At 41.0% G+C, this 72,089-nt stretch overlaps 1 protein-coding gene across 2 annotated transcripts; it reads left to right on the top strand.

Moving 5' to 3' along the window:
- The first annotated feature begins 28,150 nt into the window (after positions 1-28,150).
- On the top strand, positions 28,151-71,719 carry LOC139313735 (mitotic-spindle organizing protein 2A-like). 2 transcript variants are annotated; one of them, XM_070939176.1, is made up of 4 exons: positions 28,151-28,324; positions 61,579-61,697; positions 67,597-67,785; positions 71,457-71,719. In XM_070939176.1, exons 1-4 carry the CDS (start codon positions 28,188-28,190, stop codon positions 71,597-71,599), a joined length of 588 nt encoding a protein of 195 aa, XP_070795277.1. In that variant the 5' UTR covers positions 28,151-28,187; the 3' UTR covers positions 71,600-71,719. The 2 variants fall into 2 exon arrangements, with proteins under 2 accessions (XP_070795277.1, XP_070795278.1); XM_070939177.1 differs by lacking the exon at positions 67,597-67,785.
- The last annotated feature ends 370 nt before the right edge of the window (positions 71,720-72,089 follow it).

The following is a 72,089-nucleotide window of genomic DNA, read 5'->3' as shown; positions in this document are numbered from 1 at the left end:
TCCATTTGCCATTTGTCTGAAATACTAGCCCTAAATAGGTAAATGACTGAACTTGTTCTATTCTTCTGTCATTTAAAACCCATCTCCTTATATTTTGTTGCCTGCTAATATCATAACCTTTGATTTCTCTATATTAATTGTCAGGTGATTTTTTATACAATATGCTGCCAACCTCCCAAATGACCTTCGTAGCCCCACCTGTGAGGCCGACAACAAAATTATATCATCGGCATATAACAAGCAATTTTTTTTTATTTTTTTCAATTTATATACCAATTTATAATTTCAATTTATAATTGACCTGTCTTGTTCCTATACTAGGCCCATGGAGTGATGTATCTTCCAGACATTTTGGGATGTCATTTAAATATAAGTTAAAACGTGTTGGGGCTAAAGTGCAACCTTGTCTGATGCCCTTTTTTAATGGGATTGCATTTGTTACCGATCCTGATCTATTCACTCGAACTCTTACTTGGGTTTCCGTGTATAACAGTCAAATTAAATATAACAATTTCTTTTCTATTCCCATGGCCTCTAATTTATCCCATAAAATTTTTCTATCAAAGGCTGCCTTCAAATCTATGAATGCCACATACAGAGGTTTTTTCCAAGACTTAAACTTTGTTATTAGATGGTCCAGCACAAAACAATTATCCATAGTAGATCTTCCGCTCCTGAAACCTGACTGCTCTTCAGCTAAAATGTTATTTCTCATTATCCAATCCTCTAATTTATGAAGCAAGTGCTTAGCATAAATTTTTGCTGAAATATCGATTAGACTAATTAATCGAAAATTATCTGGGTTATCTCTAGAGCCTTTTTTATGTAAGGGGATAATTATTGATGAATGCCAACTAGCAGGAATTTGCCCTGTTCTATTGATAAAAGTAAAGAGACCCGCCAGGACGGGCGCCCACCAGGCTATGTTGTCTTTAAATAACGAAGCCGGGAGCGCATCCTGTCCTGGAGCTTTGTTTGTCTTCAGGGAGGAGATTAAACTCCTCACCTCCGTGATTGACACTTCTTCCCACTGTGGTAGGGCTTCATATTCCTGTATCAAGCTCGGAGAGGATATAAGCTCATCGGAGCTATCTGCTGCTGCTGGCGTGGCCAAATGCTTTTCCCATCTTTCTGCACTAATGTTTGGGTCACTTATTAGTTTTCTATCTCTAATAATTTTTGAGACCTCCAACCAGAATAGTGTGGGTGAGGCCAGCTTTGCTGCCTGTTCTAGACCAGCCCATAAATTGTTGATATAGGAAGCCTTTTTTCTCTTCAATAGCTGCTTATATTTCTTCCTTATGGTAATATACTCCTTCTGTAGTTCCATGTTTGGGCTGCTTAAGTATCTCCTAAGTGATTTCCTAAGCTGTTTTTTCTTTTCCTTACAGTCATTGTCAAACCATGTTGAGTTACTAGAATCAGACTGGCCCATTGGCTTGGTAGTCATGGAAAAATGCTTCAATTTATAGCATATTTCCGCAAAACAAACTATAGGCTCTTGTTCACCCGTACTGCTTGCGCATATATGCGCTAAGGCTTCCATACATGGTGAAATCATGAATTCAGTCACTGCTTTGCTATCAACCCTCTTCCATGTTAATCTTCTCTCTTGGGCTATTTCTAAGTTGAGACCTATTTGTTGGATTGTTTGATTCCTTTTCCTTAAATTGGAAGGGACTGCCAGGGACGTCGCAATCGGAAGGTGATCACTTTCTGGCCTTGGTAACGTCAAGACCGAAGTTGCCCCTGCTACTAGGCTGTGAGAGACACAAAAATAATCAATAGAACTACATGCCTTGGGGCCAAAAAAAGTTATGGGGTACCTTCTGAGCTCCGAGTACTGGCCTACAATTTGGAGGTTACAGTTGTATACCATTGTTAGAAATTTCCCCCCATCTTTGTTCTTTTTCCTGTCTTGGGAGACCCATGATTGTTGGTTATGTAAAAATCCATCTGGAATTGTACCGTTTTCAATAAAAGGTTCCAACGAAGGACCCACACACGCATTAAAGTCTCCTGCCAAAATTAGAGGTGTTTTTGTGAATTTTTTCCATATATCTAATATTTTTACCTCTAGAGCCTCCCACAAATCCCCCATTGCTGGGTTGACGTACACATTTGCAAATATCATTGACTTCCCTTCATATGCCAAATGAATTGCTTGAAAAAATAGAGGGCCATCCTCCAAGCATATCTCATTTCCCTTCCATCCTAGTTCGGCTTTTACCAAGATGCCCAATCCTCCAGAGGCTCTTCCTTTTTTAGCTACTCTCTTTGCTGGCAGTTGCCAAATATTAAACCTGGGGAGCTCAATTGGGGTCTCATCGCTGCTAACCCATGTCTCCTGCAAGGCAATTACATGGTACCTGTTTAAAAATTTAATACAGTCATCTGTGCACCAACATCCTCTCCATCCTGCCACATTCCAAGAGAGGAAGTGCACTCTTGAAGGATGTGGTTGCTCGCTATTTCCTAGTCAGGCTTCTTGGATAATCTCTCCTACTCCTCCTCCCTCATTTACACACACACACCCATTTAATCGCCTGAGTTCAATAGAAGTCTGTTTGGGTGTCATTGCACTGCCTGTTACTTTCGGACTTGCAGGTCCATGGGCTCTATTAATCTCTGCCTCCACGGTAAATGATTTTGCATGAGGCACCGCGTTTGTGTCGTTTCTTGGTATCATCTTTGCCACTAAGGGGGATTGGGGGATTCCTTCCTGGGTGCCTTCCATCTCCGATGTTTGTCCCACAACACTTTGTGTTATCAAATCTACTGTCTCTGGTACCTTGAGCTGTATAGACGTGGGCATCAGGCTTCCTGGGTTTATAGGCTGCTGACTCTCCGGAGCTGCATCATGCCTTGAAGGGGGTAGAGCTATCGACGCTAAAGGAGCGGCAGAGGAAATAGTCTGCTTCAGCAGCTTCCTCGTCTCTTTAAGTTTTTTAAGTACTTCTTGCTGCTCCATTTGTGAAAGTGAGGAAAAAGTTTCCAAACAAGCAGAATCGAATGTCTCATCTTGTACCAAGCCAATTGAAGGAAGTTTCACTTCAGCTGGGTCCAAAACCCTAACTGACATTTCCTCTGTAATGCTAAATCTTCTCCCTACCTCGGCCAGCCTGCTTTCCCTATTCAGTCCACTTTTCCAAATAGCTGTCCCATGCACTGCCACATTCTCCCTAGGGGCTCTCTGAATTAGCGGGATGACCTCACCACTAGAAAAAACTCGGGTTGGTAAAATTTGATAATAAGCCAAGAATAAGCATAAGCAGGCTTGGGAAGAGCTGTTGTTTGAACTTAAAAAGAATTCTGAAATAATTATCACATTGTGGAAGATGTTCATATGCTGCCAAATCTACTGCCCCCTTGTCACACCGAGTAAGCTGTGACAAAGAGGTCACTATCTGTCTTTTTGAAGACCATCTACCCGCATTTATCTCAGAATTATATATATTCAATACAATCTGCTCCTTCAATAATCGCCTGTTTCCCCCCACCCTCCTGTACCGTGGGATTTCAGGTCCAACCAGCTCACCATCTCTTGCTTTTTTTCCCATGCTTACAGTCAATATATTGTCCGCTTGTTCTTTCCCTCGGTTGCACCATCTGGCCAGGTCATTCTGTCTGACAGCCAGTTGAACATACCTGCGGCTTTTTCGTCTGTGCCGCAGCAATAAAATTGATCACAGAGTCCAACTTTAAATGCACCTCTGCAAATTGGTCAAAAATGGCCAAGACTGTCTGAGAAGTGAGCATACTGTAACGGCTAATGAAATCCCTTGTACTAACATTTAGCTGGTTTTCAAGTCCTAAAGCTAAGTCACTATGGTTGTAAAACTCCGACTCTAAGCCCTTGTCCCGGCCTGGAGCCGATTGACCCAAAGTTGCTGAGTCATTTGTCATCAAATTTCGCAGAGGGGTTCGCAAGCTTCCCAACTGACTTCCTGATTGATTCTCCTCTGCCTGCAATTCCCACTCCAGGGGGAAATCCCCAAACAATGCCAAAACATCACGGCTAACTGGCAGGGAAAGGGGGGAGGATGCATGACCCACTGTTGAGTGCAAAGGCTGGCAAAATCCGTCAACCTTCTGTTGCTTTTGAGGATTGGTTCCACCTTCCTTACTGTTTGGAGAGCAATATGCCGTCTTTCTTTTCTTCCCCTTGGGAGAGGCCATCCGGACTCCAGTCAAACACAGCTGCAAAGGTTCTTCCCTGGGGCAAATCAGTTGCTATATGAATAAGCCACAGTCAGGATCTTAGGTTGTCTGAGCATTGGATGGCTGCCATGGATAGCTGGTTTGCTTAGTAGGGAAGACTTACTTCCTCTCATTCACTAAATGCTTCACCAGCTGGAGTAAAAGCTGAGGTAAAAAGCTGGGATAAAAAGTGAACCTTTCGAATAGTAAAATTGATAGCTAAAAGTTAAAAAGTTAAAAATTAAAATTAAAATTGAGAGTTAAAAATTAAAAATTAAAATAGAGAATAAAAAGTAAAAAGGGGAAATAAAGGTTAAAATTGATTTAAAAGTTAAAAGAGTATTTTAAAAGGATTTAAAAGGGATAAAAATAGAGAGTAAAAAGGAGAGCAGGCACAAAGCTGCTACTCACTCCCCAACTCCGATGTATTCTATTATTTAGTATTTTTTTCATCCTATTTGCAATTATGCCCATAAAAATTTTATAATCAGTATTTAGTAAGGAAATCGGTCTATAATTTTTTATTAATGTTGTATCTGCTCCCTCTTTCGATATCAGGGAAATATATGCTTCCCTCCACATATTTGGTAACTTTGCCTCCGTCAATGCCTCATTATATATTTCTAATAATATCTCATTTAGTGAGTCCCCTAAACTTTTATAAAACTCCATTGGTAGGCCATCGGTCCCCGGCGTTTTGTTATTTTTTTGTCTCTTCAATGCTTCTTTTAACTCCCCCATAGTAATTTCCTTGTCTAATAATTCTTTTTCTTCCTCTGTTAATATTGACATCTCTTCCCCACTTAAGTATTGTTCTATTTCCTCTGTTGTTACTTCATCTTTCTCATAAAGCTCTTGATAGTATTGAATTATTATCTCCTTTTTCTTCTCTAAACTCTGTTGGATTATACCCTTTTTGTCCTGTAATTTCTGAATTGTTCTTTTTTCCCTCTCTTTCCTCAACCTATACGCCAGCCACCTCCCCGGCTTGTTTGCTTGCTCAAAGTAATTCTGTCTTATGTATTTCAATGCCATTGCATATTTCCCCTGTTCTAATATGTTCAAATTGTGTTTCGCTGCCATCCAATTAACCCTAATTTGTTCATCTCCCGGATTCTCTTGTAATTTTCTTTCCCATTTTTGAATTTTTTCTAGCGCTTTATTGTAATCTTTTTCCCTCTCTTTTTTCCATTTTGCATTATAGGCTATCGTCAAGCCTCTTACAGACGCCTTAGTTGTGTCCCATAAATTTTGTAGGGAGGTGCGCTGTTTTGTGTTTTCCTTATAGAACAATTCTAATTCCTTCTCCATACTCCTTATATTCCTTTTCTTTCAAAAGCTGTGTATTCATTGTCCATCTACTTTTTTTTCTCCACCATCCCTTCCATGTTAACATTATTGGGTTATGATCCGCCCATTTATTAGACAATATTTCTACGGATTCTATTTCTGGCATCAACGTATTAGTAACCCATGCCATGTCTAACCTGGACCAGGACCTATGTGGGTTCGAATAGTATGTAAAATTTTTAATTTCTGGGTTATAAAATCTCCAACTGTCTACCATATTTAACTCTTCTACCAAGTCTTTAAATGTTCTGGGCACTACATTTTTCTTACTTTTATTTTTCTGTCCAATTTTATAATCTTTTCTTACGTCCATAATCGCATTAAAATCACCAATCAAACATGTTTTCCATTTTCTGTTCTATTATTTTCTCATGCACATTTTTATAAAATTCTAATTGTCGGCTGTTTGGAGCATATATAACCACCAATTAAATGTTTTTACCGTTGACCTTCAACTCTATCATCACTGTTCTCCCTATCATGTCAATTTATTTTAAATTGCTATCTATTCCTTCTTTCACATATACTACAACCCCTCTTTTTTTCTCCTCCGCCAATGCTGCATATGCTTTGCCTAGTTTCTTATATTGTACATACTTTTCATCTTGTTTTCTTATGTGTACCTCTTGGAGGCCCACAATATCTATTTTTTGCTTCACAATTTTTCTTAAAATTTTGTGTCTTTTAGATGGTGAATTGAGACCGTTTACATTCAAAGATAGAATTTTTAGATCTTGTTCCATTTCTTAGTGGTTTTACTGTTTTCTTTTTTGTTTCTTCCTGTTCCTTTTTTTCCCCTTGTTTGTACTCCTTCTTCCTCTTGAATCTTTCCTTCCTCCTCTTTTTCTCCTTCCTTTGACACTCTTTCACACTCTCGTCTCTGTTTTCCTCTGGTGTTCCATCCCAACTCCTCTTTACTATTACTTGTTGTTTCATTACCCATCACTTGATCATGTAATTCCCTTGTTTTGCTTTGTGTGTCCATCCTTATTTTCTTTCCCTGCCACATTACCAGCATCCCTTCTGGTGTTATCCATCTAAAAGGTATGTATCTCTTGTTTAGTAACGTGGCTAAGAACCAATAATCTTTCCACATCTCTCTTATTCTTTTAGGGATTTGTTTCAGGGTAATTATTTCTTTATTCCTGTAAAACATGGGATTCATCCTTTGTTATTTTATATACAATGTCTCTGACTTTCCTTCTCACAAATCGTATATGTACCTCCCCGGATAATTTGTTTTGTCGAGCGTAATTTGTATGGACTCTGTATACTTCATCCAATTCGTTTATTATTTCGTCCTTCTCTCTTTGGAGGGCATCTCCGCCATTATTAACGTTAGATCCTCCTCTCTGTCTTCAGCCACATTTTGGAAACGTAAATAGAATGCAGCTTTTTCCATCTCTAATTGCGCCACAGTATTTTCTAATTCTTTATTTAGTCCCATCATTTTTAAGTCTAAAGATTCCAATTTGTCTTCAGTCAGTTCTGTTTTCTTTTCTATGGCTATTATCCTTTGGTCGTTTTTTGTTATAATTTCCTGTATCAAATCCATCTTTTCATCTATCTTCTGGATATCACTCTTTACCTCTCTCTTAACCTCGTCCATGTCCTTCCTGGTTTCTTCCTGGTTCCTAGTCATGCACTCCTGCATTTTAACCATAGTCTCTTGTATTGTCATGAGTATGGCCTGCATTGTTGGCATACTTAATAAAGTCGGCTGCTTCTCTGATGAAAACATTCCCTCTAAGGTCCTCTGTGTCACTGGGGAGGCCGATGGTCCAGCTAGTATTGATGTGGTTTTCTTCCCCGATTTCAGCGTCGTTGTGGTGGTACTAGTCATCTCCTTAAGTATTCTGTATTGTTCCACCAATATCTTATCTACCTTCTCCCAAATCACCATCCAAATTCTATAAAGCTTCTTTCTTTCCCTACTTCCTTCCTTTTTTTTTTTTTTTTTTTTTTGACCTCCAACTATATTGGGCTGCTTCACTCCTAATTTATTTTCATATATTCAATTCATTAATACTTTTACAATTTCTCCAAAATCAACACTCCTACCTATTAATCGATCAATTAATCAGTCAATCTATCTATTGTTCAGTCAATCAATTGAATAGTAAATACTTAATTACTACTATATAAATACTAAACTTGAAATGACAAAATAAGCACTTAAATAAAATCTAATACTTCAATAATTAATCAATACTTAATTATAAAACTGTTAGTAATAATTGCTATAATTATATATATGAAATTTTGCAGTTATAAATAATTCTAAAAGATATTCTAAAGGATATTTATAGGTTATTTATAAGTTCTATATAGAATATGTACTGTTGATATTTCTATAACGTTTCAATTAATTTACTACAAAGTCAATAAGAATAAATATGAAAGGACTAACAGGTTACTGTAGATGTATGATTATATCCAGAGGAAGAGGGAAAAAAGGAATAATAATATATTATCAAGAGTTCTATATGTCCAAATTGTTGTATATTTTTAGAAAAGTTCCTGATATATCTTCACTGTAGCCTTTTTTTTCCGTTTCTAATTTCCTTTCTGGCTTAGAATGTTTCAATATGGCGATCTGCAATCTGCACAGTCACACGTGTTTCTTACTTTGCCAAACAACCTCTTTCTTTCCTAAAAAGCGGATTAATATAGTGTCCAATTCCTTTCTCAATCCAGCTTTCAAACAAGCCTCTATCCATGTTCTATTTTTTCATATATTAGCGTTTCAGTCTTTTAATTTTTGCGTCTGGTTAAAGTTCGCCCTCTTCCTTTTAACTCTCCTCATCGTTTGCCGCCCATTTAAATTCTGAGTTTTCTCTTGTCCGCTGCCCCTCTGAAAATCACCTCCTCCTCTTCGGTCTCCCACAGAATAAAAGTATTTAAATTATTCTCAGTCTGCTTACACTGCCGGTCTTTGCACCATACTCACTGTTCTGCTTCCCGTTGCTCTCTCTCGGGGCGTCGGGCCTCTGAATCAGCTGCGCCGGCCAGCTTCTTCTAAGTTCAGAATGAGAGTCCTTCTTGGTGTGGCAGGAGACGCACCTCTCCTCGCCTCCTCCAAAGATTCCCCTCCTTACTGCCGATCCCTCCAGGACTGATCTTTGCCCAAAAGGGCTCAAAAAACTTAGAAATTCAGCACTGGGAACAGAGGGCTTCTTTTTCCGTGCCACCATGACCCTACATCACTGCCAGAAGTCCTCCATAACAGGAGATTTCAATGCGATTGTTAACAATGAGTTAGATTATAAATCGACAAAAGTGAATAAAAAATTAAGACGCTCCCTAAAGCATTTCATATAATGATACAGGAATTAAGTTTACAAGATGCATGGAGAAAAAGAAATCTAAAGGAGAAGCAGGATGTCAGCGTTCCAAATTAGGCTTTCTTCCAGCGCTGACATAACAAGTTGAAGCAGAAAGAGCGGAAGCTTGATTTATTGCTGAGATGAACTTTTACCTAGTTTTGTATGTACAGATAGTGTTTCCTGGGAGACGAGGATGGGGGCTGCATTCCTGTGAAAAGAACGTGCCGGGGTGTAGAGATGGATCTGTATGATGGCCAATGGGATATTGGGGTTGGAGAGCGGAAGAGGAGGGGGTTGGAAGGAGGGGCCAGTTTGGCTGCAATTTGAATCAGAAATGTCGGATTCTGCTATTCTTAAAAATAAAATGATTCATTAGACAGCTTGCGCTTGAGAATGAAGTTTATTCAAGATAGCACCGAAACCTGACAGACAGCCAAACTCTCCTCCAAATCCAGGCTGGCTGAGTTTAAATCATCCCGTTCCCTCCCAGACATCTGGTCGGACGGACTATGGCTGAAACCAAGCTATCGGAGGAAAGCCTGCTTCAAGAAACGGAAGGGGCAGAAGCGGTCGTGATTCCAGCCAACTTGGAAAATACAAAGGTTCAACTTTCTTCACCTTCCCTCCCCGCAGAACTTCAAGCAAAGAAACGTGAAGCAGATAAGTACCCGGGGACTGTGCCAAAAGCCTTAGAGGCGAAATCCCCTTTTGCAAAGGCAAAAGATAAAGAAAAACCCGTAAGTGAATTGGGAAGGGCGAGCTGGGGATGGGAATGGCAGCGAAGCCCAGACAAGGCAGCACCTCCCCACCCCAGGATGAGAGACGAGGCAGAGGACTATCAACACCAGGGCTGGCCCTCCAGAGCTCAGCACAGAGAGGAGAGGGCAGAGAGGGAGGAGCCACCCCAGTTCAGAGGGAAGTTCGATGGTGACCCAGACAACCTCGCCCAATTCCTCGATTCAGCTGAGATATACATAGAGCGGTTCGGACACCTCTACCCTTTCCCCAGAGCCCTAGTGAATGCTATCTCGGAAGGGCTGGAGGGAGAAGCAAAGAGGTGGTCAGCATCACTCTACAAATACAGGGCTCCCCAGCTACAAAATGCGGATGGGTTCTTGCAACTATTGAGAGCCCGTTATGAGGAGGAGGAGGAGGACCCCTATGTGGAAGACGAGCTCAGAAACCTAATGCAGAGGGGGAAGCCTATCAGAGAGCATATCCATGAATTCAGGAGAGTCATTGGGACACTGCCTCCCCTACCAGAGCGATTGCTGGTGTATTTTTTTAGAACAAGCCTAGATAAAAGAATTTCCCAAGTGACTGCCTATCGTGACATCCCAAACCGACTCGCTGAATGGTTCCGGGTAGCGATAAAAGTCGACAGAGGGCTGCGGGCGAGTGACACGTCAAAACCACCAGAGGGAAAGAAGAGAGGCCGACCAGACCAGGGGCCACTCAACAGACGAGAAACCCCAACATCACAGCCCTCCTACAGACCAACTGCCCCACGGAGCCCACTGAAATGCTACAGATGTGGGGGAAGCGGCCACATAGCAGCAAGATGTGGAACGCCTAGACCGGGACCAGCTCCACCGCCCAAAGCACGACCGGAACGAGGGCCCAAGCGCGTCACCCACGTACCGCAGGAAGCTCCTCAAATCCAGAGGAATCCCAGATGAGGGAGATCAGTTCCCTGAACCCTATGACACGGAAGACGAAGGCGAGGATGACCCGATGGTGAGTGGACCCGTCCATCCTTTTCTTTTCCCCATACGCCTAACAGCCCCCAAAACAGGGGCCCAAGAGACTTTCCAAGCCCTAATAGACTCGGGTAGCACACGGTGCCTAATCAACCTACCCACAGTTCTAAAATTGGGAATCCGAGCTAAACAGCTCAAACAACCAATTCGCTTCGAGCAAGTTGATGGGTCCCTAGTGGGAGGAACGTACGCCACGCACTTGACTGAACCCGTGAGACTAGAACTCGCAGATCACTGGGAGACAATCCGCTTCATAATAGCCCCCAAGATGACAGAACCAGTCATATTGGGACTCTCATGGCTCGACAAATGGGGCCCAATCATTTGGTGGCAAGAGGGAACCCGCAGGCTGAGAATAGCAAAGGGGCCCCAACCCCTGCCGCCCCGACCAGAAGAATTCCCTCCCATGCTGAAACCCCAAAGCAGCCCTCCACTACAGAAGAAAACACCACCAACACAAGGGTCCCTCCCAGAAGGTGCAGCAAAGCAATTGGCAGCCGCACCCACCACCGCTTGTAACACAAACCAGATCCCAAGGGAGTACCAAGACCTTGCAGGGGTATTCAGCGAGGCCGAGTGTGACATTCTGCCCCCCCACCGCGAGACCGATTGTGCCATCGAGATTATCCCAGGAGCGAAACTACCCAAACCAAAAATGTATGCCATGACGCCCCGAGAAATGCAGGAAATGCGGGACTACATAGACAAAAACTTACAAAGGGGATTTATTGAGCCAGTGAAACCAAGGGTAGCGGTGCCGGTCATGTTTAAAGAGAAAAAGGACGACTCCATGAGACTGGTGGTCGACTTTCGAAGTATCAACGCTGTTTGCGTACACAACTTGTACCCCCTTCCCCTCATGAAAGACATGTTAGCCCACCTAGCAAAAGGGAAGGTTTTCACCAAACTAGACCTTCGAGAAGCTTATTACCGAGTACGCATAAGGGCAGGAGATGAATGGAAAACAGCATTCAACTGCCCCCTGGGTAGTTTCCAGTTTAAAGTAATGCCTTTTGGATTGCAAGGAGCCCCGGCAGTGTTCATGCAGTTAATAAACGAAGTCTTACATGAACACCTTTACAAAGGGGTCCTCGTCTACCTGGACGATATTCTTATCTACACGGAGACCATAGACGAACATATACCCCTCGTCCGCCAAGTACTGAAAAAACTGCTACAGGCAAACCTATATGTCAAACTGCCAAAATGCGATTTCCACCAATCACAGCTAGACTACCTGGGCTACCAAGTATCAAATGAGGGGATAGAGATGGACCCAGCCAAGGTCCAATCAGTTCTACAATGGCAGCCCCCTCGCACCCGCAGACAACTGCAAAGTTTTCTAGGCTTTGCGAATTTCTACAGACAATTCATCCCCTCGTTCGCGAAGATCGCCAAACCTTTGACAGATCTCCTAAAACAGGAAGCCCAGCGATGAAACCTAGCCCGGGACAACCCCTACAGTGGGACCTGACCTGCCAACAGGCATTTGAGACGCTAAAAGGACTGTTCGCGAAAGAACCTGTCTTAAAACACCCGGATCCAAAACAGCCTTTTGTCATCCAAGCAGATGCAAGTGATGTGGCAGTAGGAGCCGTGTTACTCCAAAAGAACAACCAAGGTGATCTACAACCCTGCGCCTACACCTCCCGCAAACTCACCTATACGGAGAGGCGATGGGCGGCGTGGGAGAAGGAAGCGTTTGCAGTAAGGTGGGCCTTGTTGACCTGGCGGCATCTTCTAGAGGGAGGCCAGAAACCATTTGAAGTCTGGACTGATCATAAAAACCTAGAGGCCCTAAAAACCCCACGAAAACTGTCGCCCAGGCAAGTGCGGTGGGCACAATACTTCAATCGTTTCAATTTCGAGCTTAAGCACATCCCAGGTGGGAGAAATTTCCTGGCTGATGCCCTCTCCCGGATGCCCCAATACAACAGTGAGCAGGAGCAGGTAGTGAATGCCATCATCCCCTCCACCCAAGCTGCGGCCCAAGTGGTAACCAGACGGCAACGACGTGACCAGCAAGGCCAACTTGCAAGTGACTTAACTGCGAAATTAAAAAATGAAATGCTGACAGACCCCTGGTATCGGGACAATCAACATCTCTTGACAAAAAGAGATGAACTAGCATGGAGGGGGACAAAGCTCTATGTCCCACAGAGTTTACGCATCCTGATTCTCAAGAGGAGCCACGATGTTAAACCAGCAGGACACTTCGGGTTCCTAAAGACTCTGCACCTAGTACGAAGGCAGTTCTGGTGGCCACATATGAGAAAGGACGTAGACAGTTATGTAAAAAGCTGCACCATTTGTGCCATGATGAAGACAAGGCCAGGGTGCCCGCCTGGATTGTTGCAACCAGTAGCTGAGCCAACAAGACCATGGGAGGAGATTGCAATGGACTTTATAGTAGACCTACCGAGGAGCAGTGGAAATACAGTGATCTGGACTGTAATAGACTTATTCTCCAAACAGGCACACTTCATTCCTTGTAGTGGACTGCCTTCAGCCCGTCAGTTATCCAAACTGTTCCTGAAACACATTTACCGCCTACATGGAGTCCCCAGGAGAATCATTTCCGACAGAGGGGTCCAGTTCACAGCAAAGTTCTGGAGGGAGTTTCTACGGTCCATAGGTTCATCCCAAGGGCTCAGCTCAGCATTTCACCCGAGCACCAATGGGGGGGCAGAAAGACTGAACGCTATGATAGAACAGTATTTAAAATGCTACGTCGACTACCAGCAGTCCAATTGGGCAGACCTCCTATCTTTTGCGGAGGTTGCATATAATAATGCTGTCCACAGCAGCACGGGGCTAACCCCGTTCAAAATAGTGAGTGGCATGGATTTTGTTCCCATGCCAGAATACCCGAGGGAGCCCCCTTCCTCAGTCAGTTTGACCGACTGGATGGCAATGTTGAGACAAACTTGGGAAAATGTTAAGAGGGCGCTGGCAAAGGCGGCTCAATCTTATAAGGACCAAGCAGACAAGCACCGAACTCCCCAAAGACCATTTCAGCTGGGAGAGAAAGTTTACCTCTCCACCAAGTACTTGAGACTTAGACTCCCGAGCAGGAAATTGGGCCCAAAATTTATAGGACCATTTCCTATAATAAAAATAATCAACCCCGTTACAGTGCAATTGCAGTTGCCACGGCTTTTGGGGAAAATTCACCCCGTTTTTCACAGTAGCCTTCTAAAACCTGTAGTGGGGTCTACCTTAAGGCCAACGCCACGTGAACCCCCTGGGCCCCTGGTTGTTGGGGGCCAAACGCACTACGAAGTGCAGCGGATTCTTGATTCAAGATGGCACAGGGGGCGCCTTCAGTACTTAATTAAATGGAAGGGTTACCCATTGTCAGAGGCTTCCTGGGTGAAGAGCGCAAACATCCAAGCTGATCGCCTTATAGCAAAATTCCATGCAGACCACCCGGGAAAGCCGGGAGGGGGGGTGCACAGCCAGGGAGGGGCTGATGAGACTAATCTTGTTGTGTTTTCCCTATGGGATAGGTGATGTCGCAGAAGTGAAGGGAGAGGGGCCGGATGTCAGCGTTCCAAATTAGGCTTTCTTCCAGCGCTGACATAACAAGTTGAAGCAGAAAGAGCGGAAGCTTGATTTATTGCTGAGATGAACTTTTACCTAGTTTTGTATGTACAGATAGCGTTTCCTGGGAGACGAGGATGGGGGCTGCATTCCTGTGAAAAGAACGTGCCGGGGTGTAGAGATGGATCTGTATGATGGCCAATGGGATATTGGGGTTGGAGAGCGGAAGAGGAGGGGGTTGGAAGGAGGGGCCAGTTTGGCTGCAATTTGAATCAGAAATGTCGGATTCTGCTATTCTTAAAAATAAAATGATTCATTAGACAGCTTGCGCTTGAGAATGAAGTTTATTCAAGATAGCACCGAAACCTGACACAGTATACATTCTACTCAAATAGGTACATGTCGTGGTCAAGAATAGATATGATGTGGATGTCAACAGATTTAATATCTAAGATAGACAAGATTGATATAGAAACAAATACATGAGCAGACTACAGCCCAATAACATTGACATGGAAGGGGCAGAGAAAAAGAATGAGATGGAGATTAAATCAAAATTTATTAAATGAAAAGGATTTTTTACAATATATGGAAAAAGAACTTACCTTTTTCTTTAAAGAAAACAGAAAAGAAGATACATCACTGCAAAAAGTATGGGATACCAGTAAGGCATACATAAGAGGACTGGCAATGACACACATAGAAAAAAGGAACAAACAGAATAGACAAACTCAAAAGAAGTTGGAGGAGGAGTATAAGAAATTAGAGAAAGATCTACAAAAAAACCCACAAGACAAAAAGATTAAAAATGTGATGGACTTGCAAAAACATAAATTGAATTTAATGAAGAACTGCCAATTAAAATAAAATCAACAAAGCAAAACTTCTTTGAAAATGCGAATAAGCCAGGAAGATGGCTGTCATACAAAATGAAGAATGAAAAAGAAAAAAAAAACTGATAAGCCAATTATTAGATCAAGATGGAAAGATACGTTATCAAAATGAGGAAAAGAAAAAAATAATTGAGAAATATTATAAGAGTTTATATCAACAAGAAAAGGAAAATAGAACAATACTTAGAAAAAGCAATGATCCCTAAAATTCCAGAAAAATTTAAAAAGGCATTAGAAGAAATAATATTGATGATGGAATTGATGGACGGAATTAAAAAACAGAAGAATGGCAAAACACCAGGACCAGATGAATTACCAGCAGAACTATATAAAAGGTTGCAAGATGTATTAAGTAATACAATGTTACAAGTATTTAATGACTTATTAATTGTGGGAATGCGGTGGCCATAAAACATGTTTATACCAGTTTAACTGGTTGGACACTTGTATGGAGCTTAGCACCGAAATAACCAGACAATGAAAAGCGGGTTCACATGGATACTATATGAAGGGCCCTATTCATTCTCTCATTGTTTTTAACATAGGATGTGCCTGCAAAAGTAAAGATATCTCCTTGTATAAACATCCTGGGATACAAAGTAAAAATATCTCTTATCTCCTTCCTGAGAATCACATTCCTGAGAAGCAGATAACGGAGATGGGCCTCTCGCCTAATAATATCTGAGAATTGTAAAAAGCCAGAGTTAAAGTTCCGCTTTGCATCATTACTATTGTTTTCCCATCTCTTGTACGTAATGTGAGATGTGTAGTCATAATAACGCCTTCTGATGACGCTGTATTTTGGTACCTAATAAAAGAGATTGTAGCCTTTTGTTTGCTGCTCTCTCATCCCGAGAAAACACTTGTCCTGTGTTTTTTCTAATCTGGACCATACATGAGGAGCCCGCCAGGATGAATTCAACATCTGGTGTCCCCGACGTGATCTCTGAAACAGATACGTCTCGACGTGATAACCCGCTGAGGCTATACGTTTCTTGGAACCCCTGTTCTCACCGCCTGGAAGAGGCTGTGCACCACGATTTAGCCTGAAACACGGCAACAATCTTTCGTGAGTATGGGGGGGAGTCTTACCAAGCAGCAAACGAAGCATTTGCAAGAGCTTGGTGAGATATCCAAGACTAATATTATTGGTTTTTAAAAGATAACGGGAAAGTCCTGCCCGTGATAAAAAAGAATTTGATTTACCTTCTAAAATACTTTTGGCAATAAAAGGGCTCTTTAAAAGTGAATATGTGGAAGCAGATGGGAACATGCCTCCACAAACCTCCCCAGCCCTGAAAAAATTTTTTGCACTCTGGAGATTAGTTATAGAGTGTTTTATGATACATTAAAAATAAATAAATAAAAAAGCCTTCAGGACACTGTTAATAGTTCCTTTTCAGACTTTGTTGAGAGATTGCTCTCATGTTAAATCACCCACACAGACGCACGGCATGAAATTAAACATCAGCTCATTCTGAAGGAGTCAGTTACACCCCCACTAAGCAGAATTTAAAGAAACAGTTAGACAAAAAAAGGGGGATGGAATACAAAAAGAAATTGCTGAAATGCTTTCTGTGTGTCTGCCGGCTGCAATTTTGCAAGCTTCTTCTGAATGTGCTTAACAAGCCTTCAGAAAAATGCTTGTCTCTGGCAAGCGTCAACAAAAGCTCCGGCTTTTAAAGTTACCCAAAGTTAAATTTGCAACAATTACTGGGTACTATTAATTAGGTCCGCTCATATTTTTCTTTACCTATGCATTTACTTAGTCCATTATTTGAGTTATTGACTAAAAGAAAAAAGCCAGGAGATTTAATTCTGTTTTAGAACAGCAAAAAGTACATTGCTTTATTTGTCTCATTACCATCTAAAAATGTTTTACCCTTTATTTAAGCTATTGCTGAAATTATAACCTTGGGACGTAATCCAGACTGTCGAAGAAATGGAACTGATCTAATAAATATTATTCTTTCTATCTCAAAATCTGACTTTTACCTTTGTCTTCGGAATGATTCATCTCTTCAGTGTGCTCTAACTGACTATGTAAACTGTATTTCATATCATTTGCCTAAAGATCCTAGGTTTACTTGCTTAATGATTTTCTCCAGAGGAGCCATTGCTTACAAGGATACTCATGACGACATCTGGAAAGAATCTTACACTAATTGTCTGCGACTATCTTAGCTTTCACACTTTTTCTCAACAAGCTTTTAATTTGATCTCTGACTCTCAGTATGTTTCTCAGGCTGAAAAAATAAATAAATAAATAAATAAATTGTTTATTGTTCTTCCCACCCGGGGTTTAGCAGGAAATAAAATTAGAGCCTGTCTAAATGGGAAGACTCAGATAATTTGAACTAATCAACTTGAAGTGATTTCTGTTTAAAAATATTTTGTTGATGTGCATCTATAATGATAGTGTGTGGAATTGATATGCTTGGCTGGCCAGCAAAAAATTGACTGGGTTTGAACTTGAAACTGTGGAAAACCGGGCAATGGTTATGGGCCCATATCACTTTTTGTGATTATGACTGTTGCCTGAATTTTTTCACTGTTTTGGGAATAAACTAGTTCATTGAAATAATTTGAATGACTGATTCGCATGAAGGATGTATTATACAAAAGGTCTGATTGCAGTACAGATGTGAATGGGTGTGTATTGGATTGCATGAAATGTAATTTTGTGTATAAGCACCTTTTTTCTTTTCTCTCCCTGCCCTCCGAGGAGAAGGGAGGCTTGGTCTGTTTTAAAAAATTTTTTCCTTTCCCTCACCCCCTCCTTTTTTCCCTGGGAGATGAGAGGCACGAAAGAGGGGGGGGGCTACTTTGTACTTTTAACCATTTTTTTTTCTCTCAGAGAACCAGCCAGAGAAAGGCGGGAGTGAAAGGGTGATATCTGATACCTGCCTTTGCAGAGCACTGAATGGCTCAGAATGCAATTTTGATTTTTTTCCTTCTGAACATTTTTGACGTTTTAAATACTTTCATACCCAATTCTATTTCAGAGCATTGACTCAAAATACTCCTTAATGTTTTTATGTCTACGTGCATTTTGCATGTTAACAGATGGCATGTTTGTTCTTTGTTTGTCTGTTGTTTGTTTATTTGTTTGTTTGTTTGGAATTATCACAGAGATGAGTTAGAAGTTACAATATGTAGACAGAGAGATAAAATACTTAGGACATTTAATTAATGAAAGAAGTAACACCTGAAGAGTTGAGGAAATTTTTAGGATTGACTGGATATTGTAGGCTGTGAATAGATAATTGTGCTATTTTGAATAAAGACTGGTATGCAAAGAATCCAGTGTTACAGGGAATGTAAGAAGGAGTTGAATTGTTTAAGAGAAAGTTGGTTTGCACAGACGGGCTGGCTTGGAAGTCAGAATGGCAGTGAGAGAAGGACTTGAATGTTTAGTGTGATAAGGAGATTTGTTTATTGGAAGGTTATAGATATTGTGGGTAGCGGAGACAGAGATTGGAAGAGGGAAATGACAAAGCTGATGCTGCTGCAACTGCGCTCATGGTAATATCTCCTATTACACCATGGGACAGTCATGCCTATTTTCATCAAAATAAAAAAGCATTAGTGAAACAATTTGGTCTCACGGCAGCCGAAGCGACTGCCATCATACAACAATGTCCTACCTGTAGTCAACAAGCTCATTCTATCCCTATGGGTGTTAACCCTAGAGGACTTAAAGCTTGTGAAATCTGGCAAATGGATGTAACTCAGTACCCATCCTTTGCCCCATGGAAATATTTGCATGTTTCCGTGGACACTTATTCAGGATTTATTATTGGCATTCCCAAAAAAGGGGGGAAGCAACCAAACATGTAATAAATCATTGTATTCGGACTTCTGCATCGATGGGACGCCCAATTGAACTTAAAACTGACAATGGACCTGGGTACACCAGTACTGCCTTTGCAGACTTTTGTAACAAGTGATCCATCACACACAAATTTGGCTTATAAAATTGAAAGAGGAAAAATGCCTCGGCCTCCCAGCCATGCAAAACAAACTCAATCTTTGTTTATATACTTTGAACTTTCTTAACCTGACTGGACAGCCTCCCACGTCGGCTGCAACCCGTCATTTTTCTGCTTCTCCATCAGCCACTCCAAAACCGAAGGTATATTTCCGCCAACTACCTGATCCTGCATGGAGAGGGCCCGCTGACCTTATTACCTGGGGCCATGGATATGCTGCTGTCCAGGACAATGATCGCATCATTTGGATCCCCAAAAGACACGTAAGACCATTTCATTTACAACAAAAAGAAGGAGAAACCCTTGGTGCTGACATTTAAGAGAAAAAACATCTTGCTGAGTCCTCCCGGCAACAGACTCTTAACGCAAGGTGGTGACCATCAGCTTTGCAGAACTACACCGGAAGTTGGTCCCCTGCGCACAGCGGAAGATTTCATCAGGAGACAAAAATACCTTCACATTGTACATATACATTTTAACACTTTCTTACACATACTAATGTTAGTAGAATTGTTTTTCTAATTTTGCTAGTAATTTTGTTTCACACGTATAAGTGACTATGATTTGTTTATGGCCTTGGACATTGTTAGCTTTGGGACTCTCAAGTGACCATGTAAGAATGCTCCTGCCACAAACGTATTGTCTATGTACAAGGTCCTTATTTTCTACCTAAGTCTACTCCAACACCTAAGGTTCCCATATTGACATTTCCAGCTGAGGGGGGAGTGAATAAGAACAATGGGCCTCTGTAACAATTGCATAAAGGAGACTATATATCATGGATTCTGGAATTAAGTTACGATCTTGCATCTATTGCCCCTACATCTCATGATCCTTCATGTCAGCAGCCTCTACATTCAATCATGATGGGACAGTAAAAGACATTCAAATAGCTGCTAATCGGACAAACTCCACTACTCCTATTTCCTAAACCACACCCATCACTGACACTGGGTGGCTCATTAAAAACTCAGATATCCAGAGGCATCTTGCCCAATCTCGGGTGGCAATGAACTATTGGGATCTTCATTTATTAAATAACTGGACAGTATATATGTTCAACGAGACTATCAAGGTGCTGAAGCTGATGAATAAAGAACTGGCTGAAATCAGAGAGGTAGTCTTATAAAACCGATAAGCCTTAGCTAAAGGAGGCGATTGTGCCCTTATACATTCACATTGTTGTACCTATGTATCTGATTATCAGTATAACATCACTCACACCATAGAACATATGGAAAACTTGATCAAAAAACAATCCCTTATCATCCAATGGATCTGGCGCCATTGACACCTGGACTGCTCTTTGGTCATGGCTCCTGGATGGTTCTTGATTGAAATCAATTATGCCAACTATTGTATCTATAATTGTACTGCTTGTTTTGCTTTGTTGCTGTATCCAATGTCTCCCCTCCCTTCTGCAAATATGCAAAGGTTTTATTCCCTCCAATAGGAAGGACGTCCTGATAAGTGAAACCAAAGCCCTTCTGGAACTGGAGGAACAAATCAGGTGTGGTCAGAGGAGGTGCTCGGGACTTGCAAGATAGGGCTTCCAAGATAACTCAGAGGTTACAAACTCCTGACATGTGGTTTTCTTGGGTGCCTGGATCCGGATGGATTAAGCAAATGATATTTTTGTTCATATGCGCAATAGCTGGTTTAACGTTCATCCCATGTGTGATACCAATCATTAGACAATTATCTATCAGAGCGGTAAAAGAGATTCAAGTTGAGAAGGAACTAGCTTTGACAGAACATCTTCTTGATCAACTTGGTCCCTGCCCTATGGAAGAACTTACAGATTCTGAGTTAGATTCATATGTGGTAATGGGATCAGGGGAATAAAGGAGACAATCTCCCTATGACTTAAGAAACTAACTATAATAACATGTATAACCATTTGTATGCCTTTCTTATTGCTTTGCTTATTTTTGTATGTATTCAATATATTCCTGCTTTGTTTGCTATGATGATAGACATGTTTCCCAGGCATAAAGAGAACATCATAATAACAATACAGCTGAACCTAGTTGCAAAAAACAAAAACAGAGGAAATGTGGGAATGCGGTGGCCATAAAACATGTTTATACCAGTTTAACTGGTTGGACACTTGTATGGAGCTTAGCACCGAAATAACCAGACAATGAAAAGCGGGTTCACATGGATACTATATGAAGGGCCCTATTCATTCTCTCATTGTTTTTAACATAGGATGTGCCTGCAAAAGTAAAGATATCTCCTTGTATAAACATCCTGGGATACAAAGTAAAAATATCTCTTATCTCCTTCCTGAGAATCACATTCCTGAGAAGCAGATAACGGAGATGGGCCTCTCGCCTAATAATATCTGAGAATTGTAAAAAGCCAGAGTTAAAGTTCCGCTTTGCATCATTACTATTGTTTTCCCATCTCTTGTACGTAATGTGAGATGTGTAGTCATAATAACGCCTTCTGATGACGCTGTATTTTGGTACCTAATAAAAGAGATTGTAGCCTTTTGTTTGCTGCTCTCTCATCCCGAGAAAACACTTGTCCTGTGTTTTTTCTAATCTGGACCATACATGAGGAGCCCGCCAGGATGAATTCAACAATTAATAGAAGCTAAGGTCCCGAACTCATGGATGGAAGCATATATAACCCTTATACCAAAAGAAGAATCAGATTTGCAACATATAAAGAATTATAGACCAATTTCATTATTAAATGCAGACTATAAAATATTTGCATCTATGGCGGAAAGATTGAAAAGATTGTTAAATAAGTTTATACATTCAGATCAGAATGGTTTACTGAAAAGACAGATTAGAGATAATATACGAATCATATTGGATACATTGGAATATTATGAAGCACATTCAGAGAAACAAATGACATTGTTAGATGCACAGAAAGTGTTTGATAATGTGAATTGGCAATTTATGACCATACAACTACAAAAGATGGACTTTGGGGATGAGTTTATTAATATGGTTAAAACCAGTGGTGGGATTCAGCCAGTTCGCACCACTTCGGGAGAACCGGTTGTTAACTTTCTGAGCAGTTTGGTGAACTGGTTGTTGGGAGAAATCATTAGGGCAGAGAACTGGCTGTTAAATTATTTGAATCCCACCACTGGTTAAAACTATATATAAAGATCAATCGGCAAAGGTAATGGTAAATGGTGAAATGACAGAAAAAGTGGACATTAGAAAAGGAACCAGACAAGGATGTCTGCTATCTCCATTATTATTTATTTTGACTCTAGAAATATTAAACAGAAAAATAAGACAAGATAAAGAAATAAAAGGAATGAAAATCAAAAAAGAAGAATATAAATTACAAACATTTGTGGATGATTTAATATTCATTATGGAAGAATCAACAGAAATGGGTCCAAAGTTAATTGAACAAATAGAGGAATATGGAGAAGTAGTGGGACTGAAAATCAATAAAGATAAGACAAAAATTATAGTTAAAAACATGAAAGAAAAATAAAAGAAGCAACTAATGGAGAAGTTAGATATTCAAAGTGAAAAAAGTGAAATATTTGGGCATCCAATTAACTTCAAGATGTATTACGGTGAAGGAAGATAATTACTATAAATCAAATTACTGAGAAATCAAATTGAGATAGATTTGGAAAAATGGAAAAATTTGCAATTATCACTAATGGGAAGAGTAGCGTTAATTAAAATGAATATATTACCAAGAATTTTGCTTCTCTTTCAAATGATTCTGATAAAGTTGGAGAAAAAATATTTTGAAAATTTGAATAAAATGATGTGGAAATACATAAGGAAAAAAAGCAAGAATTAATCTTAAACTGCTCCAAGATTCTAGAACTAGAGGAGGGTTCGGCTTACTAAACTGGGAACTCTACTATCAAGCGGCAATGTTACCTTGGGTGAAAGAATGGATTTTATTAAGAAATGTTAAGATTATTGACTTTGGAAGGACATGATTTGCAATTAGGTTGGCACGCTTTTCTATGGTACGGGAAAAACAGGGAGAAGGAGAGAAAGGAACAGAAGAAAGGGAAAAGGAGAGGAAGAAAGGGAGGGGAAAAAGAGTAGGAGAGGTTAGAAAGGGGGGAAGAAGGGAGAAGGGGGAAAGGAAGGGGAAGTAGAGAAGAGAAAGGAGAGGAGGAAAGAAGAAAGTAGAAAAGGTTAGAAGAAGGCAGGGAAGGGAAAGAGAGAAGAAGGAGAAGAAGGATTGTTGTAAAATAAGGGAGAAGAAAGAGTAAAAGAGCAACCCTGAATATAATTTTTAAAAATGTTTTTTCTTTAGAAAATTTATATATATGTGGTATTAATTATGAATAAGAGAATGTACATTTACAATATATTTATAAGAAATAAAATAAAAAACTTTTTTTTCAAAAAAAAAAAGAATTAACACCAAAAAATGATGTCCTTATCATCATGGGGGATTGGAATGCTAAAGTAGGAAGTTAAAAGATAACCGGAAAAATAGGCAAGTTTGGCCTTGGAGTACAAAATGAAGCAGGGCACAGGCTGATAGAATTTTGTCAAGAGAATACAATGGTCATAGCAAACACTCTTTTCAAACAACCCAAGAGATGACTCTATATATGGACATCACCAGACGGTCAACACAGAAATCCGACTGACTATGTGCTCTGCAGTCAAAGATAGAGAAGCTCTATATAGTCAGTTAAAACAAGATCAGGAGCTGACTGTGGCTCAGATCATGAGCTTTTCATTACATAATTTAGACTTAAATTGAAGAAAGTAGGGAAAAGCACTAGGCCACTCAGGTATGAACTAAATCATATCCCTGATGAATATACAGTAGAGGTGACAAATAGATTTAAGGAATTAGATCTGATAGACAGAGTGCCTGAAGAACTATGGAAATCCTTAGGGCCTTAGGAAATCCGAGCAACAACAAAGCTAGTGGAGGAGACAGTATTCCAGCTGAGCTATTCAAAATCTTAAAAGATGATGCAGTAAAAGTGCTACACTCAATCTGCCAGCAAATTTGGAAAACTCAACAGCGGCCACAGGATTGGAAAAGGTCAGTTTACATTCCAATTCCAAAGAAAGGCAATGTCAAAGAATGTTCAAACTGTCACACCATTGCACTCATTTCAAATGCTAGTAAGGTTATGCTTAAAATCCTACAAGCTAGGCTCCAGCAGTATGTGGATCAAGAACTACCAGAAGTACAGGCAGGATTTTGAAGAGGCAGGAGAACTAGAGATCAAATTGCCAACATACACTGGATCATGGAGAAAGCTAGGGAGTTCCAGAAAAACATCTAGTTCTGCTTCATTGACTATGCTAAAGCCTTTGATTGTGTGGATCACAACAAACTGTCGCAAGTTCTTAAAGAGATGGGAGTACCTGACCATCTTATTTGTCTCTTAAGAAACCTATATGTGAGTCAAGAAGCAACAGTGAGAACTAGACACGGAACCACTGATTGGTTCAAAATTGAGAAAGGAGTTTGGCAAGGCTGTATACTGTCACCCTGCCTATTTAACTTATATACAGAGCACATCATGAGAAAGGCGGGGCTAGATGAATCAAAAGCTGGAAATAAGATTGCCGGGAAAAATATCAACAACCTCAGATATGCAGATGATACCACTCTAATGGCAGAAAGCGAAGAGGAACTAAAGTGCCTCTTGATGCGGGTGAAGAAGGAGAGTGCAAAAGTTGGCTTGAAACTCAACATTAAAAAAACTAAGATCATGGCATCTGGCCCTCTTAATTCCTGGCAAATAGATGGGGAAGAAATGGAGGTAGTGACAGATTTTATTTTCCTGGGCTCCAAGATCACCGCAGATGGGGACTGCAGCCAAGAAATTAAAAGGCGCTTGCTCTTGGGGAGGAAAGCTATGGCAAATATAGACAGCATACTAAAAAGCAGAGACATCACCCTGCCAACAAAAGGGTGTATAGTCAAGGCTATGGTTTTCCAGTTGCAATGTACGGCTGTGAAAGTTGGACCATTAGAAAGGCTGAGCGCCAAAGGATTGAGACCTTTGAACTATGGTGCTAGAGAAGACTCCTGCAAGTTCCTTGGACTGCAAGGTGATCAAACTGGTCAGTCCTAGAGGGGATCAACCCTGACTGCTCTTTAGAAGACCAGGTCCTGAAGATGAAACTCAAGTACTTTGGCCACCTAATGAGAAGGAAGGACTCACTAGAGAAGTGCCTAATGCTGGGAAAGATTGAGGGCAAAAGAAGAATGGGATGACAGAGACTGAGGCGGCTGGATGGAGTCATTGAAGCAGTAGGCATGAGTTTAAATGGACTCCAGAGAATGGTAGAGGACAGGAAAGCCTGGAGGAACGTTGTCCATGGGGTCGCGATGGGTCAGACATGACTTTGCAACTAACAACAATAATGCCCAGTCAAGGTTAACCATCCCGGAATACCAGGTGGACGAAAACACCTGAAGATGTTGCCCACATGACACCAATTGGGATGGGGATTGGTCATTTACCCTAGGTCTTTCGGGGAGGGATTTGGGGATATTTTCAATATGTAACTTTCATGCCTTTTGCTTCAGATCTTGCTTTTCTTTTGTTCAAACACCGCTCCTGCTCAAAAAATTTAGTCCGGTTGCCCCAGCTTCAGAGCGGTCATTTTTCAATGGCCACCACCCCCGCTGCCGGTTCAAAAAGCAGCCTCCGACCTTTCGAGGAACATGCCTGTTTCTCTTGGTTGTCTGAGGCACCTCTCCTTCTTCACTATCCCTACAGTTCTGGTCCAAAGACCCCCCGATAGTGGTTTGTCCGGCTGGATTTTCACAGGGCTCATTATTTTTCCAGGCGGTCTCGCAGCAATGCTTCCGGTTTCTCCCATTTTCTTGTCTATTCTTAATCTGTCTTTTACAGTTCTGCTTTTGGTACTTGGGGAATTTTTTTCCTTTTCCATAAAGACAGATGTAAAGAATCAATTAAGGAGCTCTGCTTTCTCCCTGCTGCTCATCACTTCCTTGCCATCTACTCCCATTAGTGGCCCAATTGTTTCCTTGAGTTTTTTTGGGTTTTTTACTTGTTGAAATAATTTTTTAAAATTATTTTTGACATTTATTGCACATCTTACTTCATTCTGAGACTTAGTTTTCCTGACTTTTGTCAAGAGTGACTCGCACTTTCACCTACATTTCCACTTCACCTGCAGGTTGACAATAAATGGGAGGGGGGTGGTTGGAATGCAAAGGAAGGAGAATGGTATTCAAGCATCCGTCAGCACAATGAGACGTTGCAGATGTCCCGATGTTGCACTATTTCTCATAACAAAATGAGCATGTATGATTGGTGGACATTTTGGATTGTAGGTGGCCCATAGGAAAAAGGGGAAATTAACTACACTTGCTTTTACACGGGAAACACAGAGCTGGTTTTGCTTCTTCTGTGCCAATGTGGTTTATTCAGTAAAGTTTTATACTCTTGGTAAAACAATGTCCCAGGAATTTCTTGTTCTAGAAACTGGACAGTTTCGCTAACTGGACAGTTGATATCTTTGCAGATTCAGCCTCTATGCTGGCTTTGTGCCTTAGTTATGTGTCTTTTCTTTCCAGTTTTTATACTTCTCTTTTGTTTCAATTTATCAGAGAGTTCTTTATACAACTGTGCTGGCTTCTACTTGGATCTCTTAATTTTCTTTTTCAGTGGTATTGTGCTGGATTGGACTTTCATAATTGCATTTTTCAGAGTTTCCGAAGCTTCTTACATTGTTTTTCACTTTAAGATTTTCATCCATGGAATCCTTCCTGAGCTCTTAGTTTAAGTTAGCTCTTTTAGAATCTAAGCCATTAGTCTGTTTTTCTTGTGTCTGCATTGTATTGAGAATTCCAGTATGACATCTCAACTTTCCCCCAGGGTTCCTGCAACTTCAAACCCCTCTATTATTTCATCTCTGTTAGTAAGAATTAAGTCCAGTATAGCTGACCCTCTGGTTCCCTCCTCTACCTTTTGGATGAGAGAAAGTCTTTCAGAAGGTCCAACTTTCTGAAAGAAATTTTAATAGATCTTTTTGCATATTATTATTAAGGACTTTTCATCATGAATCTCTATCTTCTCTCTCTGCCACAGATCCTGATACAATCCCTTTGTATTTGGCATAGCTTTGGCCAGGACTAGCTGAGAACAGGTACTACATTTTGGACTGACAGATGAATGGGCACTTCCATATTTCTAGCTGTGAAATCCCTATGCATTCTGCATGTGTCTCCAAAATGGCAGAATAGAACCTGCTTCTCTCAGGCTTTTTTCTTATCCAACTTGCAATACTTAAATGAGATTCCACTGCCAATTCCATTTGTTTCAATATATAACAGTGAGAAAAGCAATGTTTACTGCTTTGTCTTAGGCAGCAAAAGGTTTTGGAGCAGCATGATACACTGGATATAAGATCAATCAAGCAAACAAACAAGCTCAACAAGTAATCGATTGGCGTTGTAATTAGGAGCAAAATACTACTGAACTCTTTCAGCTTCTGTTTAACCAAATATGCCTTTGATTCAACAGCAGCATGTCTCCGACTTCACAACTATATTAAAACCACAGAATATGGTTTTCAATGGAAACTACTGTAAATTTTAGCTTAGGGACTTGTCAGCTTAGAAACTAAATTAGTAATTGAATCAGAAATCTCATTACCTTTATTTTAACTTTATTCTTTATTTTACTTATTTATTTTAAATACGTATGCCCTGGCGTCAACCTCGACTTTTCTCAACTACACCGTGCTTTATAATGTATAGAAGTGTTTTTCGACTTCCCCGGAAAATCGGCTACAAACTGCAAAACAATTTCAAGGGTTTCATTAAGAGCCTAAGTGAACGAAGCTCTTCAGACCCAGCGGTAGGAGGAGAGAATACAAAACGAGAGGAGAGGGCATGGTCTGAAAATGGAACACTCTATGTTGTTATTTTCCTCCCCATCTGCTACCATCGATCATATCCTGCTTATGAGTGAAAAACAGACGCCGAAGGAGAAAAGTCCAACTTCAGAGTACCAAATGACAACTCTACCGTTTAGATCTACCGGCTTTCAGAGAAACTACGCGTCCCTACGTTCCTCATTAAATAAAAGCCATCCCAAGATGCCTTGCGTGCGGAAGTGAACGTGAGGTCGGAGCGCGCTTCTGGGATATCGGGTCGGTGATGGACACGGCAGGGTTACTGAAGGGGGCCACAGCCATGGGATCGCGAGCTCGGCGGAAACTTCTTACGGCGGAAGAAGCGGAACTATTTGAACTTGCGCAGGCTGCGGGGAGCGGCGTTGATCCGGAAGTGTTTAAGTGAGTGGTCGGAGGCTGAGGACTTGGAAGCTTGTGGACATTACTTTATTAGGAATTATAGGAGCATTATTTCACCCGCTTTTCTTCCCCTCCAGAAGGAGGTAGATGGAAGATAGCAACGGGAGATCTTTTCGCCCAATTAAATTGTAGTTGCTAAAGTATTTAATTTGTGGTGTTCTCGATAGATAACATTGAATCCTCAAGAGGTGTGACAACCGTTCAGTCTGAACATTTAAGTTTTGCCTGCAATTATAACCCTAGCCTGTATAATAAAATGCCTTGGAGTTCCTATTTCTTAGACTACAATTTAATATATAGTTTGGAGATAATAAAAACTGATAAGAATTGTATAGGGCCCAGCTAGTAATATTATGGTGTTATCAGTGAACTGAAGGTGAGGATCAGTTAGGTTAACAGAATAACAGAGTTAGAAGAGACCTTGGAGGTCTTCTAGTCCAACCTGCTCAAATAGGGGACCCTATAGTATAGGGCAGTGATGGCGAACCTTTTCGGCATCGAGTGCCAAAAAGGTTGTGCAGAAACATTGTGCGCGTATATGCACGCTCATCAAGGCCGTGTTCCTGAAAAGCCAAACTTCCTTGTTCTGGTGTGCAATGGCACCTGACAATCAGCTGGCCGGTGCACATGTGCACACCGCTTTTCGCCACTGCCACACACATGGACAGCTGATCATCGTGTGCACATGCACGCCAAAAACCCGGAAGGCAAACCAGCAAGGCTGTGTGTGCTGGGCGACATGGCTTCGTGTGCCACTTTGGGCACATGTGCCATAGGGTCACCATCACGGGTATAGGGTCTGTACCATTGCAAACAAATGGTTGTCCTGTCTCTGATGGAGCACCTACAACTTCTGAAGTCAAGCCATTCCATTTGTTGATTGCTCTCACTGTTAGGAAATTTCTCCTTTGTTCTAGGTTGCTTTTCTCCTTGGTTAGTTTCTGATAAGTGTGCACCAATATGATGAATCTTCAAAGACAGTCAAATCTACTGTGCAGTGGAAACTTACTGAGTAGAAAATCAAACCTGCCAAAGAATCTACAATGTATATGAGCAAGAAATGGTAGTATAAAAGGCAGGATATAAGATAGGCAAAAATTAGCTGGGTCTTTAGAATGGAAAAAGGAAGAATACAAGTTGTAAAAATAGCTGCAATAGAAAATGGCTAGCCAGAGAAAATTAACTGAATGGGATAACAGGAAAGATAACTGAATTGGAAAACAGGAAAGGCAAAGCTAAAACTGAAAAACAGGAAAATCTATTGTTCTAAAATCCATTAAAAAAAGGCCCCGAACTCAAAACAGGCAACTGAGCATGTCTAATTAGCTGATGAATATTATTTGATACACAATGCATAAATTATCTTCTAATTTTAATGGGCATGTGATGTATGATTTAGAATGTAGCAGGAAATATATAGGAGGTGATCGGGAAAAGTATAACCTTATAGTACCTCAGCCAATGGGGAGCGAGGAGGGATGTGGTGACCGGGACAGGGTTGTATAAAGAAGGAAGTATTTTGTGTTGAAACTTTGGGGAGAACCAGGCTTTGATAAGCTTCTCTCCCTATTTCATGCAATAAATGAAACAAAAGCCAACTGTGTCTTGGCTCTGGTTATTGGTCAGGCAACTTTGCCTCTGATTACAAAGGAGAGTAGCCAGAAGTACATAACAGCTTCTATTCAGTACTTCTTGTCTTGCTTTCACGTGCTTTGGAAAATAGGTTGAGTCTCTCTTCTTTGTGGCAGTCCCTCAAATATTGGAACACTGCTATCATGTCACCCCTTAGTTCTTCTTTTCAATGGACTGGATTGGACTAGACTGGATTTGACTTGACTTCTTTATTGGCCAAGTGTGATTGAACACAAGGAATTTGTCTTTGGTGCATAAGCTCTCAGTGTACATGAAAAATACCTTCATCAAGAATCATAAGATACAAGACTTAGTGATAGTCATAGGATACTAAATAAGCAATCAAATCATACTAGGAAACTAAATAAAACAATATAAATCGTAAAGATACAAGCAACAAGGTTATAGTCATAAGTAGGAGGAGATAGGTAATGGGAAGGATGAGAAAAATAATAGTAATACAGTCTTAGTAAATAGTTTGACAGTATTGTGGGAATTAGTTGTTTAATTAGTTGAATGGCATGCAGGGAAAAACTGCCCTTGTGTCTAGTTGTTCAATGCTCTATAATGTTATTTTGAGGATAGAAGTTGAAACAATTTATTTCCAAGATGTGTAGATATTTTCACAGCTCACTTTTTGACTTGTGCAGTATATAGATCCTCAATGAAAGGCAGGTTGGTAGCAATTCTTTTTTCTGCAGTTCTAATTATCCGTTGAAGTCAGTTACAGAGGTGCAGATGACAGGCTCAATAATTCCTCTGTAGAACTCAATCAGCAGCTCTTTAGACAACCTGAACTTTCTGAGTTGGCACAGAAAGAACATTATTTGTTGTGCTTTTTTGATGAAGTTTTTGATGTTAGGTGTCCATTTTAAGTCTTGAGATATGATAGAACCTAGAAACTTGAAGGTCTCTACCATTGATACTGTGTTGTCTAGTATTGTAAGAGGTGGTAGTATAGGAGGGTTTCTCCTAAAATCTACCACCATTTCTATGGTTTTGAGTGTCTTTAGTTCAAGATTGTTCTGGTCGCACCACAAGGCTAGTTGTTCAACCTCCCGTCTGTATGCAGATTCATCATTGTCTCAAATGAGACCAATCAATGTTCTATCATCTGCAAACTTCATTACTTTAACAGTCTTTTAATACTTTTAACAATCTTTTGAGATGCAGTCATTGGTGTATAGAGAGAAGAGGAGTGGAGAGAGCACACAGCCCTGGGGGGGGGGGGGAGGGGGGCTCTGTGCTGATTGTACAGGTATCTGATGTGATTTTGCCTAGCTTCCCTAGACTAGACTAGATATACCAAATTCCTGCAACTGTTCTTCATATGTTTTAGCCTCCATTCCCCGAATCATCTTTGTTGCTCTTTTCTGCACTCTTTCCAGAGTCTCAACATCTTTTTTATATTGTGGGTTGGTTTCTCTCGCCTAAGTGTAAAATCTTATTTTTTTTCATCACTGAATTTCATTTTGTTTGATTGGACCCAGTGTTCTAGTCTGTCAAGATCCTTCTGGATATTCACCCTATCTTCTGCTTGGTGTTCTCCACAAATTTGATGAGTTCCCCTTCTATCTCCTCATCTACATTGTTTATAAAGATATTACAGAGTACTGGGCCTAAGACAGGTACCTTGAGGTACCCCACTGCATAATTACTTCCATGTAGGTATAGTTCCATTGAGGACTACATGTTGAGTGCAGTCAACTAATTGCAAATCCATCTGGTGGTGATGATGTCTAACCCATATTTTTCTATCTTATGAAGTAGTAGGTTGTTGTCTATTCTCTTTATTTTCCAATCTTTTTATAAAGAATCTGCCTGAAAATGTATATATAAATTGTAGAATGAAAAAATAATGGATACAATATATCACTTTGACACAAATACTGTGTTTCCTCAAAAATATGACCTCTCCTGAAAATAAGCTCCAGCCTGTTTTTTACGCGTACGCCTAAGATAAGCCATACCCAAAAAATAAACCCTAGTATAGAATGGGCATGGCCAGCATAGGCGGCAAGTGTGTGGGGGCCGATGGCATCTGGCAGCTGCCCGCATAGCACAGGTGAGTTTTATCTGTGCAAGCAGCAGGTGGAAACAGAGAACGGGGAGAGGCAGGAGATCCGGATGTGCTGCACAGGCTGCGGGAAAGCCAAGCGGAGGTGGGCTGGAGCAATAGGCAGCTGTGGGAGGCTCATATTTGCACAGCGATATCGGCAGCAGACAGAGCAGGGTGGAGGCATGCAATCTGGACATGCCGCCAGGGCTGCAGGAAAGCCAAACTATGGTGGGCTGGAGTGGCGGCCAGTTGTGGGACGCTCATTGCATCTCTCGGCTTGCCTGCAGCCCGCATGGCATGTTGGGATTGCCTGCCTTCCACTCCGTGCCTTCTGCTGTGCGCAGCCCTAGAGTGCACCAACCAAGGGATTGGCAGACTGCAGCTGCTGCCAGATACTGTTGTTCCCCGTATGGTTGCCGGCTCATGTGTGTGCTGGGGGGGCGGCGCCCAGCCGGGCTGATCACCCTGAAATCATGTTTCCCCAAAAATAAGCCCAATTGCTTATTTTGGGGCCCAAAAGAACACGGTTGTCAGCCCTGGAGTCATCTTTACTTGGAGATTTCAGGACTGCCACAGTGGTGGATGGGCAAACTGTGGGAAAGGGAAGGAGGGATGGAGACAGTGTGGGGTATATAGCCATAACAACATATTTTCCCTTGGGAGTCAAGGACGTTCAGCCTGCACCTGGAGAGGCGTGACTGGGAGTCAATTACAATTGGGACAGCGACCTGATTGGACCATGTAATGCCCATGTGGATGCAGGGGAAGGAACTTTGACTTTACTTTGGGTGGAGAAAACCTGGGGGCTTCAGATTCGGGTTTTTCCAGATATGCCAATATGACATTTCTAATAAATTCAAGCTTTGAGGAAAATGCCAGCCTTGGAGTTTTGATTTTGTTGGGGGTGTTACTTGGAACCCTGCTATTAACCCGAATCTCTTTTTAAAACCTACCAAACAGCTCCCACAGGTTTGATGTCCAGAGTCCTGAGCCCTGAGTGCCTTTGCGGTCTACCAGGTAGCGCAAAGACTCAGGGAAGATGGAAGAGAAAACAACGACCACGGAGGGAGCAAATGGGACTAGCTTGGAGATCGTCTGTGGGACCATCTGCTACCCATCGGCAGCTGTGGTAGCTGAAGCGGAGGCTGTAGAGGCCGAGCATTGGCAGGGCGCTTGGCCCAAAGAGCTGGCACCCTGGCAGATCACACAGATGGATCCTTCCAAGTGGGGTGAAGCTACAGGACTCCCACCACCGCAGGAGTCGGTTGGCGTGCCGGCCTCCCAAGAGCCCCAGATCGAATCGGGACAAGCCGAGCACATCTCAGTCTTTGAGTGGAGAGCAACAAGACCCCATGAGCTTAGTGAGTCCAGAGAGTGGGGTCAGCAGCCACCATCTTGAAGCCAGTCACTAGTTGGGCTCCAGGAGAGGTTTGGTCAGCTCAGTGTGGGCAGCATCGCCCAACTCCCTCCAAGCAGCCAGCCTGGTTGGGGACTGACTCAGCCCACGTTCACCTTCCCAGGACAAGGTGGCATGACTATCCAGACTGGATCATCTGCCTCGTTCCACTCAGCGCAAAGCGGACCATGTCAGAATCTTCCCCGCTGGATCTGCTCTACTGGGATGACACCTCCAACGGAACTGTAACAGTAACAGGCCCCTGGGTCAATCAAGCCCAGGATTGTGGAGGGAAACACCACTCCCGAGACTAGCTACTCCTCCAGCCACCCGCCCGACTGCCACCAGACCAAATCCCCCTGGGTGGGGCTTCTACCCTGGCCAGGGATGGGTGCAGTACCAGTGGATGCCAGCCCCGGTCTTGCTGCTTGCCCCGGCTCTGCAGCCGCTCCTCCCCCATGGTTCAGAGCGACTTTCGATGGGACCCCAGGAAACCTGGCTTATTTCTTGAACTGGATTTGGTCCTATCTTGACTGCTATGGGAATTAATACCAAACAGATCAGGACATAGTGTCAGCAATTGCTGACAATATGATGGAAGGAGAAGCAGCGGAATGGATAGCCCAATTGCACGACGAAGGAGCCCCGGAACTACAGGATGCAGATGAATTTGTGCAACTACTTCAGGTCCGATTTGAAGATACGGCCCACATGGAAGGAGCAGAGGCAGAAATCTAGAGCCTGAAGCAAAGGGGCAGACCCCCAAAGGAATTTGGGAATTCCGAAGATTGGGCGGAAAGTTGAGAGACTGGCCAGAACGTCTCTTCATTCACCACTTCGCCTCTTTGTTCACCACTTTAAAGAGATTCTAGATCAGGACCTCAGGCAAACTTGTGCCTTCCGAGGGGTTCCTGACTGGTATACAAGACTGGTATTGGATGGCAGTGGCCATGGACCTGGAGATCTATCCTAACTGGAAGCCCACCCCAGAAAAACCTACTAAGAGAGCCCCTGGGCCGCCAAGCCCCTGCAAAACTGGCTGACGAGCCAAAGCCGGCACCCACAGTCATAATCAAGTGCTTCAGCTGTAGCCAGCAAGGCCACTGAGCTTCTAAGTGCTTTGCACCAGCTCCCGTCCGTCAACTCCATATGCCAGCGGCCCCAGGATGAAGAAAACCGTGTGGAGACCGCCAGACAAAGGGAAGCTTGCCCAGCAAGCTGTTGAGGTTCCTTCCCAACCACTAAGCTGGGGAGAAACTCCAGCTCTGGAACCCTTTCCAGGCATCGGCAGTGAGAGCAGTGATGCCAGTGAAGAGAATCCGATGGTAAGTGAAGCCATCTTCCCCTTCTCCATTAAGTCCCGAATAGTGGTGCACAGGACTGGGGCTCAAGGGGACCTAGATGCATCATAGACACCGGCTGCACCCGGTGCCTAATCAGCCTCCCAGCCATCCCCCTCAAGCCGAAGCTCAGCAAGTTCTGCCCCCTAGCAAGCCTGGCAGGGGAGAGGGCACCGCCACCACCATGGACGGCTCGTTGGGATGCTCCCAGGTGCCCAGAGATTATAGAGATCTGGCAGATGCTTTCAGTGAGCACAAATGTAACTTTCACCCCTCATACACCCCCACCGACTGGGCAATAGAATTCGTGCTGGGAGTCAAGCTGCCAAAGCTCAAGATGTATTCCATGACCCCTAAAGAGATGGACAAATTGAGGAAGTACATCAATGCCAATTTGGCAAGAGGCTTCATCCAGCCCACCAAATCCAAAGTAGTGACCCCGGTGCTATTCAATGAAAAGAAAGATGGGGGGGATGAGGCTTTGCATGGATTTCTGTGGAATTAATGCTGTGTGTATTGAGAACACCTACCCCTACCCCTAATGAAAGACATGCTAAACCACCTTGCCAAGGGTAAAGTATTCACCAAACTAGACCTAAGAGAAGCATATTACTGGGTATGGATCAAAGAGGGAGATGAATGGAAGACCGCATTTAACTGCCTGTTAAGCAGCTTCCAGTTTAAAGTCATGCCGTTCGGGCTGCAGGGAGCCCCTGCTATGTTCATGCAGCTAATCAATGAAGTGCTACATGAGCACCTGTACAAGGGTGTCCTAGTTTACCTGGATGATATTCTTATATTTAGCAAGGCACTAGAAGAACACATTAAACTAGTGCAGCAGATCCTGAAAAAACTCCTAGCTGGGAAGCTCTATGTGAAGCTGTCCAAATGTGAATTCAATAAGACTTCCCTAGACTACCTGGACTATGGAGTGTCAAATGAGGGAATTGAGATGGATCCGGGGAAAGTGAAAGCAGTGCTGGACTGGCAAGCTCCATGCACCCGCAAGCAACTCCAAAGCTTCCTGGGATTTGCAAACTTCTATAGAGAGCTCATCCCGGCATTTGCGGAAGTAGCCCTGCCCCTGACAGAACTGCTGAAAACAGGGCCCCCTGTTATGACCACTGGCCTGGTCCCTGGACTGCCAAAGTGCATTTGAGAAATTAAACTTTTTGCCAAAGAACCCTTTCTTCAGCACCCCAACCCTGAACAGCAGTTTGTCATCCAAACCGACACTGTAGCAGTGGTTGTAGCAGTGATGTTTTTACAGAAAAAAACCCAGGGTCAGCGCCAACCTGCCCCCTATGTGTCCAAAAAACTCACCAACATGGAAAGATGGCAATATGGGAAAAGGAAGCCTATGCAGTCCACTGGGGTCTCCTTTCTTAGAAGGGAGTAAAGTGTCTTTCTAGGTCTGTGCTGATCACAAAAACCTCGAAGGCCTTAAGACCCCCCGAAAGCTCTCCCCCAAGCAGGTCCGCTAGGCGCAATACTTCAAATGGTTCAATTTTGAACTCAAATACATCCCAGGGGGAAAGAACTTGCTAGTGGATGCCTTGTCAAGAAAGCCACAATTTAAGTCAGAGGGAGGAGGTCATCCAAGCAATCATTCCCCCTTCCCAACAGGCAGCTCAAGTCACCACAAAAGGCCTAGCCAAACGTCAGATCGACCCTAAGGGGGGGGGGAATCAAATGACAGTTGCACTGAAGTCTGCATTCCCGGCTGACTAGTGGTTTGAAGAAAATCGAGAAACCCTGACCCTAGGAGAGGGGCTAGCTTGGAAAAGATCCAAGCTGTATATCCCTGCCAGTTTGAGGCTTCCAATCCTACAGCACAGCCACGACTCCCGATTAGCTGGCCATTTCAGATTCCTAAAAACTCTCCACCTAGCCAGGAGGCAATTCTGGTGGCCCTAGGTGAAAGCAAACATGGAGGATTATGTCAGGAGCTGTGCTACATGTGCAACTATGAAACTGAGGCCAGGGAAACCCCCAGGTCTTCTCCAGCAAGTGGCTGACCATTGCCAGCCCTGGGAGAAGATTGCTATGGACTTTATAGTTGAACTCCCAGAAAGTGGAAGAAATACTGTCATTTGGACAGTGATTGACTTATTTTCAAAACAAGCCCACTTCACCACCTGCCCAGGATTTTCCTCTGCCAGAAAGTTGGCCAAGATGTTCATCAAGTAGATCTATCAGCTACATGGAGTGCCCCGCAGGGTCATCTCTGACAGGGGGGGTCCAGTTCACTGCTAAATTTTGGAGGGAGTTTTTAAGGTCCATCAGATTGACCCAAGGACTTAGCTCGGCTTTTCATCCGAGTACTAACAGGGCCATGGAACAGACAAATACCATTGTGGAGGACTACCTGCGATACTATGTGGACTGTCATCAAGAAAGCTGGGCCAATTTGCTGCCTTTTGCAGAGGTGGCTTACAACAACGCAGTACACAGTAGTACTTTCAGATCACTAGTGGCATGGACCATGACCCTGGCCGAATGGATACACTTGCTGAAGCAGGGTTGGGAGAACACAAAGAAATCACTAGCGGAGGCAGCAAAGGCATACAAGAAACAGGCGGACAAACGGCGATCTCTCCAGTCCCCCTTCCAGGTGGGAGATTGTGACATCTTGGACATCATTATTGCATACTCTTATGAAAGTTTGCTGTACTGCACTCCTTTACAGCTTTAACATACAATATACAATATTTTAAGGGCTCCTCATATGAAATAACAATCTTGCCCAACACCATGCCTTGTATGAAAAGCTTCCTCCAATTGGCATCTACAATGCTCTTGTTACTTTATGTGTTGCGTTTTTTTCTTCTTTTTCATTCATCATACTATCATCTGATAAGATTTCTTTCTTTAATTTCTTATTTAGTGGGTTAGTTGTTCAATCTATCAATTTCTAGGTGGCAGCAAAGGGTTATCATTTTGTACATATGCAGAACAGGCACTGAGCCCATGGATTGCATTAAAGGGAGCAGACCCACAACAAATTGCCAAAACAATTGACGCTGAACTTTGTTATTTTCATTACTGTTAATAATTTGTATTTATTTTTATACAGTTGCCCATCAAATTACTATTTTATCCTGCCCTTTATATATTTTGGTCAACTAAGGCAGCAAACATATATAATACTCCTGCCTTCTATTTTCCCTATAACAACAACTCTGTAGGAAAGATTTTAGACTGAAAGCAATCCAGCCCAAATCATCCAGCTGGATTTCAAACCTAAGGGAGGGCTAGAATTCCCAGTCTCCTAGTTTCTTGGCCAGCATCTTAACAAGGACACAAAAGTGGCATCAAACATATCCATGCCCACAACATACCTCAGCCCCTGATCCTGTCACTTCAAGCTTCCTCCTCCATGTACTATGTCTGCAAGGAAGCTCTTGAGAGGAATAAGAGTAAAGCACCATTTCCGAAAAAGAGCATTTAAAATCATACTTGGATTGATAACAAAAAGCAAATACTGGCAAGATGACATATACTCTGGAAATGTTAGTGTGGGTAAGGAGACTATGTGGATGTGGTCTAAAAAATACAAACCTTCATAGTCTCTATATCTATTCCTTGGCAAATTACTGTGTTTCCCCCCAAAATAAGACCCTGTCTTATATTTTTTTGCCACCAAAGAAGGCACCAGGTCTTATTTTCGGGGGGTATGTCATCCACTGACTCACCTCATTTCCACGCATCACCCCCGGCCTCTTTTTCGCTATCAGAGGCGTTCAGGAATTTCTTTGATCCAGAGCTCTGTTATCGACTACAGAGGCCTTCAGGAAAGCCTTGCCAGCTACAGAAGAAATGGGCTGAGGTGTGTGAGGCCTGGCTGCAACTGTCCAAAGGTAAGTAGTGGGGCAGTTCCACCCCTCATCCCCACCCTAGCTTAATTTTTACCTGTGCACCCTGGAATGGGAAAGGGCTTAATTAGGGCTTATTTTGGGAGTAGAGCTTATATTGGGCACAAAATCAAGCTAAGCTTACTTTCTGAGTAGGTCATCAACACGGTACCACTGAGCAAGTTTTATAACAGTAGCAAAAATAATCAGTTCTGTGATGGTTAGGTTTTGTCAGGAACAGGTATGATTTATGTTTTAAGAACTGTTTCAGAATGAACTCTGGTATGCCTAAATCTAGATTTTTATGCCATAGAACCAACAGGAATAATCAGATTTGTTGGTCATTCCAGTCAGATAAAAGGTGTGGTTTTATAGCGATTTCAGATAAATCAGATCTAAATATTGAAATGATTTTTTAATGTAATTTTTTATTTTCTTATAATACAAACATTCCAACTTGCGTTAAACAGTGTGTCATCTGAGTATAAAATTCTTTGGGTTTTAACAATTAAACTTACCCTATATTCATTTCTTACATTCATTCTTATATTAATACTAAATAATAATAATAATACTGATAAAATAACATAAACCTAACATTTCTCTTCTTTACTTATCTATTTTTACAATACATTGCTTTCATATTTATTCTCTAACCATTGATAAAATAACTCCCATATATTATAATAATCTGATTCTTCTTTTTCTTGAATTGCAAGTGTTAATCTATTCATTTCTGCACATTCTAATATTTTCTTAAATCACTTTTTCATCCATAGGGATCTCTTCGCTTTTCCAATTTTGTGCAGATACAATTCTAGCTGTGGTTATTACATGAATAATCAAATATACAGTTTCTTTACTATAAATTCCCGGTAAAATCTTCAACAGGAACAATTCCGGTTTAAATCAATATGTTGTTGGGTCATCTTCTCCAGCCACATATGAATTTTTGCCCAGTATCTTTTTGCTTCCCCACATGTCCACCACATATGATAATATGACCCCGGTGTCTGTTGGCATTTCCAACATTTAGTTGCTTTATCTTTAAACATTTTTGCCGGTCTTTCTGGTGCTAAGTGCCATCTGTAAAACATCTTATATAGGTTTTCTTTGTATGCAGTTGACAATGTTAATTTGTAATTCCTATCCCATAGTTGCTGCCATTTATCTAGCTCTATCGTATGACCAAAGTTTTTCGCCCATGCTATCATTGTTTCTTTGACTTGTTGTTCTTCTAATTTAACGCTCAATAAGTAACTGTACAATTTTAAAAAATCATTCTCTCTTCTATTCCTGTCAATATCTTATCTAATTCTGTCACTTCCATATAAAAACAAGAAGTTTAGCATCCTTTTCATATCTAGATTGTATTTGCAACTGTGTGTACCAATCCATATCAATCCCCTGCTTTTCCAATTCGCGTTTCATTTTAAGTTCCTCCTTATCTGACAAAATATCTTTGTATCTAACAATATTTCCCATATTAATAATATTTGGATGTGTAAGTGCTTCCATTGTCGAAAGTCAGACTGGTATCTTCAAGTAGTGTTGATCTTTAATTTTTTCCCATACTAATAACAAAGCATTTCTTATATAGTGTCTTTAGAAGTAACCATGTATCTTATTTTTCCCATACCATACAAAAACATGCCAATCTAATTGCAGGTCATGTCCCTCCAATGTCAATAATCTTGTATTTCTCGGACTTCCGGTTTGGTCTTCATCGTCGCCAGACGGTCTTTTTTTAGACCGCCAGCCCCGTCGTCTGTAAAGAGCCGCTTCGAGAAAGAAGAAGCGGCTTGGAAAACTCCAAATCTGAAAGGAATTGCGAGGAGAGCCAGTGAGATTAAGTTGAGCCCCTGAGAAGCCCCCAGATTGCTTTTTTTGCTTCTGGGGGAGGATACAGGCGAGGCTCCCTCTCCAGCTCGCCGAAGCTCCGGACTTCAGGGACGATTCTACTTAGTAGAACAAGACGGCATGACCATCCTTACAAGCGAAAATAAAGAGAATCTCCTAATCGAGCAGGGTGAAATTGGGACTTGAACCTCAAAATCGCAAGTATTTCTGCTGCGCTGAGCTAGCCCTGCGACTAAACTTAAGTGGGAGATTGAAAGCTCTTTGAAAATGGCGCCCGGCTTCAGCGCTAGGGAAAGCTGAAGGAGAAAGTGGATTTGCATAGTTATTTTAACATGCTACAAAGTATCATTGCTTGTAATAAGTGAAGAGAAAAGGGAAATTCTTTTAAAGTAAGCCTGATTCTGACTTAATTTTATCTCTAATCTGACTAAACCTGGGAGAATTTTTTAGAGGATTCTGTGGAGGAAGAAAGGGAAAAAAGACCTCCTTTCTTGAAAAAGTTAGACTATGTGGCAGAATGGCTTCTAAGCAGCCTAAGCAAGATACGAAGGCGGCGGGGGGGGGATCCCCCACGCATAAGCCACAAAAACAGCCTTCTAGCCAGCAGAGAGAAAGGAGATTGATCCTGAAAGCTTGAAAGAGTTTATTGCTCAGGCTTTGATGAGGCAAGAAGAAAATATAGATGAGAAGTTTAAAAAATCTCAACAGGAAATTAAGCAGGAGATCAAAGAAATCAAAGAGGTGGTTCAAGAAAAATATGACAAGGTGACTAAAAAGTTAATGACTGTGGTGACTGGTCTCTCAGCTGCAGTTGTGCAAACTGATAAAAAGGTGGAGGAATATAAATCTGAAGTGGATGCTAAAATGAAGGAGGCTGATCATAAAATCTTTAATGTTGATAATAAAATGCAAAGGATTGAAAATGAGGTGACAATGATGCAATTCAGATCTATGGAATTTGCTATAAGACTTAGAGGTATAAGAGAGAATACTAGAGAAGACCTGAGAAGGATCTGTGCTGATGCTTTAGCTGTGATGTTAAAAATCAGCCCTGTCTTTTTTTTATTGAAGAAGTTTTTCAAATACAGATTCCCCCCCCTTTCCCCCCCTCCTCCCTAACCCCCCCCTCCCCCTCCCTTCCCCCTGTGGCTTCTCCAGAATAAAACCCAAATTAATAACAGATTATATAATACTTTACCATCCTTTTTACTCCACCCCCCATATGCTGACCCTTTCTTTCTAACAATATTATTATATCCCCCTTATACTATACATTTCAAAGCAACATTCAGCTGTAAAATTATATAATAAATCCTAATTTGGCAATTTCAACTCATAATCTATCCATTTCCTCCTCCCCCATACATATATCTCTTAATTCAAATCTTTTACGTATATTAATATAACATAACGTCCCTTTTCCTAAACTAAACAATCAGTAAGCTAGCCTATCTCCACCCGCTTTCCTGCAGGTCTACCATACATAATATTTTCAATATCTTTGTTCTTCTGCCCACACCACTAAAAATTATTTTCATATATAGATAAAATCCTCAAATGACTTTAAGCTTGTAATCCATATGGTATCTTCTGTAATGCCTTTCAACTGGATTGTTAATTCCATCACCCATGTTAGGGTAACATCAAATTCTAGTTCCAACAGTATATTCAGAATCTTCAATTCCCATCTGCCCCCATCAATAATAAATGTTTTCGTATATAAAAAACCACCCGAGTGACTTTATATTTATATTCCATATAGTGTCTTCTGTAATGTCTTTCATCTAGATTATTAATTCCAACCACCGTATTAGGGTAACAACCAGATCTTCTGCATGCCCCAGTCCCATAGTTCTCTTGCCTTATAGCTCAGCATAAACGTAATCCATTTGTCAAAGAGTCCAAAATAGAAAGTTCCAATCCACTCAATTAAAGGCCATCTTCCACATCCCAAAAGCACAGCACTGCAGAGATCTGTCACTCTCCTCAAAATAGTAAAAACCAATACTTTGCCTCAGCTATATTTTCGTGTTTTTAATCGTCTCTTAAGTAACTGGCATTACACTGTTGTTTAATCTAAACATTTTTATTTTTGTAGGACCTGCTTCTTCTTTTTTTAACTTTTTGTGGCTTAGATCTCCATCCTGGTTGCCTTTCTAGGAGTTGTATATCAACTGATTGATTTCCATGCTGGTCTGTAACTTGATAAGTCATCACATTAGAATCCAAAGCCGCCTCTCTTGTATTTATAGGTAATCCATCTATAACCTCTGAAGGAGAATCCATAAGCGGCTCGTCCACGAAAGCCTCTGTAACTTGTTGTTTTTCCATTACCTCCACCTCCATCTGCTTAGCCTGGGTTTCAATCTCTTGTTGATTTTGCTTTTCTTTATTCCCCTCATGTATTATACATGGAGATGTTGAATCCATTTTAAGAACCTTATAATAAAATTCTTCCGCTTTTTCAACAGTATTTAGTTGATACCTTTCTCCTTGATATCTTAATATTATTCCAACTGGAGCATCCCACCTAAATGGGATGTTTTGTTTCTTTAGCTCAGTCACCAAAAAACCAAAATCCTTTCTATCTTTTAACATCTTGGGCGGCAGCTCTTTAAATATCCAAATCTTCCTTCCATACATTTCAAGAGTGGAGTTAAAAGACTTTTGTACAATATCATTTCTTATTCCTTTATCGGTAAAGTAAATCACCACATCTCTAGGCAACTGCCTTTGCTTTGCCACTCAAGAATTTGCTCTGTAGGCCTTATCAATCTTACAGGATACCTCTTCAGGACTAACCTTTAAAATCCCAGCCAGAACTTCAGCAGACATCTTTCTTAAATCTTCTCTTTTATCTTTCTGTATTCCCCTAATTCTGACCGCAAATTCCATAAATCTGAATTGCATCATTATAACTTCATTTTCAATCCTTTGTTTTATATTATCTGCGTTGTAAGTCTTGTAGTCAGCTTCCTTTATTTTTGACTCTACTTCTGAGCTATTTTCTTGAATCATTGTTAAATCATTTTCAATTCTTTGTATTTTACTATCCAAATTATGAATCTTATAATCAACTTCCTTCATATTAGACTCTATTTCTGAAATAAACTTTTCATCCATCTTTATCATTGCGTCTAAGAAACTTATCATATGTTGCTTGAATTTATCATACTTTTGTTGAACCAACTCTTTAATTTCCTGTCTAAATTTTTCAAGGTTCTGGTTCACAATCTCATCATGTCTTGCCATCTCCTCCAATACAAATTGCGTTAGATCTTTAAAGCCATTCCTCTGCATCTGCAAACTCAAAACTTGTTCATGTGGTTTATAAATGGGGGAGCCCCCCCCCCAGCTTGGTTGTCTGGCTTTGTGAGTTTTAACGCCATCCTGCCACACAAGCAGATTTTTTTCCCCTTTAAAGAAGAAAACTTCTCTCCAAACAATATCAATATCAAGTCTCTAAGAAGAAGCATGAAATAAGATTTTTTCTCTTCACTTCTAGCCAGCGCTGTTATCTCAGTTACTTTGTAACATATTAAACTAGTCAAACGGAAGGACTTTCGCTTTCAGCTCTTCTCAAGCCTCAGCCAGTCGCCATTTTAAACTTTCTTTTTTCCCCACTTCCACTCTTCTTTACTTTTAAAGTCAGTCTTAGGGTTGTTAGAAGTACTTGCAATTTAGGGTCCCAGATCCGGATTTCATCCTACTTATTCAGAAAGTCTGTTAGTTTTCTTTAGTTGGTCTGGTCCCGTCGCCTGGCTCTGCAAAGCGCAGAGTTCTCCCGAAGCCCGGAGCAGCGGTGAGGAAAATAGGGAGCCTCATCCTGCTTCCTCCCCAGAGGTAAAAAAGAACTCTGGGGACTTCGCAGAGGGCTCTACCTGCCCTCGCCGGCTCTGTCTCACATTTCCTTATGGAAACGGAGTTTTTCGAGCCGCCTTACAGCTGTAAAGGCAGCTCTTTACGGGCGACGGGGCTGGCGGTCTCAAAGGACCGTCTGGCGGCAACGGAAGCCAAACCGGAAGCCCCCAGCCCTGTCTTGTTGAATACAATACGGGACTCAAACTCATTATATGGCATAGCTATTAGGCATGAGGATTATAGGACCAGGGCATTTGCAGATGATCTGGTTGTTACCCTAACACAGCCGATGGAATCAATAATTCAGATGAAAGACATTATAAAAGAATATGGTATGATATCAGGATTTAGACTGAACCAGAAAAAGACTAAGATGATTGTTAAAAACATGACACAAGATCGTAAGCAGGAACTTGAAAGCAAGGCAGGCTTTGAAATTGTATCAAAAGTTAAATATTTAGGAGTTCAAGTTGCAGACTCAAATATAAAATTATATCAAAATAATTATGAGGTGTTGTGGCGAGAGATACAAAAGGAGATGGAGACTTGGAAAAAACTGCAGCTGTCGTTGCTTGGAAGAATAGCAGCAGTTAAGATTAACGTTTTACCTAGATTTCTCTTTTTGTTTCAAATGATTCCGGTGCTCAAAAGTGGTAAGCAATTGAGAGAATGGCAAAAAGGACTGAATAAGTTTGTCTGGAATGAGAAAAAGCCGAGAGTTAAACTGAAAATTATGCAAGATGTCCCAGAAAGGGGAGGCCTTAAACTCCCAAACCTACAATTGTATTATGAAGCAGCAGCTTTGACACAAGCAAGTGACTGGTTTGGAAGAATAAAGACTGGAATATTGAATATAGAAAGTCATGATCTTGAATTTGGTTGGCATGCATATCTATTCTATGAGAACAAAGTGGATAAAGTATTCAAAAGCCACATACTTAGGAACTCTTTGATGAGAGTTTGGAAGAAGCACCGATTCAAATGGGATTACAAAATACCGTTATGGCTTGATCTTGGTCATACCATGTGGAATACAAATATAATGTCACTGGGGGGGGGGGTTATATAAAGAAGTTCTTTTTATGGATGGGGGCAGATGGCAACTAAAGACATTAGAAACACTGTTGGAAGAAGGGATTAATTTAACTTGGCTACAGTATAATCAACTTCAACTGAGATGGAAAGAAGATCAAAAAACTGGTATAATGATGTATGAAGAAGAATTGGTTAGACATATAAAAGAGAAAGGTCCAATGCATATTAAGAGGGTTTATAATGTTTTGTTAGAAAGAGATTCGGAAACTGAACTGGTTAAAGATTGTATGATAAAGTGGGCACAAAATTTTGCAGAACCGTGATGTTGGAAACATGGGAAAAAATATGGGTCCAGAATGTTAAATTTACACAGTCGCAGAATTTGAGGGAAAATTTTTATAAAATGTTTTATAGGTGGCATTTAGATCCTAAGAAATTATCGTGTATGTATCCTAATGTTCAACCAAAATGCTGGAGATGTGATTGCTTAGATGCCACATATTATCATATGTGGTGGACTTGTAAGAAAGTGAAGGCTTTTTGGATAAAAATCTGGTGGGTTATGCAAAATGTTTTGAAGAAAAAACTTCAGTTTTCTCCACAACTGTTTTTATTGGGTATAGTTAAGGGTTTTACATTGGGTGAAACAAAGCTGATACTGTATATGGTGACAGCAGCGAGATTATTGATAGGTCAATATTGGAAAAATGATGCTTTGCCCACTATTGAAGAATGGACTTTGAAGATGGCCAGTTTTGCAGAGATGGCGAAGATTTCAGCATATTTAAAAGACCGAACTCAAGAGACTTATGTATGGGAGTGGAAAAAGTGGATAGACTATGTGCAGAATAAATATCAAACTAGGAAATATCAGATAGCTTTTAGCTGAATGAATGTATTATGTAGGGATAAATTAACTGAGTTTTAAGAAGGTATAAATGGTATATAGGGGGTGGAGGGGTTTAAGTTTCATAAAATGTATTTTTGATTAGGATTTTATTTTGTGGAAGTCCTGGGGGGAAAGGGGGAGGGTCAGGGAGGGTTTGGGGGGTTTGGGGGGGGAAATTGGGGAGAAAATGTATTTGTAAAACTTTTCAAATAATAATAAAAAAAAATAATCTTGTATTTCTCAATACAATCCATTCCTTCATCCAAATTAGCACTGCTGCCTGGTAATATAATTCCCAATTCGGTAGTCCAAACCCTCCCCTAACTCATACATCTTGTAACATTTTTAGATTAATTCTCACTTTTTTCCCCTGCCATATATATTTCATTATTAGCTTATTGAGCTCTTCAAAGTATTATTTCTCCAATTTTATCAGGATAGTTTGGAATAAAAACAATACTCTTGGTAATATGTTCATTTTAATCGTAGCTATTCTTCCTATTAACGATAATTGCAGGTTTATCCATCCATCCAAATCTACCTCAATTTGCTTTGTTAGCTTATAGTAGTTGTGTTCCTTAATCATTACGCATCTTGCTGTTAATTGTAAATATTTTACTTTCTTTGTAATCTGGATATCTAATCTCTTCATCAAGTCCCTTTTCTGTTTTTCTGTAATATTTTTCACTAAGATTTTCGTTTTGTCCTTATTAATTTTCAGTCCTGTCACCTCACCATATTCTTCTATTCTTTTTAATAACTTTGGTCCTGTTTCTTGCGGATCTTCTAAAATAAATACCAAGTCATCTGCGAATGCCTGCAATTTATATTCCTCCTTTTTTATTTCCATACCCTTTATCTCCTTATCCTGTCTTATATTTCTGTTTAGTACCTCCAGTGTCGATACAAATAACAATGGGGATAAAGGACATCCCTGTCTAGTACCCTTCATAATCTTAACCTTTCCAGTCATATCTCCATTTACTGTCACCCTTGCTGATTGCTTATGGTATATTGTCTTAATCATATTAATAAAGTTTTCTCCAAAATCTATAATTTTTAGTTGCATCAACATAAATTGCCAGTCCACATTGTCAAAGGCCTTCTGAGGATCTAGGTACATCAAGGCCATTTGTTTCCCTGGGTGTGCTTCATAATATTCCAAATATTCTCATATTTGTCTCTTAGGTAAGAATCCATTTTGATCTGTATGTATAAACTCATTTAAGAATCTCTTTAGTCTTTCTGCTATGATTGAAGAAAATATTTTATAATCCACATTAAACAGAGAGATCGGCCTGTAATGTTTATCTGTTGCAAGTCTGCATCTTTTTTCAGTATAAGAGTAATATACGCCTCCATCCACGAAGTTGGTATTTTCGCCTCTCTAAGTATATTTAATACTTCCAACATCATATTACTTATAATATTTTGAAGTGTTTTTATATAGTTCTGCTGGTAGCCCATCTGGACCCGGTGTTTTTTTTATTTTTTATTTATTTTATTTTATTTTTATATGCCGCTCTTCTCTGGAGACTCAGGGCGGCTTACAATGCATTAAGCAATAGCCTTCATACTTTTGTATATTTTATACAAAGTCATCTTATTGCCCCCACAAACCGGGTCCTCATTTTACCCACCTTAGAAAGGATGGAAGGCTGAGTCGACCTTGAGCCTGGTGAGAATTGAACTCGCAGTAATTGCAGGCAGCTGGATGTTAAATGCTGCCTTAGTAGGAGGCATTAGCCTCCTACGCCACTCAGGCTCCTGAGGTTTTGCCATTCTTTTGTCTTTTGATAGCTTCTGTGAGTTCCATCATTATTCTTTCCTCTAGTGCCTTTTTAAATATCTCTAGTATTGTTGGTAATTCAGCTTTTTCCAAATATTATTTTGTTTTTTCTTCTGAGATTACCTTTTGCTTATATAATTTTTTATAGTAATCATGGATCATTCCCTTTTTTTCTTCATTTCTATAATGTAAAGTCCCTTTCTCATCCATTAATTGGGAAATTAGCTTTTTCTCCTGCTCTTTTTTCAGTCTATATGCCAATCATCGTCCCGGTTTATTTGCATTTTCAAAAAAGTTTTGTTTGGCTCTCTTAATCCTTTGTGCTAAATCTTCTTTTTCTATTAAATTCAGTTTATGTTTTTTCAAATCCATTTGATTTTTGATGTTCTTTTTTCGTGGGTCTTTTTGTAGTTCCATCTCTAGCTTCTTATATTCCTCTTCTAATTTCTTTTAAGTTTGTCTTTTCTTTTTATTCCTCTTTCCCACATATGTTATTGTCAGTCGTCTGCTTTTGCTGTATCCCTTACATTTTGTAATGATGTTTCTTCTTTTCTATTCTCTTTGAAGAAGGCCAGCTCTCTTTCCATGAATTGTATAAAGTCTTCTTCTTTTAAAATTGTTTGATTCATTGTCCATCTTAACTTTTTTTTGTCCTCTCCATATAATTTTCATTAGATTATGATCCGCCCATGTGCTTGCTTCTATACTTACTTCTTGTATATTGGGTAGTAACTCAGTTGACATCCACATCATGTCTATTCTAGACTAAGACATATGTCTATTAGAGTAAAATGTATATTGATTTTTGTCCGGATGCATCCCTCACCAAACCTAATTCTTCTGCCATTTTAAAAAGGATTTTTGGAAATGTCTTCCTAGCTCTTTTATTTCTTTTTTCAGTTTTATAGTCCAATTCTGAATCCACAATTGCATTGAAGTCACCTACAATACATATATTTTCATATTCCAGTTCTATTATTTTTCTATATAGTGTACTATAGAAATCTTCTTGGTTCTCATTTGGTGCATATATTGCCACTAACAATATTTGCTTGTTATTCAACGTTATCTCCACCATCAAAATTCTTCCTTCCTCATCCAGAAATATTTGTTTAGCTTTAATCGTCTCTTTTATATATAGTGCTACACCTTTCTTACTTTGCTGTGCAAGCGAGGTGTATAATTTCCCCATTTTTGGGTATTTAAAATTTTCCCATGTTGTTTTCTAATGTGGACTTCTTGTAAGCAAATTATGTTCTGTTTTAGTCTCTCTAATTAGTTAAAGATTATTTTCCTTTTTACTGCCGAATTCAATCCATTTATGTTGATTGACATTAACTTTATTTCCATAGTTTTACTTGTATATAGGATTTGCTGCTCTAGTCATTCTTGTTTCTCTTGGTTCTTTCACTCTTGCTCCTTCTCTTATTGTTATCTCCTCCTTGTCTCTTGCATCTTTTTTTCTGTTGTTTGTCTCTCTCTTCCACAAATTCTTCCTGGTGTCTAGTCTCTCTCTCTTCTCTTAATCTCTCTTCTTCTTTTTTTTGAAAAAAGTTTTTTTTATTTTTTAAAACACAAACATAAAACACATTTTTCCAAAACGAAGCATTGATCCAGTCACAAGTTAGTACAAATCACTAACAATTCTTAACTTCCACTTAACACAACAATATTTTACTCAGTTATTTCTCTAAATTCTATCAATTTAACTATGCCATTATCCCAAAAACCTGTTACTTAATTCTTAGATCCTAACCAAATATCATTCCATTTTTCTCTTCATTTTTGCTTAGATGGATATATTTTAACAATATAAATCACTACAGTTATTGTAAACATTTAAAAAATATTTTAACTATTGCTCCCATAATAATCATCATCATTACTTTACTATTAATCCCAACACAATCATTTCATTTTTACTGTTCCCAACATAATCATTTTTATTTTTGGCTGTTAATTCCAACATAATCATTTTATTTTACTGTTGAACTCATCATTATTGTCTTTATTTCTGTTGTTAAATCCAATGTATACATTTCATTTTTACTGTTAATCTCAACATACTCCTCCCTATTTTTGCTGTCCTACCCAGCATAATAATTTTTATTTTTGGTTGTTAATCCCAGCATAGTCATTTTATTTTTACTATTAAACCTAACATCTTTATCTTTGTCTTTGTTGTTAAACCCAACATAATCATTTCATTTTTGCTGTTACTCCCAGCAAAATCCTCTTTTTTATGTTGTCCTACCCAACATAATCATTTTTGTTTTTTGGCTGTTAAAGACAGCATAATTATTTTTGTTTTTTGGCTGTTAAACACAGCATAGCATTTTTATTTTTTTGGCTGTTAAACACAGCATATTCTTTTTTGTTTTTTGGCTGTTAATCACAGCATAATCATAGTTAGCTTTACTATTAATCCCAGCATCCTCCTCTTTTTTGTTGTTTCCATCCATCTATACATTGCTTATTTCAGTTAATTATATTTATTATTATCCTTTTTTATGACAATTTAACATTGAGACATGGTTCTTGCTTAAAACATAACTTTGTATATATTTAAAAATCTCTTTTAACATGCTTAATTTCTCTTATATTCTAATTTCCATCAATATTTCAATTTTATATATCTATGTCATATTCTTCTCATATTCTTATACATTCATAATTATCTTATAAGAACCTCCTTTTTATTATTATGGCCACCTATGCATTATTTCATTTTTAATCATATTGTTTTAATTCTTCTTTTTTCTTTTTCCAGCCGTGTCTACCTCATTTCTTCACTTTCTCGCCTGCTAGCATATATTTCCTTCCATTTTCAAAGTCTTCAAATTTTGTCCTCCATATGTCATATTAAGTCTTTTTCTTATTTTTAATCCGGATAAAATGCATCAAGTTCCCTTCTCTTGAGCCTGCGCTAAGTCTTTCTTTTGTTCCTGCGCCAGTTTTTAAAATTGTTATTATTCCAATTATAGGAGTTCCATTGTAGTTTCCTTTTCTTTTCATCAAAGTCAAGCTGCCGGCAGATGAGAAAAACAAAAAAAAACCTCCTACACAAAATCCCACGTCTGTTATCTGTAAAGTTCAAAATTTTCCATAACAAAAACGAGTTACAATGTTCCTTTTTAGACCAGAAGGTGTCCTACAATCCACATTTTCCATTAGTCATGCAAATATCCATTTTGTTACAATTATATAACAGTCCAGTTTGATTACTCTTCTTCCTTTGATTTTAAAAGTATCAAATCATCTTCTTCTTTTTTTTAAAAAAAAAATCCAATTCCAGTTTTAAAATATCCAGTCTTTTCACCATGTCTTGATATTTAATTCCATTAGTTCTGTTCTAGAGTTAGTTGTTTGTCGGGTCTTTGTCTCTTTAAGATTACATTTTAAACTTTCCATAGCCCCTTTGTTGTTTAGCCGCTGTTTTAAGGCTAGGGGTCTTATAGTTAATAATATTGCTCTAAGCGTTGTTGCAAGCCTGGGTTGGTTGTCACTCACCCGGCGTCAAAATGCTCCATTTCAATCCACTCTCCTCCTGCACATCTCTTAGCCTGATTGTCCCAACTTCGAGGCAGCCGCCATGGCTGCCGCCCCCCGCCGCCGACTCACAGAGGGTTCCCTCTGACTTCCGAGAAACTTGCCTGTTCCTCTTGGTCGTCCGAGGCACCTCTCCTTTTCTCCCATCCCTGCAGGATGGTTCCGGTCCGAAGACCCATCGGCGGCAGTTCAGCAGCTGGGGTTTTCGTGGCGCTCATCAGAGCACGCTATTTCCCCAACTCTCTCGCTGCAACGCCAAACCGGAATCCCTTTAATCTCTCTTCTTCTTGTGGGCCCAAGTATTCATCATAAAACTGTTCTGCCTTCTCTACTGAATCTAACCTATGTCTTTGCTCCTGCCAAGTCACCAGTACTCCCTTTGGTATCAATCATCTAAAATTCACTCCTTTTTTAATCAAACACTTCATCAGAAATTGGTATTCTCTTCTTTAGTCTCTAAGTTTCCTCGGGATTTGTTTTAACACAACTATTTCTCTACCTTTATACTTAATCGGGTTGTCTCTTACTTTCTGTAGAATCTCATTTTTTATTGCTTTCTTGGTGAACCTAACATGGACCTCTCTAGGAAACGTATTTCTCATTGCGTACCTAGTGTGCACTCTGAATATCTCATCAATTTCATTCAATATTTTTTCCTTATTCCTCCATCGCTTCCACCAGCAAGTCAGCCATTATCTCTGCTAGGTTTTCTCCCTTCTTCCATGTTTTGGAATCTCAAGTAATAATCTGCCCTGCCCATTTCTAAAGAGATAATTGCTTTATCTTTATTTCTATCTGTTGCTGATAGTCTATAATCCAACTCTCCCACTCTTTTTTCTGTTGCTTCAGCTTTTTCTTCTACTTTTTGTGCTCTTCGTTCATGTTTTTTCCATAATCTCTTGAATATTTTCTAGTTTGCCTTCTACTTTCTCCATTCTCTCATCTATCTTGCCTATTCTTTCCTTCAAATCCTCATGAAGAGCTTGTATCATGGTTTTCAATTCTAGTTGCATGGCATTAGATTTTTCTAATTTTTTTGTTGTATCATGGCCTCCAATGTTCTCTGACTCGCAGGGCTAAAAGTTGCAAAGGAACTTGCTGAAGCCGGCACTGATTGTGTTTTCTTCATTTTGTCTTATATCTTGAAATCCACCAAGTGTAAAAAATATAATACAAATTCAATTTATAATCCAAATATAGGTCCTCCAGTAAGGAGACAGGGAGGAAAAGGGGGGGGGAGAAGAGAGAAAAAGAAAAAAATGAGAAAAAAGAATAGTCCAATTCCAATCCCAGTCCAAAACCCAATCTTTGATGTCCTTCTCAGAATTTTTCCAACTTCTTTACTTCAGGTTCTTCTAACCTTAATCCAAATAGCCTCCGAAAGAGGAGTTTATAAAATAAAAATTTATAATCCAAATCAGCCCACCAAGCCCAAAAAATATTGTTATCCAGCGTATATATTCCAGTAAGCAAATTCACAATTCAACCCAAAACAATAGTAAAAAACAAAAAGAGACTCAAGAAAAGACCACTGATGTCAACCACAAGAACAACTGGGGGGGGGATGTTTTATAAATTTATTGCATGAGAGGACAAAAGCCTTATTCCAAAGTGCCAGTGTAGATTTCCTTAGTTTGCTTCTGTTGTTTTGTCTTTTTCCTTTTAGATTCCAAGAGCTGCACTGTTCTCAAAGAGAAAAAACAAAATCTCCAGTGTCTCACTCTATATCTTGAATTGTTTAATCTAAACAGCTGCTTATCAATTTAGTTCACAAGCTTTCTCCCAAGACCACATTTCATCTTTGTTAGCTTTTGCCTGCAGGTGGCACTGTTGCTTTATTTCTCTCTCCTTCTTCCCCTCTTTACAGTACCCTCAGGGCAAGTTTAAATCCAATTTTTTTTTTAATAAAAGTTCCAAGAAAGTTCATCTAATCAAGTATTCTTTAATGAATAGTTCCCAATTTAAAAATTGAAGTATTCAGCCCAGATTCAGACTTTACTCTCCAACCCAATTTTTATAAACCAATTTTTCTCTTATTCCTTTGTTTTCTTGGCCACACCCACCTTCCTCACTGCCGTTCTTCTGGGGGTGAAATAGGTAAAACACCAATTCCCCCTCCTCCTTTGCGGTAACATTCTCCTCTGCTATTCCAAGAAGGTTCTTTTTTAATCCAGTTTAATAGGTAGTAAAAAATATTCAAAATATCTCACCCAGACTGATCACACTTTCCTTTCGCTTCTACGTTCTGCAGTGGCTGCCCCAGCTTTGTAGCGACTCCCAATGGTTGCCTTCCCAGCTGTCTGTTTAGGAAGCTTCTCCGGCTCTATCAGGGAATTTGCGAGTTCCCTGAGATCCACAGAGTGTGCTCCCCTTGCTTGTTGTCCCTACAAAACAACTCAGGTCCAAAAGGACCACCTAATAGCTGCGATATTGATGGTCCCTCAGGAGCTCCCAAAAGATCTGCTGTTCTGCTGTGATGCTAGCCACGCCCCCTCAATATCGAAACGATTTTGAAGATCTTTGTCTCAGTCCCATTTTTGTACCGTAACAGCACCAATATTTTCTCAATTTGTGATTATTATAGCTCATTCTGTGTAGAACTGTGATTTAATGGTAATTTCAGATGGATTTTTATTAAAAATATGAAATCATAGATGTGTCTTTTACTTTTCATCACAAACTTGTAAATGCAACACCTGTTTACAAATAATTTTAAAAATTAAGATCTATAGTCCTAGTGAAGGGCAAAATGAGCTCCCATTGATTTTATATTGTAACCATGTGGTTATAGCAATAGCACTTAGACTTATATACCACTTCACAATGCTTCACAGCCCTCTGTAAGCAATTTACAGTCAGCATATTGCCTTCAACAATCTGGGTCTTCATGTTACTGACCTTGGAAGGATGGAAGGATGAGTCAACCTTGAGCCGATGAAACTCGAACTGCCAAACTGCAGTCAGCCGGCGGTCAGCAGAAGTAGCCTGCAGTAACATTCTAACTACTGTACTACCATGGCTCTTGTGTAAGAGTTCAATATACATATCCCTACTTCATGATGTTATATCAAAAATAAAGAACTACTACTTTAAAGAAATGACTGATGTTTTGCAAGGACATTATGACTGAACAGATAGCTTATGCTTTCACTGGAGAGAATTTTAATCATAAATTACATAAACCCAAATTCTATACTTATTAGCACATATATTACAAGTCTGAAAGGTAATGGAGATTTGCTACTATCTTGAGCATTGAAACCATTGAGCTATTTGATTTTATCAGGGTACAGTATACGTAAAATAAAATAGGAATGGTGGAAGCTTGTTCTATTTTTGTGAAAAAGGGATAAAGTGTGTGTATTCAGCAGCTCTGAGTAAAGGACCTTCAGTTCTTGGCAAGCAAACTCTAATCAGTTGATCTCTAGAAAGAGTAATTGCTGATTAATCAATGCTTCTCTGGGAGAACTAGAATCCAAGACTTATAGTATTCTGATTGAGCGGCAGATATAATCAAATAATAATCAAAACAGCATAAGTCAATCTCAGATACAGTTTAAACTAGATCAGAAAGATCAGTAGTTGAAAGGATGGTTACCTCTGAAAATCCTCAAATACATTATTGCATGAAATAAAAATTGAGCTGGAAAGAATACTCTTGTTTCTATATTCTTGGGGTGGGGTTACCAAACATGTATATATTTGAGTTATGGAGTATTCTCCATAGTGTAGAAATGGGAGGTGCCAGTCTGGGTTATTCCTTGCCCTAGCTCTATGTCCTGAGCTGAAAACTTCTGAAGATCCGCCTCCCTGGTGACGTCTCTTCAGTTTTTTTCAGCTCAGCACAGCTCTGGTTGGAATCTTAAACTCCTGAGCTTTGAGCTAGATATTAATAATAATAATAATTCCCTGGATTACCTATTTTTTTTTCTTTGTTTGTTTATTTGTTTGTTTGCCTTTTATTTTCATTTGTTTGACTGGATTGCCAGGTACGACCAAAGGGGAGCTCTCCGATCTCTGGATTGAGCGTGGGGGCAGTGGCTGTCGTTCTCCCCCCTTCCTCCCCTTCCTTGTGGGCAGCTGTGAGGGGCTAGCTGGTTGGCTTTCGCCCCGGTCCCTCCAAATCCTCTTCTGAAGCTTCTGAGCTTCACAGACAGCCGCGGGAGCCGCGCGCGCCCTTTTGGCTTGCCGCGGCGTCCCTTTGATCACCGCTCATCAGCTGGGAAGCGGAGCGGCGTTTTTTTGTCTTTTTCGGCTAATTGAAGCTTGTTGCAGCCACGCAAGCTGGAATCTGGCTGGAGGCTGGTAATTTGGAGTTTTAGCAGCTCCATTAAAGTGGCGATAGATGAGGGATCTGTGCCTGATGCCAGGGCCACGCTACACCTTTGATAATGGCAACGGCCTGTAAGTCGCGGCGGCCTTTGTTCCCGTGCATTTCTGGCGCCACTTAGTCCAGGCGGCTGTGCTCCCCTGGCATGCTTTGGGCACAGCGCTGGCGGCTTCTGCTTGGTAGAGGAGCGCGTGACTGACCAGCGCATTTTTTTTTCTGCGGGTTTGCCTGGCGGCCTGACCTGATATCGCCTTTAGCCATCAGAGATAGCCTTATTTAAAAGTGTGGCAGTTGAAGAGCGGCCATTTTGAGACCCGGGAGCCATTTTGTATTGCGTTTCAAGGCCAGTATATTTCTATTTATTTATTTATTTATTTTCCTCTTTCTCTCTCTTATTATTTACTTGCAGAGACTTTGGGCTTTGGTTACCCTGTGATTGCCATCTGACTTAATATCATGGGGGATGCTGACAGGCAATCATCCTTCTCTGCTGAGGGCTCCTGGTCTCCTCCCCCTGACAGGGGCAGAGCTGCTTCTAGGCCATTGAACTGCCAGCATTGCTGCGGCTAATAAAATTAAGGCCAAGGCTAGAGCTTGCCCTGGGCGTTCCAAGGCTGAGGAAAAGTCAGCTCAAGTTAGACAACGTGCCTTGGACAGAGAATTTGCAAGGGCCGCTGCCATCAATACAGCTGCTGAACCCCCTCAAGCTACTGTGTCTGCGCCTCAGCCACCAGCCCAAACTGTGGAGACTTCTGTTCCTCAGACTGTCCATTCTCCCACCTTGGCTGGGCCGACCAGGACATGGTCTCCAGAGATGCAGGCCGAGCCCCAGCAGCTTCCTGGGCCTTCTGGGACTAACAGCCGCCCTGAAGCCACCTATACCCCCACTGCGGCTGGCCTTCGCCAGGGTGAAGGGGGGGAAATGAATGTTCAGAATTCCATGAAGTCCTGGGTGGAGCAGGCGATTAGGCAGGGCATTGCAGAAGGGATGCAGCTTCAGTCACAGATGTTTGCCCAAATGTATGCTTTTAGACCTGAGGTGGAAAGCCAGGGTTATGTTGCCCCTTCTGAGGATTACCAAGGGCAGGTTTCCCCTTCCCATTCTGAATTAGTTGACTATGCAGAAGACTACATGGAGGAGGGAGAGATATCGGATGGGGATCTGGACCAAGCACCTAGGCCCGCATTCAAAGGGCTATTTAATCCTGCCCTTTTGAAGCCCCTTCTGACAAAAGCCAGGGCCACCGCTCGATTGGGTCCTGACCCAACATTCTCTGGTACCGCTGGTACTGGAGAGCAGGATGATTACCTTTTCACAGAGCAGGCTGTGGAGGCAGATACTATTCCTATTCCAGGAATGTTTCTGGACATGATCCGTAGACAGTGGGCGGCCCCGGCTCTACCCTCCAGGGCCTCAGGTCTGGACAACCAGTTGTTTACGGTTGATGCGGACATGCTTACTTTGTTGGAGGTTGCAAAGGTGGACGTTCCAGTGGCGGCTCTCACCTCTTCTTCTGTTTTACCACCTGATGCAGAGGACGCCTTAAAGGCAGAGGATAGGCGAGAAGAGACAGCACTTCGTCGTGCACACCAGGCGGATGCCTGGGCTGTGAGAGCTTCTTCTGCTGCTTCCTTCCTCACCAGAGCATCGGTTAGATGGCTCCGCCAGCTACAGGGCCATTTGGCACCAGATGATGTTCGGGCCCATCAAGACCTGTCTAAGATTTTAGCTGCAGCTGAATACACGGCGGATGCTACCTTGGCCGCTGCCAGGTTCTCCGCCAGGGCCATGGCTTCGTCAGTCACCGCTAGACGTATGCTTTGGCTACATCATTGGCGAATGGACGGGAAGAATAAGTGGAAGTTGGCTTCAGCTCCCTTTGAAGGGGGATTCCTTTTTGGCCGAGCGTTAGATCCCCTACTCATAGAGACGAGAGATAAGAGAAAGGTCCTCCCGTCCCAGGGCAGGCGAATGGATTTCCGTTCATCCCCTTACTATAGGCGGCCCTCCTTCTGCCAGGGGGGAGCCGGGCCAAGCTTTCCCCATCAGCAACGGCCCTTTCATTTCTCTAGACCTAACTACCAGGCAGATAGATCAGCCTTCCCCCGTAGTCGCCAACAGCAGTCCAATAAGCCCTTTAGGGGCTCGGGTGGCAGAGGAGCCAGGAGATCTAAGTGACTGTCCGTCTCTGAGTCCTCTTGGGGGCAGGCTCAGCTTGTTTGCAGACCGCTGGGACGACCTTACAACAGACAATTGGGTGAGGGAGACAGTAAGAGCAGGGCTATCCCTCGAATTCCTTTCACCTCCTCCGAGGCGTTTCCTCCCCTGCCCTGTTTCTGGAGACCCGTCCAGGCGGGAACTCATGGAATCGGCTATCCAGCATTTGCTGGATATTCGGGCCATTCAGCCAGTTCCACTGGGGCAGAGGGGGCGCACGTTCTATTCCATCCTATTTGTCGTCCCAAAGGCCTCGGGGGGGGGGGGGTGGAGGGCAATTCTAAATTTGAAGGGCCTCAACAAGTTTGTCGTTTACAGGAGGTTCAAAATGCACTCCCTGCATTCCATCTTAGCGGGAATCAGGGAGGGAGACTTCCTAGCCTCCATTGATTTGACCGAAGCCTACCTCCACGTCCCAATTCGACCGGAGCATCGTCAATACCTGAGGTTTTGCTATTCAGGCCGTCACTACCAATATCTTGCTCTGCCGTTCGGGCTGGCCTCCGCCCCCCGGACGTTTACCAAGATTCTCTCTGTCTTGGCAGCGTATCTCAGGTCTCTTCCCATCAGAGTTCAATGTTACCTCGACGATCTGTTCATACAAGGGTCCTCCCAGTGGCGAGCGGAACAGGACTTGGCCACGACAATTCAGGTACTGAGGGATCATGGGTTTTTGGTGAATCTGGCAAAGTGTCATCTGGTACCTTCCACAAGATTAGTCCACCTAGGGGCCCTGATAGACATGCTAGCGGGGCAGGTCTTCTTGTCCCCGGACAGACAGGACAGTATAAGGACACTGATTCAGTCTCTTCAGCGGTCCCAGCTGGCTCAGGTAGCCCAGCTATCCCAACTGTTGGGGAAAATGATATCTTGTTTGAACATAGTTCCCTGGGCCAGGTTCCATGCAAGACCACTACAGTGGTGGTTGCTCCCCTTTCAGAAGGCAGGAACGAGCTCGTCCAAGATCAGGGTTCAGGTTCCACCACGGGTTCTACGATCCCTGGACTGGTGGACGTCAGGGGCCATCCAGAAGGGGTGCTTCTTCAGGGAACCCCACAGGGTGGTAGTAACATTGGATGCCAGTCTGATGGGCTGGGGGGGGCATTGCGGATCGCAGGTGGCCCAGGGCCGCTGGTCCCACCTAGAACTATCCCATCAGATCAATTGATTGGAGCTCAGAGCGGCCCGTCTGACTCTTCAGACCTTTCTTCCGCAGGTGAGGGGGCAGCATGTGCTCCTTCTCACAGACAATACAACGACAAAAGCCCATATCAACAGGCAAGGGGGGACTCGTTCCTGGCCTCTAATGCGAGAGGCGGAGACCCTTTGTCTTTGGGCAGAGACCCACCTTTTGTCCCTGACAGCAGACCACATCGCAGGGACGGACAACATAGAAGCCGACTGGCTGAGCCGAGCCACTGTGGACCCCTCGGAGTGGAGGCTCCATCCCAGCTTGTTTACGGAGGTAGTCGACCGGTTCAGTTGCCCGGTAGTGGACCTCTTCGCCTCTCCAGCGAACACACAACTTCCTCTTTTCTTCTCCCAGTTTCCTGCCCCGGGAGCTGCGGGGGTGGACACTCTGCGGACCCTGTGGCCCAAGGGCCTCCTATACGCCTTCCCTCCCCTACCCCTGATCCCAGCCGTCATTCGAAAGCTGCTGCTGGAGGGGGCGGAAATGGTGTTAGTGGCCCCTCACTGGCCCAGGCGGCCTTGGTTCGCCGACCTGGTCGACCTGTCGGTCGCCAAGCCCTGGCGCATTCCCCCGGACAGAGTCGTACTCAGCCAGGGCCCGGTGCAGCACCCGGACCCGCAGAGACTGCAGTTAGCCGCTTGGAGGTTGAGCGGGGCCTCTTGAGGTGGGAGAACTTTCCGAACAGGGTCATCAGGACTATGCAGGCGGCCAGGCAGCCCTCCACCACACGAATTTATGAGGCAACGTGGAACAGGTTTGCAGGGTGGTGTGCCTCCAGACAGTTGAGCCCAACTTCAGCATCGGTGGTGGAGGTGCTGGAGTTCTTACAGGACGGGTTGGACATGGGACTTTCCACTAACACTCTACGGCGACAGGTGGCTGCGCTAGGCACTGTCTTGACATTTGGGAAGTGGGGCTCCCTCGCTAACCATCCGAGGGTGAAGATCTTTCTGCGTGGAGCGACTAATCTAAAACCACTGCCTCTTCACCGTTACCCCACTTGGGACCTCGCTAAGGTTCTTCAGGCATTAACAAAGGCACCTTTCGAACCTTTGAGGGAGGCTAGCCTCCGGCTTCTATCGTGTAAAGTAGCTTTCCTTGTGTCCGTCACGTCGGCCCAACGGATATCGGAATTGGCGGCTTTATCGGTGCAGAAAGACCTGTGTATTTTTCACCCCAACAGGGTGGTCCTGCGGCTGGACCCTGCCTTCCTTCCTAAAGTCAACTCCTTGTTCCACCGAGCACAGGAGTTGGTCCTGCCAGACTTCTGCCCTCGGCCTAGGCATGCCTTGGAGCAGACCTGGCACACTTTGGATGTGAGGAGGGCCCTCCGTATTTACATTTTTAGGACCTCTTCTTTCCGAAAGACGGAGGCACTCTTTGTCTCCTTTTAGCCATCGACTCTTGGCCACAGGGTGACCTCTTCCACAGTGGGGCGCTGGCTCAGGTCGTGCATCTCATCTGCATATGAGCTTCAGGCTCTCCTGGTGCCTCAAGGGATAACGGCCCACTCCACCCGCAGTGCTGCCACAACTGCGGCCTGGTCTACTCAGGCATCAGTGGAAGACATCTGTAGGGCGGCCACGTGGACTACTCCCACTCCCTTCATTCGTCACTATAGACTTGACTCTTTCGCATCGGCGGAGGCAGCTTTTGGGAGGAGAGTTCTGCAGTGGGTTCATGAAGATCCGGGGTCGTCGGCCCAGGACAGCTCCCACCCTTAGGGCTGGCCAGTCTTTGGTATATCCCAGACTGGCACCTCCCATTTCTACACTATGGAGAAGGGACATTGGTCTTACCGTGATACGTTCCTTCTCGTAGTGTGAAATGGGAGGTGCCAGCCCCACCCTGTCTGTGGCTGCCTGGACTGGCTCCCCTGGTGGAGCATGTTGTTTCTATCTTTCAGACTGCGTACCATTTGCCTGGACTGTGTACCATTCGCTTTGGCTTCGCTGGCAAAACTGAAGAGACGTCACCAGGGAGGCGGATCTTCAGAAGTTTTCAGCTCAGGACATAGAGCTAGAGCAAGGAATAACCTAGACTGGCACCTCCCATTTCACACTACGAGAAGGAACGTATCACGGTAAGACCAACGTCCCCTCCATCAGTTCTTTTAGACAGTTGTTAAGTTTACTTAACAAGCCAGAAACAATTGGTTTCAGGTACTGTAATCAAGAAATCTTGTTTGCAAATAATGAATGAAAGTATTACATTCTTATTTTCTCTCCTTAGGATTTTGCTGGACCTTCTACGCATGAATGTGGCACCTTTGGCTGTCTTTCAGATGTTGCGTTCCATGTGTGCTGGGCAGAGATTAATTAGTACTGAGGCTCCTCCTGATGCAGCACGAGGTCAGTGGTGCCCCTGTTTGTTGAGAGGCATGTATTATACCTCGATCAGGGTTTGGTCTAAGGCAAGGAACAGCAGCAGTGACATGAGTACTTTGAATCTTTGGAAGATTACCTATGTAATAGTTTGATAATTTTCTACTTGACAAAACATTCTGAAGACACAATAGAGTTATGCTAATTTTTTTAATGTCCTCATATTCTTGATCTGAGACAACATTCTAGCATTACTAAGTGTTGGACTGTTAATGTCTTTGTTTTTCGAACAATCCACTTTGTGTTTAAAATTTCAAAAAAAAAATTGTTCCTTTTGTTTTATTTGATTTTTCAATCTCATCTACCAACAATATAAGTTGCTATCATTTCTTGAAAAATCATACATCAAAAATTATGCTTTTTAAAACAGGTTAAATCCCAGTCTCAGTTTACTGCATTTCTAAGTTCCAGATAGTGTTCTTTTTCCAGGTAGCTTATCACTAAAAACATGTAGAACATCCATATGTTGTATCAGATCATTGAACTATCCCTCTGATTGCTTCAACTGTGCCAGTGTTTGGACCCAATATTTGCTGGGCCAAATCTGGGGTTGTTCCTTCTAACAGTATGTACAAAGTATATATTACTAAGCTATCATTGACCTGGCATGTTTTCAATTAAATATAACAACAGAAGTAGTGCAATGTTATAGGTTTATGTTGCTTTCACTCTAAAAACTGATCAGACTTTCTGGAGTAAGCCTTTCCAATTTAAATGCTGTGTTTCTCCAAAAAGAAGGCCGGGTCTTATTTTCTTTTGACCCCTGAAAAAATGGCTAGGCCTTCTTTTTGGAGGGTTCTAATTATTGACTCACCTTGTGGCAGTGGCACTGGCAGCCCTGCCCAGCAGGAGCCTGCTGCTGGCCCACTTCTGCGGGCCAGCAGCCACTCAAACGCACCGCCCCGGCCTCCATTTTGCCTTCAGATGCCTGCCAGAAAGCATCTGCAGCCAATAGCAGAGTTCCAGATCGATCCGAAGGCAAAACGGAGGCCAGGGCGATGCGTGCAAGTTGCGGCAAGCGGCCGCAGAAGAAGGTGAGGCAGGTGTCGGGGTGCGCAAGGTCTGGTAAGTTTGGCAGCTCCACCACCCCCATCCCCACCCTAGCTTATTTTTTACCTGTGCCTCACCCCATCCCCTGCACCCCGGGGTGAGCAGAGTCTTAATTAGAGCTAATTTTGTGGGTGGGGCTTAATTTGATCTCATGTGCTTAAAAATGTGATAGGGCTTCTTTTCAAGGTGGGTCGTCTTTTTGGAGAAACATGGTAATAGTTATTTCATTGATATACAGCCACAGACTACTGTTGCATTATAGACTGTTCTTTGTGAACAGGGCAACTCAGGGCAACAACTGAAATTATTGTAAGAAACAAATATTTATTATTCTTGATACTTAAATCAAATTTTTATTGAATAATCCTCTTTGTTACAACGCCTAAAAAGTAACAACATAATCTTGCTACTGTTTCTCTGCAGTTCACTCTGTTCTGTTCAGCAATGAAAAATACTGCCTGTTTCATTTTAGAATGGTAGTTGCTAACTATCATGAGTGTAAATAAAAAAACACATTTGAATTGTTAATTAATAACAAGGTTATCTTGGTTGTTAACCTAAACTCCTTCAGAGCATTTGTAACAATAATCGCACTTGACACTGCATATATCATCCAATACTTCTGTAGTTTCTGACTTAGTGCCATTCACTAGAAGAGCAGCAATGCAACTTGATCAAATGGGAGTAGGGTGCTGATGTGAGATTTTAAACAGCAAAAACCTAACCTAATGCTAGAAACTGTATGGTTCTAGGGTGAATTTTTTTTTTGAAAAAGTTTTTATTTTATTTTATAATCAAACAAATATACAATATAAGCAATCATTCAATCTATCATCAACCTTCAACCCCCACTCCCCACCCCCCACCCCCGACTTCCCAGAACAAAAACAGGGCATAGACTTCAACAAACATTCGCTAATATATGCTAACTTACTGCAAGATTTAAAACTCCCTGGACCCCTTAACTCCCCTTCTACAAAATCATCAACCTCCCCTTTCATTAACTCTAAGGGTTTTAAAAACATTAACAAACATTGATCATTCAAACCCTAAAAACTCTCTTAGTATATATGTAAAGTATTCTTAATTCATTTACATAAACATTTTACTCTCCCTCCACTTTTCTCAAAATTCAGACATTTTAGAAAATCTTATAGCAAAAGGTAAACCTTAATTAGTCAATAATTGAGTTTCTGCATTTTCCCCTCAATTTTTCTTCCTCCCTCTATCATTTAAATTTTAAAACATAATCATTTTAATTAGCCATTAATACATCAACTGCAAAACCAAAAAAAAGTTAATCTTACTTTCATGCTTTCAGATATTTTAAAAGTCTTATAACAAAAAGTCTTCCTCCCTCCAACTTTTAAATCTTAAAACATAATCCTTTTAATTAACCATTAAAACATCAACTGCAAATCCAAAAAAGGTTAATCTTCCATTCTTGCTTTCTTTTTATATTTTTTCCAATCTTTCTTCATCCCTCCTAGTTCTGTTTTGAGGAGGTTTTTAATTTTAATTTGAGGTTGATGTATCTGTAAAAATTGTCCCCTTTTTGAAAGTGTTTCATCTGATTTAGAGCCACCATATCGCCTCTTCTTGCTTATATAGTCAGTCACTTCATTCCTTGTTCTGTAAAACCAAAGATTATCATCAGTTCGCAAAGAAAAATTCAGTTGTTTCTTTTCAGTTAGTTGTGTGAAAGCCGCTGACAAATCTCATTCTTCCTCCAAAACCTCGCAAGGCTGGTTATTTTCTACTTTTTTCCTCTCCAAATCATCACAAAGAGCAGGAAGTAAGCTTGAAAGTTCTTGAGAACCAGCCGATTCCACCTTCTCTGCTTTAATCAAAATGTCTCCTGCATTGTCATTGTGCTCTGTATTTGCTTTTGTGTCCTCCAACAAATCTTTTAATTTCCATTTGAAGATTGCTATTTGGTTAATCATAGCTACAGTATGATTATTCATGGCTTCCTTTACAAATTCTGTAAATTCTTTAATAGAATCCTTGTATCTCTGTGAATCAGTCGACTGTGTCATTTCTGACACCACTGGAGAGCTTCCAGCACTTTCAAAAACTCCTTTCTTGGAAGCCATCTTATTTTAAGAAAAATTTTCTTTTCACCAGCATAAAGTCATAAAGTCACAGCCATAAAGTCTCTTGAACAGCTTTCAGCAATTTGTTTGTAAATCACCAAGCAAAATGATCTTTTCTCCAAGCAGCTCTTTAAAATCAAATCCAGCAACTTAAAGCCAGTCTCTGAGCACAAATCTGTTAACAAGCACTTTCCTTTCTAACTTTCACTTTTAGACTTGCAACAAAGACGCCATCTTCACCTCCAGCTCAGAAAATTCAAATAGAAACATTGTATCCCCGGAGTTAAGCATTATACTTGCAAAAACTTGTTCTCCTACTTCCGTTCAGTCTGCTTTTTGGATTCAATCAATCTTCTTTTTGACAGCAGAGTTGGACGCGACGCCTAGCTCTGTTAATACAGAGTCGCACCGGATCCGGAGCTTCAGTGGGCTGGCCAGGGGGCTCTCATCCTCCAAGCCCCTGGAGTTATTCCAGGGGCTTCCGGGGAGCTCTACCCTCACCCACCGGCTCTCCTCCCCTTCTTCTCCCGAAGGAGCCGTCTGACAGCTGATTAGCGCTGTCAGGACGGCTCCAACGGAATCACGATGCCGGCGGTCTGAAAAGACCGTCCGCGGTGCTGGCGGTGCCAATCGGAAGGTCTAGGGTGAATTTTTGATACATTGACCAATTTGATCAATGGGGAATTAGTTTGCAAGAATGAAAGTTGATGAAAAAATAGTCTATACTGTTTGTTGTGTTCTCTTTCAATGGCTCTTAGTTACATTATGAACATTTGTTAGTCCTTGTGTGGAATTCTCGGTGGTCTAGGAGCTTGGTTGTTTGCAGTCGAACAAGCACTAGTTGACTAATTAAATATTTGCAAGCAAACAACCCAGCTCAGAGAGCACTGAGAATTCCACAGTTCAACCCTGAGCTACAAATATTATCTTCTATTAGTCTTTGTGTCTTAATTTTTCTGGCATTTATCGCTATAAACTGCAACATGAAATTATCTACCTGAATGTCATAATTCCTAGTAAGATTTTACATAACACTGTTGAGTTTATTCTGAGAGGAATTTTTCCCTAATACCATGAAATCTCTGATGTCACAAGTATGAGACTAACTATATAATATTAAAATTGAATTTTAACCATATGTCATACTGTTCACCTACTCCCCATTCCTATAGAACCCTCCTCACTCCCCACTCCAGTCCTATTTTTTCCAAGTCGTAAAAACACAATACGTCTAAAAAGATGGACTGAATTGTAATCATGTTGAATTCATACATCAAAAATGACTGTGCTTCAAGAAACCTTGGTTAAACAAAGTATGGCTAAGGATAATATATAAATTCAGAGTGTCCTTTCTGATAGTGGAGTATACTGCTGCTGCTCTTACTACCGTAGGTTGTTCCTTGCTGTAAGAAACCTCTGAATTAAATTAAAGGACATCAGTACATCTAAGAATGCAAACATTTTATTCATGAAAAATCTTTTGAGGGAGGAAAGAATTTGAAAAGCAAGTGTAAGAGAAGTCTTAACCCTTTTCTTGCTATTTCTCCATTCTGCCGTCCATCCCAGACAGCCCTATCACATGTATACATAAGATACAAAGAAAATCACTTTCCAGTTTAGTTTTTATTGGTGACTTGCAGAAATACACACATTCAGTTTTCTGGGTATGATAGAAAGACTTGGCATTACATTTTTTAAAAAATTCCCAGTCAAGATAGTTCATGTATTACCCCTTAAAAGTGTATCTGGAGACTTGAGTAGAAAATAATTAAATATCTCCTTAACTGTCCCAAAGGTGCTTTTTTCAAGAGGCAACTGAACTTTGTTTGTCCTTGAAGACATTTTGCTTCTCATACTTAATTGATGAATTAACTTATCCTTCTTATCCTTAACTCATCCTTCTATCTCCTTAACTGATTATCCACTCTAAGCTGTGGCCCCACACTTACAGTAACATTCAGTATTCAGTTGCATTCTTCTTGTAAATCATTTTTTCTTCCAATCCACTACCTACATAAGCTACTCTGCTGGGTTTAGTACATAGGTATTGGATTGTGATTTTTATCATCCTTAGCTAGTGGTACAGAACATAGAATAATAGGGCTGGAAGGGACCTTGAAGGTCTTCTAATCCAACTCCCTGCTCAAACAGGAGATTCTGGATAAATGGCTGCCAGTCTGTTCATGAAAACCTCCAATGATGGAGCATCCACAATTTCCAGAGGCAAGCTGTAAGATTGCAGCAATGGAGTCAGGGCCTTTCCTTTCCCTGAACTGTAGCCTAAATTCTAGCTTCATTGCATATATTTTAGAGCAGAGCTTTACAGATAATGCTCTTATTGTATAATATACCATTAAAGATAACTTTGAAATACATACATTGCAGATATGTTTTACAAAAATTAATATCATGCAGTGTTTTATTTGTGGCATTCCAAAATTATTTCAAAAATGAAACAAATAAACCTGATAGAGCAGCTACCTAGCTAGCTCCCATTTTTTCCTAAATACTTCAAGTTGTTTAGAATATCATATTCTTGTATATGGATCTATAGTTTTTCACTATAGGAACTGCATGTATGTAAAACAACAAACCCCAAAAAACAGTAGTACTACCTGATGTAATAGCATTTAAAATATGTAAATATATTCATTAGTTTATTTTTGTGTCTATAGCTATGTGGTGTTTCTAATTTGTTTCTGTGTCTCTCTTTGAATTAGAGCCCCCAATTGTGTCTGCCAAGGCCAGTAAAATCCCTGCACCACTCTCATTTTCCTCTGTCCTTCGACCTACACGAATAAGAGTCCCTAAGGCTGTGGTCTACAGTCCTGCTGCAGCTTGCTCGCCTCTCTCTCAAGGTCCCCCTGGCTCTTTCCAGTTTTCTTGCTGCCTGTTCTCTCCTTTTGCAGGTTGTTATTTACTGGGTTTTAGGGCAGTCTTGAGAAAGGAAAGTGATTCTCTTGCCTTCAGATTTGACGAGTTCTTACTTGGACTAAGAACTCTTGATTTCAGTAGAATTTGCTTCCAAATAAATGTACTCATTATTTTAAATTACACATTCTGAACACCGTGCAAATATTATTCATTTCATTCTAGTGATTTTTTAATGCTGGATATTATGGTTGAATTAAAAGGTTGGGGAACCCATTATATTTTTATGAAGTGTACAGTACATTATGAATATACATAACATTTCAAATTTGAAATAGCTTTTTAGAGTTTAAAGCAGGTTATTTTGTATTTATGAATTCAGAATAGTACCAAACTTCTGGTAAGATTGGAACAGTCTTGGAATGCTTTTGGGTAAATTGGAAATAGCTGTTGAGAATTTTCAGTTCCAAGGTGAGGATTCTTTTAGCTCAAAACATTTTAAATTTAAAATGTTTGTACATCACTAGTACATGCCTCTAAGTATAGCATATTTGCAGCACCGCAACCTTGAGAATTATGACTGAATTTCCTTGTGTTTTCTGAAAGGAGTTTTACAACCACCCATATTTATAGCACCAAATAAGAAATAGCATGCAGATTGAGCATTGCTAATTTGGATCATGCTGTTGCTATTGCATCATTTAGGTCAAGTACAGAATGTTTTTATCTATCTGGCACTGTAAATCCCTCCAGTCATTTGAAAATGTTTAAATACATATTATATTAATTTTTTTGTTAAAGAATCTATTTCACCTAGTAAGTTAGGTTGCAAGATACTATGTTTATGTGGCTGGTTTATTTTTCTGAGATATTTTTACTATGTCTCTTCTATCAATGTTGAACCTTCATAAAGTTTTTTGCATTAAGATATTATGTTGAGCCTTAGCATTCAGAATTCTGACTTGTAGGCTTTGTGATCCCTGAATGGGATGTTCTTGATCAATTGGGGCACATTTTACAACACACATTTTGTGGAATACCATATTTTAAATATAAATATACGGTGTTGACTTTATTCTCAAAATATTAGTTTATACTTTTCTGAGAAACATTCTCTACCCTATCTTATTCTGTCATTGTTCCACCAACTACTACAGTTAGCAAATTGTGGCTTCTAAGTTTCTTCTGCATGCAGAAGACAATGCAGCAACTTCTACAAATGATAAATATCTGGGATAGAAAATGCTTTTTGAGGAATCAGATCAGTATGGACTATCCTTTCCAAAACTCCATGGAGAATACTGATTTAAATACTTGTACTATGATTATTGTATCTGAGGAAAGTTTTGTTTGCATCTGAGGACAGTGAAAAGTTTCCTTCAGCTTTTACTTCATTCATTTTTGGTAAGGTATGTGGCAATTTTGTATGTGTACAGAAGAGAATGGTGGTAAGAGGCCTAAATCCAATGTAATTTCTCTGATTTAATGGATCATATAAAAAGTGTGAGATATCTGGAAGAAGTCTGAAAAGAAATATTTCTTCAAAATGTTGATTCTTGCTTGGAAAGGATCAGTTCTTGTTGTGAGACTTAGATTTGTGGGACTGGATTTTAACAAATTTAACAGAAGAGGTTCAAATAGCATGTCCAAGATTATTAAAATTCTTGGTGAAATTGAACATTTTCCTGTCATACATGACAGAAGTGACCTCGAAAGCGCTAACTTCCATTAGAGAAAGTGTGTGAAGAAAGGTATTATTTCTGTCCATATCCTGACTTTCAAACCTGGAAGCTAGAATTGGCTTGTAAAACTCTGCTATTTTCTGTTATATTCTTCCATTTCCTGGTGTTAGTGCTGGTAACCACCTATGGTCTTAGTTACATAGCTACACAAGACATACATCAAGGACAGATATTTACAAAGATGCATTGAACAATATTAATCAAGTTTAAAATTAATTAATGGAATAATTCAAATATATTTGGATGCCAACAAGCTCTGTGATACTATTTAAGAATATAATTTTTGTTAGAGTGCTTTGAGTACAGATTCATTATATATTATAAAAGCCAAGGGCTTTGAACATCTCTGTCACTGACAGAAAGAAACACCATCTTTTTTTCTTTTACTGTTAATTCTTACTTTGGAGATGAGTGGGTTTCTACCAGGTCGCCCTGGTTCGGGTGAACCAGTAATGGTGGCAATGGGAGGCTCTGCCCACCCACCCAGATATCATCACGGACGCTCTGCGCATGCGCAGGAGGTTCTGCGCATGCGCAGAAGCGCCACATGCGAGCCTCTGGTTCCAAACCAGTGGCAAAGGTAAGAGGAACCCACTACTGGTCTAAACCATGATCTATTGCAACAGTGTGAACAATCCAAACCATTATTAGAACAACATTTGAGCTTAACAAAATATTAGTTTTGTGACTTGTATGGACAAACATTAATTAAAGTTGGACCTACAAGGAGAAATTGGCACATTTATCAAAAGGGAACTAAAACTGGTACTCATTAATAATTAAAATGTACCTTAAAGTTTTTGACTAAAGATGTTCTGATTATAAACTTATTTAAATGGATTAAAGTTAGAGTCTTCTTTACATCAACTAGAGGATTTTGGAATTTGGGTAGCAGAATTATTTTACAAACTAAAAAAAACAACTTCTGTTGTGCAATTGTACTACATGCTGCTCTTATCAAAATTTGGTTGTGGAGCAGTCGTGTGATGTTACACTGCTGAAATACATAATTCATTTTTATTTCAAGAATGAAAAGCAAATTTTATGAGTGGAGAAAAATTCATTAGAGGTCTTCAAAGAGAGAGTGAATTATCATCTGGCAGAGATGCTTTAGTGGAGCCTGCACTGAGTAGGTGATTGGACTGCAGCCGTGATGGCGAACCTATGGCACACGTGCCACAGGTGTGGGCACGCGAGCTCAGCTCTGGCACACATGTGCGCAGCGGCCAGCTGATTTTTGGGCCTTCCGGGCCCCCTGGAAGTTGGCAAACAGGCCATTTCCAGCTTCCATAGGGCCTCCAGGGAGGTGGAGAAGGCCATTTTCGCCCTCCCCAGGCTCCTAGAAAGGCTCTGGAGCCTGAGGAGGGCGAAAAAATGGGCCTACTGGGCCCACCATGCCATCACATGCCAAAAATGAGGGAAGCGCAGGGGGAATCACACACACATGCGCGGGGGAAGGGCGCATAGAATTATGGGTCTGGGCACAGCCGCGCACAACCCCCCCTGTGCTCTCCCCGCTTTTGGCACGTGATGGAAAAAAGGTTAGCCATCACTGGACTACAGTAATGATTTCTGTGGTCTCTTTCAACTCTGTGATTCTGCAGATTTATAAGAGAATAGAATTTGGAAAAGGCTGAAAGAACTTCTGTTCATTTTCATGTTGCTCAACAGTTTCAGGGAATATTGATAATCTAAGGATACAGAAAAATAAATTTATGATATTAGCTATTTCTTATTTTCAGCAGTGAGTCTCAGGAAGACAGATCTCATAATCAGTGATTTGGATAATTCAGTTACTGTTAAGAGTCTGGTTTAGCATGTTTTTAATGTTATATATTATGATCTTATAGCTTGTTAGATTTATATCCCTAGATACATTTCAAAATTGTTTAAAATATTCCAGCAATCCTAACAGTTGATAGGTTGGTCATAATAAACATCTGAACTTAGCCTTTCTTTTCCTCCAGGGAGAGCCAGAACCATTTCTACAGCAGCTGGGAATCAACCTGTGTCAGATCATAGCAACCGAGAAGGATCTGGTCAACGAGTACCATGGCAGCCAAGTGCCAGCAGGCTGCCGAAGACTGGGTGTCCTGTGAAAAATACATAGATACTTAGAAAATGGCTAAAAAATTATTCTGACATTTGAAAATGTCAAACACTGCTCATTCCAGGAAAACCAATGACTAGAATGCTATGTAAAGTTCTAACTATTAAATAACATAATGAACCTGTCCGAATTAATTTGTTGTTCAGTTTAAATATCAGGCAGTACAGAATATACTGTTTCTGTATTTCTTGTATTCCTGTTCATTACTTCAACAAGTAACATGTAGTTTACTTGTTGATTTCTATTGGGGAAAATTTCATTTTTGAAATTAAGTTTAAAAAATCTTTTAACTTGTCTCCTATGAAATCCATGTGCTTATTCACAGAACATTTTTGGCAGTACAGGTAGTCCTTGACTTACAACCACAATTAAGCCCAAAATTTCTGTTGCTAAACAAAACATTTGTTAAGTAAATTTTACTCCATTTTATGACCTTTCTTGCCACAGTTGTTAAGTGAATTACTGCAGTTGTGAAGTTAGTAACATGGTT

The sequence above is a fragment of the Pituophis catenifer genome, unplaced genomic scaffold, assembly GCF_029215685.1.
Source record: "Pituophis catenifer annectens isolate HBS135680 unplaced genomic scaffold, rPitCat1.0.hap2 SCAF_3, whole genome shotgun sequence".
Taxonomy (NCBI): domain Eukaryota; kingdom Metazoa; phylum Chordata; class Lepidosauria; order Squamata; family Colubridae; genus Pituophis; species Pituophis catenifer.
The sequence above is the reverse complement of the archived record's forward strand: the minus strand, read 5'-3'. Positions and strand labels throughout refer to the sequence as shown.

Excerpts from the sequence above, each read along its gene's own strand:
- LOC139313735 (XM_070939176.1), top strand. The coding sequence starts at position 28,188 with ATGGACACGGCAGGGTTACTGAAGGGGGCCACAGCCATGGGATCGCGA. Across the intron at positions 61,698-67,596 it reads TCCTCCTGATGCAGCACGAG|AGCCCCCAATTGTGTCTGCC; the intron begins GTCAGTGGTGCC and ends TCTTTGAATTAG. Across the intron at positions 67,786-71,456 it reads CCTGTTCTCTCCTTTTGCAG|GGAGAGCCAGAACCATTTCT; the intron begins GTTGTTATTTAC and ends CTTTTCCTCCAG.